Source organism: Oncorhynchus nerka, linkage group LG8 (genome assembly GCF_034236695.1).
Source record: "Oncorhynchus nerka isolate Pitt River linkage group LG8, Oner_Uvic_2.0, whole genome shotgun sequence".
In the NCBI taxonomy this organism is placed as follows: domain Eukaryota; kingdom Metazoa; phylum Chordata; class Actinopteri; order Salmoniformes; family Salmonidae; genus Oncorhynchus; species Oncorhynchus nerka.
Genome location: NC_088403.1, coordinates 60,409,019 through 60,478,485, shown reverse-complemented (window position 1 = coordinate 60,478,485; position 69,467 = coordinate 60,409,019). Strand labels below are relative to the sequence as shown.

The window sequence follows — 69,467 nt, the reverse complement described above, 5'->3', positions numbered from 1 at the left end:
CCATAACAATGGGTGAAGCATGGTGGTGGCAGCATCATGCTGTGGGGATGTTTTTCAATGGCAGGGACTGTGAGAGACTAGTCAGGATCGAGGGAAAGATGAGCCGAGAAAAGTACAGAGAGATCCTTTTTAATGAAAACCTGCTCCAGAGCTCTCAAGACGTCAGACTGGGGCGAAAGTTCACCTTCCAACAGGTCTAAGCAGACAGCCAAGACAATGCAGGAGTGGCTTCGGGACAAGTCTCTGAATATCCTAGAGTGGCCCAGCCAGATGCCGGACTTCAAACCGATCAAACATCTATGGAGAGACTTGAAATATTTGTGCAGCGACGCTTCCGTCCAACCTGACAGAGCTTTTAGAGGATCTGCAGAGAAGAATGGGCGAATCTCCCCAAATACAGGTGTGCCAAGCTTGTAGCGTCAATTCCAAGAAGACTCGAGGCTGTAATCACTACTAAGGGTGCTTCAACAAAGTACTGAATAAAGTGTCCGAATACTTATGTAAATCTAATATTTCCATTTTTATTTGTAATACATTTGCATAGAAATCTAAGAACCTGTTTATTCTTTGTCATTATGAAGTATTGTGTGTAGATTGATGAGGGGAAAAAACTGTTGTGGAAAAAGTCAAGGGGTCTGAATACTTTCCCAAATTCACTGCAGACCATAATATAAAATATAATATAACGTTTCATCCAAAAGTAGTCAAGCATACATTTTCCATATTGGCGGCCTCAGGGGAAACAAACCAACAATCCTGGCATTGAAAGCTGTCACGCCCTGACCTTAGAGAAACGTTTTATTTCTAATTAAACTTTTCACTCCACATTTCATGTGGAAAGGGATGTTGTGTCTTGAATGGGGGGGAAACCAGAATGGTCCCTTCCAACTCTCGCTCACACTTGCTCTAAATCTAGCTATAACCTATATGTTTCTCAATCAGAGACAGCTGTCTATCATTGTCTCTGATTGGGAATCATACTTAGGTAGCCCTTTTTCCCTCCTTTCAGTGTGGGTAGTTTACTTTGTTAGAGGCAGTATAGCCGAAGTTAAGCTTCACGGTTGTTTCTTCGTTTGTTGTTTGTTGCACCTCCACAGCCCAGTGTATCCTGTGCCTGCTCCCAGAGCCAGGCCTCCTGTGTGTCTCTCCACTCCAGTGATGATCCATGGCACGAAGCCTCCAGTGATGATCCATGGCACGAATCCTCCAGTGATGATCCATGGCAAGAAGCCTCCTGTGATGATCCACGGCACGAAGCCTCCGGCGACGGCCTCCAGTCCAGGGCCCGCAACGAGGGTGCCCAGTCCGGGGCCCGCAGCGAGGGTGCCCAGTCCGGAGCCCGCGAGAGGGTCCCCAGTCTGGGGTCGGCGGTTAGGGTCCCCACACCAGAGACGTCACCAAAGCGGGGTGAGCCAGAGGTGGAGTGGGGTCTATGTCCCGCACCGCGGATAGATGCCCACCCAGACCCTCCCCTATAGGTTCAGGTTATGTGGCCGGAGTCCGCACCTTTGGGGGGTGGGGGGTACTGTCACTCCCTGACATTAGAGAAACGTTTTATTTCTCTATTTGTTTAGGTGAGAGTGTGATGTGGGGTGGGCATTCTATGTTTAGTTTTCTATGTTTCTTTATTTCTATGTTTTGGCCAGGTGTGGTTCTCAATCAGGGACAGCTGTCTATCGTTGTCTCTGATTGGGAATCATATTTAGGTAGCCCTTTTTCCCTGCTTTCAGTGTGGGTAGTTTACTTTGTTAGAGGCTGTATAGCCGAAGTGAAGCGTTTTGTTGGCGACATTTTAAATAAAAGGAAAATGTACGCTCACCAAGCTGCACCTTTGTCTACTTCTTTCGACGGCCGTGACAAAAGCATGATGCTCTACAAACTGAGCCACTGTTAGAGGAAATAATAGTTTAGATGATCAATTATGTATACATTAATGATTAGAACCATTTATTCTAATACTATTATGTTATGATTTGAAAAGTATGGGTTTTTAGTTGAGCTGTTACTGAAAATGAATGAGTTTGTTATCAGTATTGCCGACTGATTGGACTGGTTAGGAATGCTTTTACACTCATACAACACCAAGACATGAAGTTAGCCAAACGGGAGAGAAGAGATGCTCCATCTGGGTCTTTTGGCGAAAGAGTATATATTGATAACATTGGGGTTCCACGAGGTGTGCCGGATGAGTTCAAGGCAAGAAATCAGATACTAGCAGGATTAGAGTGGTCTACTCTCAATAAGAATGTAGACTGGATTAATTATAGTTACCAGAAGGGTTATTAAAGGGTTTGTAGAACACACTGAAGCAATCAGCTGGAAGACCTGACAGAATAGAATTGCATTAGATAAAAGGAGGAAGTGGGCGTGGTAATCAGGACCGTGTCTTACATCCCAGGTAGCACAGCTCCGGACGAATCAGTGCCCGAAGCCTCAGCTGGTTTGACCACCCTGGCTCACGGGTTGGCAGAAACTCTGGGGTGGATACTTCTCTGAACTAAATTGGGTTGATAGTACATTTGGAAAATGGAAAAGTGTTGTAATCACGGTGTTTTGGGCTGTATCAACCTGCATGACTGTTTTAATTTTATGCGGCTGTTGTCTAATTCCCTGTGTGCGAGGCCTTGTTTCCAGGACTCTGGAGAGATCAATGACACTACAGATGGTGCGTTATGGGCCGATTCCAGGTTCTGACCTGTGGAGGACTGAAGGCATGTCTACAGAGGAAGTGGACGAATCCGGATCTGTCATTTGTGGGGAATTTATGTTTGATGAGGCTAGTGTTGAGATAAAGGGGAATTAGATTGTAATTGGTTTCCATGATTAAACTGTTTTTTTAATGAAGGTCGTGACGAAAATCCGGAAGGAAGAGTTATGATTCTGATGTAGGTTTAAAAACAGTTGGAGTTAAGGTTAGAATTGATTAATGAAATGTGAAGAGTTGGATAAACATTTATAATTGATTTGTTGATTATGTGTCTATTCATATGATAATCTGATAAACCTCTATAAAAAGGTTAGTTAAGTTCGTTTATACTTTCATTTTTTATGATTAAATAAAACTAGATGTAGAATTGAATGTATAATATTTGATCAAAGGGAGGATTGTTAGAGGAAATAATAGTTTAGATGATCAATTATGTATACATTAATGATTAGAACCATTTATTCTAATACTATTATGTTATGATTTGAAAAGTATGGGTTTTTAGTTGAGCTGTTACTGAAAATGTAAGCAGAAATGAATTAATTGTCTGTGTCTCCTGGGGAGGTTAAGAAGGCGGGCTAAGATAGTTTTTCAAACAGATAAGAATGTTTTGGTTGGATTCCATTAGTGGAGAGAAGTATATCCTTTAGACAGGTTGGAATGTAGTTTATGAGGGGAGTGAAACTATCTCCAGGACTGAATACTAAGCCATTGTAAGGCTGGGAGAGGGTGTGAAACTGATGACGTCATTTTATGTTCTCTTTCTTTAAAATGTAATGTTCTTTGTATTTTGGGTCAGTACTCATCAAGAATAAATGCTGAACTTGTTTTTAAGACTGGTCTCTTGCTAATTCATGTAAATGATAAACTTACAACTTATTATGAATTAGAAATGAGTGTGAATTGAATTGGTTTTGGCAACAAAACATAAAGGGATTTAGAATTCCTCTATCAGCCACACAGCACCACAACACACATGAGAGTTGGCAAGATGCCACAAACAGATCTGAGACCAGGTTCATTACTGTCACATAATGTCACATCATTGTGTGTTCCAGGAAATATCCTGGGTTTGGTTGATGTGGTAAAGTTCCCCTCTGTCTGGTTTGAGGAAGTTATGCAAAATGTAACTAAAGCTCTGGTCAGCAGGACATGGTTCTAACTGGTACCAGTGTATCAGAGTCCTGAAGAGAGGAGTTGATTACACATTATATCTAGATGTCTTTATCATCAAGGTAAAATGTAACTAAAGCTCTGGTCAGCAGGACATGGTTCTAACTGGTACCAGTGTATCAGAGTCCTGAAGAGAGGAGTTGATTACACATTATGTCTAGATGTCTTTATCATCAAGGAAAAACGTGTCAAATAAACATTAAAATAATATTATGTTGAAACTTGAAGAATCACTATTCTAGACTGATACTGTCAATCTGCAACAGGTATTTACTTGATCATCATAAAAGACATCTTCATTAACCAATAAAAACATGCTGAGATTACATTGGCTATGCAGTATGTAAACTGTGGTCTAAATACATTTACAATTAAAGAAAGTTACATTCCAATTAGAAAAACACATTGATACTCACAGTGCTGTGAAAAAGTATTTGCCCCCTTTCTGATATTCTCTATTTTTGCAAAATTTTAATACTGAATGTTATTAGATCTTCAACCAAAACCTAAAATTAGATAAAGTGAACCTGAGTTTGCAAAATAACAAAACATATTTATACTTATTTTGTCTATTTAATTAACAAAGTTATGCAACACCCAATTCCCCTGTGTGAAAAAGTAATTGCCCCTTTACACTCAATAACTGGTTGTTCCACCTTTAGCTCTAATGACTACAACCAAACACTTCCTGTAGTTGTTGATCAGTCTCTCACATTGCTGTGGGGCAATTTTGGACCACTCTTCCATGCAGAACTGCTGTAACTCAGCAAAGCATCCTCAAACCATCACACTACCACCACCATGCTTGACGATTGATATGAAGTGTTTTACTGTGGAATGCAGTGTTTGGTTTTCAACAAACATAATGGGACCCATCTAGCCCAAAAAGTTGACTAAAGTTTCCGAAAAAGCACCTGGAAGCAACTGGATGATCATCATGTCACGACTTCCGCCGGAGTTGTTCCCTCTCCTTGTTTGGGCGGCGTTCGGCAGTCGACGTCACCGACCTTCCAGCCATCGCCGATCCACTTTTCATTTTCCATTGGTTTTGTCTTGTCTTCCATCACACCTGGTTCCAATTCCATCAAATACTTGTGTATTTAACTCTCTGTTCCCCCTCATGTCCTTGTGGGTAATTGTTTCTTGTAGTACCTATGCACGGTATGCTGGTATTGACCAGGTTTTGTTTGACCCATTTATTGTATTGTTCTGTTGACGGAGGTTTATGTTTAGTAAACACTCTCCTGCGCCTGACTTCTCTGTCGCCTGTACGCATTGCATTACACATCAAGACTCTTGGAAGAAGGTTTTATCGACAGATGTATACTGTTTATTTTTTTTTGTTGTGGTGAAGTGGTGAAGGGCGCTGCAGCGCCAGCTGTGCCACCAGAGACTCTGGGTTCGCGCCCAGGCTCTGTCGCAACCGGCCGCGACCGGGAGGTCCGTGGGGCAACGCACAATTGGCCCAGCACCATCTGGGATAGGGAGAGCTTAGCCGGTAGGGATATCCTTGACTCATCGAGCACCAGCGACTCCTGTGGCGGGCACAGTGCACGCTAACCAAGGATGCCAGATGCACGGTGTTTCCTCCGACACATTGGTGCGGCTTTTTCCTCCGACACATTGATGCGGCTGGCTTCCGGGTTGGATGCGCGCTGTGTTAAGAAGCAGTGCCGCTTGGTTGGGTTGTGTATCGGAGGACGCATGACTTTCAACCTTCCGCTCTCCGGAGCCCGTACGGGAGTTGTAGCGATGAGACAAGATCGTAATTACTAAAACAAATTGGATACCACGAAATTGGGGAGAAAAAGGGGTAAAAATTCAATAACAACATTTTTTTTAGACGACATGGGTCCCATTTCGCCTGGCAAAAACCAAACACTGCATTCATCAGTAAAGGGGATGCATTGCTGCCTCAGAACCTGGACGACTTGCCTTAATAGAAGGAACCATGAATTCTGCTCAGTATAAGAGAATTCTACAGGAGAATGTCAGGCCATCCGTCTGTGAGCTGAAGAGAGTCATGCAGCAAGACATTGATCCAAAACACACAATCAAGTCTACATGAAAATGGTTCAAAAGCAACACATTTGAAGTTTTGGAATGACCCAGTCAATGTCCAGACCTAATGATCCCAATTGAGATGTTGTGGCAGGACTTCAAAGTTAATCCTTGAAAACTCGCTGAGTTTAAGCAGTTCTAGGTGGAAGAGTGGGCCAAAAATGCTCCACAGCGACGTGAAATACTGATCAACAATTTCAGGAAGCGCTTGGTTGGAGTCATTGCAGCTAAAGGTGTGACAACCAGTAATTGAGTGTAATGGGACAATTAATATTTAACACATGAACATTGGGTGTTACATAACTTAGTTATGAAATAAATGAAATAAGTAGGGTTATTGTTGTGTTACTTGTTCACTCAGGTTCCCTTCATCTAATATTCTGTTTTCATTGAAGATCTGATAACATTCTTCATCTTAAATCTGTAAAAGTTGAGCAAATTAGAAATGAGACAAATACTCTTTCACAGCCCTGAATATCAACATAACTACAAATAACTCATTTACAGACATGATGTGTGAAACGTCTGTCTTGAGAACAAACCCTGTAATAAAACAACCAAGTCAAGAAAATTATCAAGAAAAACATCTCATGATAAAACACTATTGATGTTTATACTTAAACAATTTAATTAATAAAACACATTGAATTAGGTTCAGAAAATACATCTCAGTACAGATAATTAATCTAAATTTAAAAAAGAGAAAAGTTAGGAGAACATTTAACATAATTAGAGTTCTCTCTTTGTCATCATCCTCTTCATCTTCTTCTCCTCCTCTTCTTTCTTGGGAGACCCCTCTTCCTCCTTGTGGAAGACCTTCCCATCAGACTGCTTTTTCCACATCACTTTGGTGTCTGCAGGTAACCCCTGCTCCTTCAGCTTGTCTCTTATCTGGAGAAACACACTCATACAGAGACACACAATATTTCACTCTGTAATAGTCATTGTAAAGATCTACAACTACTATTCCTTCATGCTATACTGAGATGTTCTTCACCTTAACCCTTTGACTCTATGAGGAGATAAGGCTCATATTTGTCCTATTTCTGTAAGGACCGACACTGGAGTCGAGAAGCAGGTACCGGGAGACAACATTTAATTAGGAACAAACATGGAACAAGACAGGAACAGAGTCAATACACTGGTACACAAAGACAGACAAAAAGCAATACTGAAGCAGGGAACAGAGCAGGGGAACAGACAGATACAGTATAGGGGAGGTAATGACAGCGTTGACATAAGTCCAGGTGAGTCCAATAATTGCTGATGCGCCTGACGAGGAAAGGCAGGTGTGCGTAATGACGGTGGCAGGAGTGCGTAATGCTGGGGAGCCTGGCGCCCTCGAGCTCCAGGGGGGAAGAGTGGGAGAAGGCGTGACAGTGCCTGGGCGAGCCTGACGGGCTGGCCGAGGCACGGGCACGGTACAAGCCGGCTGGGTGTGATATCCCGACGAACCGGCAGAGGCGTGAGAGTCTGGTGAGCCGGCTGAGGCATAGGAGCCTGACAATCTGGCTGAAGCAGGAAGGCCTGTCGATACCGCTGAGGTGGGGGAGGTTGATGATCCGGAGAAGGCGTACCAGCCTGAAGAGCCGGCTGGGTGAAAAACCTGACGATCCGACTGAGGCCTGACGTGGGATTGGCACCTTCCGAGCCAACCGGGGCAAGGAACCGGTGACAGCCCGACGAACTGGCTAAGGCACCCCCGGTTCCATCGGTGGTGGCCCCCGGACACGACGCCACCACTAACCAGAAAGCCAGCACTCAGAGATGCTTCATCTGGGGGTTTCAGCATTCTGTAAAGTCCGACGCTGGAGTCGAGAAGCAGATACCGGGAGTCAACATGGAACAAGACAGGAACAGCGTCAGCACACTGGTATACAAAGACAGACGACAATCAATGCTGAAGCAGGGAACAGAGCAGGGGAACAGACAGATATAGGGGAGATGACAGAGGTGATTAAGTCCAGGTGAGTCCAATAATCGCTGATTGCTCATGATGGGGGAAGGCAGGTGTGCGTAATGCTGGGGATACTGGTGCCCTCAAGCGCCAGGGGGGAAGAGCAGGAGCAGGCGTGACAATTTCACACATGTACAAGTGTGTGAATTGGAAATGTGTTTTTGCTAATTCCACTCTCCCTGAGACACCTTCGGAGAGTGGGGTCACAGCCAGGATAAAACGTCATCCACACCAGACTAAGACCCAAATCAGAGAGGTCATCCACAACAGACAAGGACCCAGACCAGAGAGGAGGTCATCCACAACAGACTAGGACCCAGACCAGAGAGGAGGTCATCCACAACAGACTAGGACCCAGATCAGAAAGGAGGTCATCCACAACAGACTAGGACCGAGACCAGAGAGGAGGTCATCTACAACAGACTAGGATCCAGACCAGAGAGGTGATCTGTAGAGTTTGCATCATTACTGAGTTGGTTCTTCATGAACAGGGGGAAACTGACCTCTTGTAAGATGGCGTCCTGAACAGCAAGATCTCCGAGGTTCAGATTTTGATCCTTTGGGGTCATCTTCACTCTCACCACCTGTCTCTTCAGTTGAGCTTTCTTAGGTGTCGGGGAAGCAGTCTTGTGTATAATCTGGGGGGTAGTCGTGGTTGTGGGCAGGGGGATCGTGGTCGTGGGCAGGGGGTACGAAGATGTGGGCAGGGGGTAGTCGTGGTCTTGGGCAGGGGGTAGTCTTGGTCGTGGGCAGGGGGTAGTCATGGTCGTGGTCAGGGGGTAGTCGTGGTTGTGGGCAGGGGGTAGTCATGGTTGTGGGCAGGGGGTAGTCTTGGTCGTGGGCAGGGGGTAGTCATGGTCGTGGGCAGGGGGTAGTCATGGTCGTGGGCAGGGGGTAGTCGTGGTCGTGGGCAGGGGGTAGTCATGGTCGTGGGCAGGGGGTAGTCGTGGTCGTGGGCAGGGGGTAGTCGTGGTCGTGGGCAGGGGGTAGTCATGGTCGTGGTCAGGGGGTAGTCGTGGTTGTGGGCAGGGGGTAGTCATGGTTGTGGGCAGGGGGTAGTCTTGGTCGTGGGCAGGGGGTAGTCTTGGTCGTGGGCAGGGGGTAGTCGTGGTTGTGGGCAGGGGGGTAGTCATGGTCGTGGGCAGGGGGGTAGTCGTGGTCGTGGGTAGGGGGGTAGTCATGGTCGCTGTAGTCGTTGTGGTCTCCATAGCTATACCAAGAAGAGAATAAAATCCCACAATGACAGTAGTGAATCACGGGGGCAACATTAGAGTTCTCCTGTCATCATAGTATCAGGTAGATCACATAGAGAAAATGGTAACTTACCGGAGCAGATGAAAGGAAAGGTGTCATCAGAGGGATAATTTCTCATTTTAGCGTGATAGGAAGAAGAAGGATTAGAATGCACCAGAGTGCAGTTGTATCCCTGATCTGTTGAAAGCCATCCCGGCAACCAGTTTCTGAATGAGGAGTCACTCTGGTCTGACCATCTCCAGGAGTCTAGACACAGACCGATCCACACAGGAAGTCCCCTCAGTGATATCTTCTTCTCTATCTCTGTGTTCTCAGTCTGGTTCCTCACACTGACCAGGTCTGTGTGATACTGTCTGCAGTAACTCTGAGCATCTATCCAGGTCTTGTTCTCCTGAATTAAGACGTATGTTATGTTGGTGTCTTGTTTTCCTGCAAAAGTCAAATGTAATAATCGATACAAATATCCAATAAAACATCATCTAATGATCATCTATAGTAAATGTTGTCATTGATTTGATAACAGATCAATAACTGATTAACAACTTAAAGCTCTCATGAGTCTATGTTTCAACTCAATGGCAGCCCCAGAACTTAGAACAGGCTTCATTATTAGTATGTAAACACTCACCATCATAACAGATGAAGTGATGCTGGTCATCACAGGAGGCGTTGTTCCACAGCCCAGATGTACTCATTAAAACACAGTTGCCATTTTGGGGTGTCCCAGTGTCCCAGTTTCTGAACTCAGTCTCCCCCTCTCTGTAGAAACGTCTGTCTGCCAGAGACCAGTGCCACTTCATTGAGTCTCCCTTATTCAGTCCAATCCAGTACCAGAATTTATAGTCATTGGCACTGGTAATCAGCCTGTTCAGGTCCTCCATGTCATCTACTGTAGCCAGATCAGTGTATTTCTCTCTGCAGTAACTCTGGGCATCAGTCCAGGTCTTTTCTATGTTTATGACGTGATACTGACAAATTAGACACGAGGAAGGTTTGTAGAACCCTGCGAAGAGAATCATGATTCATGACAGACATTTTATCCAGCAACCACAATCATCTATGCATCTTTTCACGTGGTACACCAAATTGTGCAAGCAAACACACACACACACGTTTCACACTCACGTACAAACACACTCACATCTAACTGACCTGAGATTAGGAGGGTGAGGTACAAAGAAGTTTCCATCAGTGTGAAATTCAAAGGAAATATGGCTAAAGATGTGATCAGAGACTCCTACACTCAGTTTAGAGTTGTGTTCCAAGAGATTTCAAAAGGTATCAATTACATCTGAAATGTAACCAGAATCATTGAAAAACAACTGGGTTACATTCATTTCTCTACATTAATGCTAAAAATATTATACATTTTAAACATGGCCTAACCTGTTGTTTGTGGTCGCTCCGTCTATCTTGCTCTCTCCAGATCTCTCTCTCCTTCTGTGTCTGTCTCCCTTGCTTGGTCCTATATACATCTTAAACTGATACTCATTGCTTTGAATACGTTATCCATATTCTGTTTCCAAACAGGGGTATGCAAAATGGAGTAGACATTCTCATAAAGTTATTATCTTACTCAAACAAACAGATGTAACATCTATCACTATGGCAACATGGTTGGACAAAGCATCTATCACTATGGCAACAGGGTTGGACAAAGCATCTATCACTATGGCAACAGGGTTGGACAAAGCATCTATCACTATAGCAACAGGGTTGGACAAAGCATCTATCACTATGGCAACAGGGTTGGACAAAGCATCTATCACTATAGCAACAGGGTTGGACAAAGCATATATCACTATGGCAACAGGGTTGGACAAAGCACCTATCACTATAGCAACAGGGTTGGACAAAGCCAGGGACACCAGCTGAGCGTTTTGTCAAAGTTCAGAAACAGTTTATTTCTTTTGTTCACTCCCCGGCGCTAGTCTAGGCGCTGGTCTAGGCGCTGGTGTAGGCGCTGGTCTAGGCGCTGGTGTAGGCGCTGGTCTAGGCGCTGGTGTAGGCGCTGGTCTAGGCGCTGGTCTAGGCGCTGGCGTAGGCGCTGGTCTAGGCGCTGGTGTAGGCGCTGGTCTAGGCGCTGGTGTAGGCGCTGGTCTAGGCGCTGGTCTAGGCACTGGCGTAGGCGCTGGTCTAGGCGCTGGTCTAGGCGCTGGTCTAGGCGCTGGCGTAGGCGCCGGCGTAGGCGCTGGTCTAGCCGCTGGTCTAGGCGCTGGTCTAGGCGCTGGTCAGGCGCTGGCCTAGGCGCTGGTCTAGGCGCTGGTCTAGGCGCTGGTCTAGGCGCTGGTCTAGGCGCTGGCGTAGGCACTGGCGTAGGCGCTGGTCTAGGCGCTGGTCTAGGCGCTGGTCTAGGCGCTGGCGTAGGCGCCGGCGTAGGCGCTGGCGTAGGCGCTGGTCTAGGCGCTGGTCTAGGCGCTGGTCTAGCCGCTGGTCTAGGCGCTGGTCTAGGCGCTGGTCTAGGCGCTGGTCTAGCCGCTGGTCTAGGCGCTGGTCTAGGTGCTGGCCTAGGTGCTGGTGTAGGCGCTGGTCTAGCCGCTAGTCTAGTCATGTTGTCAAGGACATTCGATAGAGAAACTTGAGGAACTGATACTGTATTGTTTCCAATTTGTATTTATTTATTTATTTCACCAGGTAGGTAAGTTGAGAACAAGTTCTCATTTACAATTGCGACCTGGCCAAGATAAAGCAAAGCAGTTCGACACATACAACAACACAGAGTTACACATGGAGTAAAACAAACATACAGTCAATAATACAGTCGAAAAATAAGTCTATATACAATGTGAGCAAATGAGGTGAGATAAGGGAGGTAAAGGTAAAAAAAAGGCCATGGTGGCAAAGTAAATACAATATAGCAAGTAAAACACTGGAATGGTAGATTTGCAGTGGAAGAATGTGCAAAGTAGAGATAGAAATACTGGGGTGCAAAGGAGCAAAATAAATAAATAAATAAATACATACAGTAGGAAAGAGGTAGTTGTTTGGGCTAAATTATAGATGGGCTATGTACAGGTGCAGTAATCTGTGAGCTGCTCTGACAGCTGGTGCTTAAAGCTAGTGAGGGAGATAAGTGTTTCCAGTTTGAGATTTTTATAGTTCGTTCCAGTCATTGGCAGCAGAGACCTGGAAGGAGAGGCGGCAAAAGAAGAATTGGTTTTGGGGGTTACCAGAGAGATATACCTGCTGGAGCGCGTGCTACAGGTGGGTGCTGCTATGATGACCAGCGAGCTGAGATAAGGGGGGACTTTACCTAGCAGGGTCTTGTAGATGACCTGGAGCCAGTGGGTTTGGCGACGAGTATGAAGCGAGGGCCAGCCAACGAAAGCGTACAGGTCGCAGCGGTGGGTAGTATATGGGGCTTTGGTGACAAAACGGATGGCACTGTGATAGACTGCATCCAATTTATTGAGTAGGGTATTGAAGGCTATTTTGTAAATTACATCGCAGACGTCGAGGATCGGTAGGATGGTCAGTTTTACGAGGGTATGTTTGGCAGCATGAGTGAAGGATGCTTTGTTGCGAAATAGGAAGCCAATTCTAGATTTACCTTTGGATTGGAGATGTTTGATGTGAGTCTGGAAGGAGAGTTTACAGTCTAACCAGACACCTAGGTATTTGTAGTTGTCCACATATTCTAAGTCCCGTGTAGTGATGTTGGACAGGCGGGCAGGTGCAGGCAGCTGTCACACCCTGACCATAGTTTGCTTTGTATGTTTCTATGTTTTGTTTGGTCAGGGTGTGATCTGAGTGGGCATTCTATGTTGGATGTCTAGTTTGTCTGTTTCTGTGTTTGACCTGATGTGGTTTTTATTTTTATTTTACCTTTATTTAACTAGGCAAGTCAGTTAAGAACAAATTCTTATTTACAATGACGGCCTAGGAACAGTGGGTTAACTGCCTGTTCAGGGGCAGAACGACAGATTTGTACCTTGTCAGCTCGGGGGTTTGAACTTGCATCCTTCCGGTTACTGGTGCAACGCTCTAACCACTAGGCTACCCTGCCGCCCCAGGGTTAAGGGTTACGGTAGGTTTAGGGAGAGGGAGAGGAGTTACGGTTAGGTATAGTTTTAGGGTTATGTGTTTGGGGTTCAGTTTAGAGGTTATTATTAGGTTTAGGGTTACTGTTAATATGTAGGGTTAGATTTAGGGAGAATAGGATTTTGGATGGGAATCAATTGTTTGGTCCCCACAAGGATAGCAATACAAAACTGTGTGTGTGTGCATGTGTGTGTCCGTGTGCCTCTTTTGCTAAGCATAACAAAAAGTAGTAGTCCACTAGTCCAACGCTCTAACCACTAGGCTACCCTGCAGCCCTAAATCACCTAAATGATGTCACTATTGGAATTGAAGGGGATTCCTTAGTGCTTTTAGAGTTGCTTTGTGGCTTGACTGGAGAGCAGGAAATGACATTACCAATCAGACAGCCATTACCAATCAGACAGCCAATCAGATGTGTTCGCAACCATCACACAAGTAGAAGAAGCTTGTCAGCCTTTATGTGTGTGTATGTGTGTGAGTTTGCTTGTAAGTGTCTATGAGGTTTTTCTAAGGAGAGGGAAAAGACTCTTTCCACACAGTTCCAAGCCAGACAGTGAGCCACCATGTTGGAAATCAACCAAAACTAACAAGACAATCACTTGGGTGCTTCTACATTAACTTCCAAGACATCCCCTAAATCCTCCTGAAAAGTCTTATTCATGTCAAGGTTTTGTTTTTCAGTCCAAAGTGCTTTATTTTACCACGGACAACCGGGGAGGTGGCGTTTATTCATGATTCCATGAGGTAAGAACGGACACCTCTCTCTCACCAGAGAGCCTAGTGATCCTTGCACCTACACAGATGTTATCTACAGAAGGTGATATTGTACTGTGGTTGTGGTGAAAGGCTACTTTGTTTGTCATTTGCGTATGCTAAGCAACTGTATGCTAACATGTGGCTTTAGTGACACGCATACTGTAGCATTGCCCTGTTGTTCTTCGTTCAAGCTCAAAACCGGCCCCATTAAATACTCAGAAATTCAGGCCTTACCTGGCCTGAGCCCGTCTGGTTTGGAATGAAAATTAAAACTCTATTCCTGATTCCATGCCATTTACAGAAACGGAATAATTTAAGGAAGAACAGAAACCTCTCTCACCAGAGAGAAACACATGTATGTGACCAATAAAATGTTATATGACTTGGGCCTACCAAGCAAACATGACCCCATTGGCCTCATCTGGGTATCTGGTAGGCAAGGTGGTCAGGAGATAGCCCACACCAAGCCCAAAGCAGGCTAGCCCACACTAGCCCAACACAGGTTAGTCCACACCAAGCCCAAAGCAGGCTAGCCCACACTAGCCCAACACAGGTTAGCCCACACCAAGCCCAAAGCAGGCTAGCCCACAGCAAGCCAAGCACAGGTTAGCCCACACAAATCCCATCATAAGTTAGCCCACACCCAGCCCAGCACAGGCTAGCCCACACCCAGCCCAGCACAGGCTAGCCCACATCAAGCCCAACACAGGTTACCCCCACATCAAGCCCAACACAGGTTACCCCACACCAAGCCCAACACAGGTTACCCCACACCAAGCCAAACACAGGTTAGCCCACACCAAGCTCAACACAGGTTAGCCCACACCAAGCTCAACACAGGTTAGCCCACACCAAGCCCAACACTGGTTAGCCAACACCAAGCCCAACGTAGGTTACCCCACATCAAGCCCAACACAGGTTACCCCACACCACGCCCAACACAGGTTGGGCAAGCGGTACCGGAGTGGACAAAAAGGCTTCTCAACAGTTTTTACCCCATGGCCATAAGACTCCTGAGCAGGTAACCAAATGGTTACCCGGACTATTTGCAATGTGTCCCACCACCCCCTCTTTTTAAGTTTCTGCTACTCTCTGTTTATCATATATGCATAGTCACTTTAACGATACCTTCATGTACATACTACCTCAATAAGCCTGATTAACAGTTGTCTCTATATAGCCTTGCTACTCTTTTTTCAAATGTCTTTTTACTGTTGTTTTATTTCTTTACTTACCTACACACACACACACACACACACACACACACACACACACACCTTTTTTTCCACACCATTTGTTAGAGCCTGTAAGTAAGCATTTCACTGTAAGGTTGTATTCGGCGCACGTGACAAATAATCTTTGATTTGATGTTTGCCCACACCAAGCCCAACACAGGTTACCCCACATCAAGCCCAACACAGGTTACCCCACACCAAGCCCAACACAGGTTACCCCACACCAAGCCCAACACAGGTTACCCCACATCAAGCCCAACACAGGTTACCCCACACCAAGCCCAGCTGCTTCATAATGTAGAGGTAATTTGAATATTTGAGGGCTGTCACGATGTTCGTAGTAATGATCGGACCAAAATTTTATCTAACCTTTATTTAACTAGGCTAAGTCAGTTAAGAACACATTCTTATTTACAATATCGACCAACACCGGCCAAACCGGGTGTCAGTGTGTATAGGTGGCAGGGAAGTCAGGGGCAGGATAATCAAACTGAGTGTAATGGAGTATTTAATAACAAATAAACTAAACATACTCCAAACACTAAATGTAACAGTAAAATAAAGTGGGTACGAGGACCCGTCGCGCACCAATACAAAAACCAACACAACACTGAATAACAAACAATCTCTGACAAAGACATGAGGGGAAACAGAGGGTTAAATACACAACAGGTAATGAATGGGATTGAAAACAAGTGTGTAGGAAGACTAGACAAAACCAATGGAAAATGAAAAATGGATCAATAATGGCTAGAAGACCGGTGCGTGCCCCCCCTCCCCCCCGACACCGGCTTCGGAGACGACCCGGAGGGCGAGGCGCAGGACGATCCGGATGGGGACGTGAAATTGTTGCAGCATGGAAGGATCTAATACGTTCTCCACCGGATACCAGCATCTCTCCTCCGGACCCCTCGCCCAACATCTCGAATCCAAGATGGATCGAAAGGACTACACCAGGTCCCCCTCGATGTCCAGAGGGGGCGGAGGAACATCCCGCACTTCAGCCTCCTGGAGCAGGCCAGCCACCACGGGCCTGAGGAGAGACACATGGAATGAGGGGTTAATACGGTAATTAGTGCCGGAAAACGTGTGTAAACAGGGCCTCCGCAGTTTGTAAGGCCGTAGGGAGACCGGGCAAAGGGAGGAGACAACATGACTTGGAAAAACGATCCACAACGACCAGGTGTTACCCTGTGAAGGTGGAAGATCAGTTTAAAAAATCCACCGACAGGTGCGACCACGGCCGTTGTGGAACGGGTAAGGGTTGTAACTTACCTCTGGGCAGGTGTCTAGGAGCCTTGCACTGGGCGCACACTGAGCAGGAGGAAACATAAATCCTTACATCCTTAGCTAAAGTGGGCCACCAGTACCTCCCATCAAGACAGTGCCCGGTCCGACCTATCCCAGGATGACCAGAGGAGGGTGACGTGTGGGACCAATAGATCAGTCAGTCGCGGACAGCAGATGGAACGTACAGACGCCCAGCTGGACACTGAGGGGGAGAGGGCACTGCACGTGACGCCCGCTCAATGTCCGCGTCCAACTCCCACACTACCGGCGCCACCAAACAAGAAGCTGGGAGTATGGGAGTGTGATACATGGACCGCTCCTCTGTGTCATACAGCCGTGACAGTGCGTCTGCCTTAACGTTCTGGGAGCCTGGTCTGTAAGAGAGGGTAAACACAAAATAAGTGTAGATGCGTGTAGATGCTTCAGATGCGTCCACCTCCACTATGAATGGCAAAGAGGGATCCAGATGAGCCAACACAGGACCCGAGGTCAACAGAGCTTTCAGGTGCCTAAAAGCCCTGTTCGCCTCAGCCGACCACTGCAAGCGCACCGGGCCCCCCTTTAGCAGTGAGGTAATGGGAGCAGCAACCTGACCAAAACCCCGGATAAACCTCCGGTAGTAATAGTTGGCGAACCCTAAGAATCGCTGCACCTCCTTTACCGTGGTGGCAGTTGGCTAATTACGCCCGGCTGCAATGCGGTCGCTCTCCACATCCATTCCTGACATGGAAATCCGATGCTCTAGGAAGGAGATGGATTGTTGGAAGAACAAGCATTTCTCAGCTTTGACATATAGACCATGCTCCAACAGGCGACCAAGCACTTTGCGCACCAGGGACACATGCTCGCCACGTGAGTATATCAGGATATCATCAATATACACTACTTCAACCCTGTCCGTGCAGGTCTCTGAACATCTCATCTACAAATGATTGGAAGACTGATGGAGCATTCATCAACCCATATGGCATGACGAGGTATTCATAATGACCTGAGGTGGTGCTAAATGCCGTCTTCCACTCGTCTCCCTTCCCGAATACGCACCAGATTGTACGCACTCCTGAGATCCAGTTTAGTGAAGAAGCGTGCCCCGTGCATTGACTCAATCGCTGTAGTGATATTAGGTATCGGGTAACTATATGTCATCGTGATTTTATTGAGAACTCGATATTCAATGTGCAAACCGCCATCCTTCTTCACAAAAATGAAACTCGAGGAGACGGGTGAAATGGAGGGCTGAAAGAGCAGCTCATGACCTCAGACTGGGGCGAAAGTTCACCTTCCAACCGGACAACAACCCTAATCAGACAGCCAAGACAACACAGGAGTGGCCCTAATCAGACAGCCAAGACAACACAGGAGTGGCCCTAATCAGACAGCCAAGACAACACAGGAGTGGCCCTAATCAGACAGCCAAGACAACACAGGAGTGGCCCTAATCAGACAGCCAAGACAACACAGGAGTGGCTCTAATCAGACAGCCAAGACAACACAGGAGTGGCCCTAATCAGACAGCCAAGACAACACAGGAGTGGCTCTAATCAGACAGCCAAGACAACACAGGAGTGGCTTCGGGACAAGTCTCTGAATGTCCTTGAGTGACCAAAGCCAGATGGCGGACTTCAAACCGATCGAACATGTCTGAATGCTTATTTAAATCTAACATTTCCATTTTTATTTGTAATACATTTGCAAAACATTTTAAAAACCTGTTTTTGAATTGTCATTATGTGGTATTGTGTGTAGATTGATGAGGGCGGAAAACTATTTAATCCATTTTAGAATAAGGCTGTAACGTACAATTTTTTGGGGAAAAAGTCAAGAGGTCTGAATACTTTCCCGAATGCAGGCCATAATAGTAAATATAATGTAACTTTTCATCCAAATGTGGTCAAGCATACATTTTCCATATTGGCGGCCTCAGAGGAAACAAACCAACAATCCTGGCATTGAAAGCACCATGCTCTACAAACTGAGCCACACAGCACCACAACACACATGACAGTTGGCAAGAGGCCACAAACAGATCTGAGACCAGGTTTGTTACTGATGTCAAATCATTGTGTGTTCCAGGAAATATCCTGGGTCTGGCTTGATGTGGAAAGTTCCCCTCTGTCTAATTTGAGGAAGTTATGCAAAATGTAACTAAAGCTCTGGTCAGTAGGACATGGTTCTAACTAGTACCAGTGTATCAGAGTCCTGAAGAGAGGAGTTGATTACACATTATATCTAGATGTCTTTATCATCAAGGTAAAATGTAACTAAAGCTCTGGTCAGCAGGACATGGTTCTAACTGGTACCAGTGTATCAGAGTCCTGAAGAGAGGAGTTGATTACACATTATATCTAGATGTCTTTATCATCAAGGTAAAATGTGTCAAATAAACATTAAAATAATATTAGGTTGAAACTTGAAGAATCACAATTCTAGACCGATACTGTCAATCTCCAACATAATATTTACTTGATCATCAGAAAAGACATCTTCATTAACCAATAAAAAACATGCTGAGACTACATTGGCTATGCAGGATGTAAACTGTGGTCTAAATACATTTCAATTAAAGAAAGTTACATTCCAATTAGAAAAACACATTGATACTCACAGTGCTGTGAAAAAGTATTTGCCCCATTTCTGATTTTCTCTATTTTTGTAAATAGTTTATAGTGAATGTTATTAGATCTTCAAGCAAAACCTAAAATTAGATCAAGTGAACCTGAATTTAAAAAATTCAAATAAACATCTTTATACTTATTTTATCTATTTACAGTGGGGCAGAAAAGTATTTAGTCAGCCACCAATTGTGCAAGTTCTCCCACTTAAAAAGATGAGAGAGGCCTGTAATTTTCATCTTAGGTACACTTCAACTATGACAGACAAAATGAGGGGAAAAATCCAGAAAATCACACTGTAGAATTTTTAATGAATTTATTTGCAAATTATGGTGGAAAATAAGTATTTACAACAACCAAGTCAAGAAAATTATCAAGAAAAACATCTCACGATAAAAAACTATTAATGTTTATACTTAAACAATTTACTTCATAAAACACATGTAATTAGGTTCAGAAAATACATCCCAGTACAGAAAATTAATATAACTAAAAAGATAAATATTAGAACATTTAACATAATTAGAGTTCTCTCTTTGTCATCATCCTCTTCATCTTCTTCTCCTCTTCTTTCTTGGGAGACCCCTCTTCCTCCTTGTGGAAGACCTTCCCATCAGGCTGCTTTTTCCATGTCACTTTGGTGTCTGCAGGTAACCCCTGCTCCTTCAGCTTGTTCCTTATCTGGAGAAACACAAAGACACACAGAGACACACGTTTACACCATCTATTGAATCTTGTCTATATCGGTTGGTCATGGCCCATCCATATATTTATATGTACATATTCGTATTCCATCCCTTTACTTAGATATGTGTGTATTAGGTAGTTGTTGTGGAATGGTTAGATTAGTTGTTCGATATCGTTGCACTGTCAGAAATAGAAGCACAAGCATTTCACACACTCGCAATAACATCTGCTAACCATGTGTATGTGACCAATAGCATCTGCTAACCATGTGTATGTGACCAATAGCATCTGCTAACCATGTGTATGTGACCAATATCATCTGCTAACCATGTGTTTATGACCAATAGCATCTGCTAACCATGTGTATGTGACCAATAACATCTGCTAACCATGTGTTTGTGACCAATAGCATCTGCTAACCATCTGTATGTGACCAATATCATCTGCTAACCATGTGTATGTGACCAATAACATCTGCTAACCATGTGTATGTGACCAATAACATCTGCTAACCACATGTATGTGACCAATAACATCTGCTAACCATGTGTATGTGACCAATAGCATTTGCTAACCATGTGTATGTGACCAATAACATTTGCTAATTAACATCTGCTAACCACATGTATGTGACCAATAACATCTGCTAACCATGTGTATGTGACCAATAGCATCTGCTAACCATGTGTATGTCACCAATAACATCTGCTAACCACATGTATGTGACCAATAACATCTGCTAACCATGTGTATGTGACCAATAGCATCTGCTAACCATGTGTATGTGACCAATAACATTTGCTAATTAACATCTGCTAACCATATGTATGTGACCAATAACATCTGCTAACCATGTGTATGTGACCAATAACATCTGCTAACCACATGTATGTGACCAATAACATTTGCTAATTAACATCTGCTAACCACATGTATGTGACCAATAACATCTGCTAACCATGTGTATCTGACCAATAGCATCTGCTAACCATGTGTATGTGACCAATAACATCTGCTAACCATGTGTATGTGACCAATAGCATCTTCTAACCATGTGTATGTGACCAATAGCATCTGCTAACCATGTGTATGTGACCAATAGCATCTGCTAACCATGTGTATGTGACCAATAGCATCTGCTAGCCATGTGTTTGTGACCAATATCATCTGCTAACCATGTGTATGTGACCAATAGCATCTGCTAACCATGTGTATGCGACCAATATCATCTGCTAACCATGTGTATGTGACCAATAGCATCTGCTAACCACGTGTTTGTGAAAAATGAGATTTGATTTGAATATTTCACTCTGTATTAGTCATGTGTTTTTGGATATCTTTTGGATAACTGTCTCTGAGAAACGTGGGGTCACGGCCAGGATAGAAGGTCGTCCACAAATATATATATATATTTTTTTTATTTGACCTTTATTTAACTAGGCAAATTCTTATTTTCAATAACGGCCTAGGAACAGTGGGTTAACTGCCTGTTCAGGGGCAGAACGACAGATTTGTACCTTGTCAGCTCGGGGGTTTGAACATGCAACATTCCGGTTACTAGTCCAACACTCTAACCACTAGGCTACCCTGCCGCCCCGGCAGAGAGGAGGCCATCCACAACAGACTAGATCCCAGACCAGAGAGGAGGCCATCCACAACAGACTAGATCCCAGACCAGAGGGGAGGACATCCACAACAGACTAGGACCCAGACCAGAGAGTAGGTCATCCACAACAGACTAGGACCCAGACCAGAGAAGAGGTCATCCACAACACACTAGGACCCAGATCAGAGAAGAGGTCTATACCGTTTGTATCATTACTGAGTTGGTTCTTCATGAACAGGGGGAAACTCACCTCTTGTAAGATGGAGTCCTGAACAGCAGGATCGCTGATATTCAGATGTTGATCCTTTGGGGTCATCTTCATTCTCACCACCTGTCTCTTCAGTTGAGGTTTCTCAGGGGTCTCCACAGCTGAGTCTACAAGATAATACAATCCCACAATGACAGTAGTGAATCATGGGGGCAACATTAGAGTTCTCTTGTCAACAAAATATTATTTAGATAAGGAGGAATATTTTGTAATATACCACAGCAGATGAAAGGATAGTTGTTGTCACAGGGCACATTTATCCATTTAGAATAATAATCAGAAGAAGGATCAGAAGACACCAGAGTGCAGTTGTATCCCTGATCTGTTGAAGGCCATCCTGACTGCCAGTTTCTGAATGAGGAGTCACTCTGGTCTGACCATCTCCAGGAGTCTTGAAACAGACCGATCCACACAGGAAGTCCCCTCAGTGATATCTTCTTCTCTATCTCTGTGTTCTCTGTCTGGTTCCTCACACTGACCAGGTCTGTGTGATGCTGTCTGCAGTAACTCTGAGCATCTATCCAGGCCTTGTTCTCCTGAATTAAGACGTATGTTAGGTTGGTGTCTTGTTTTCCTGCAAGTCAAATGTAATAATCAATACAAATATCCAATGAAACATCATCTAATGATCATCTATAGTAAATGTTCTGATTGATTTGATAACAAATCAATAACTGATTAACAACTTAAAGCTCTCATGAGTCAATGTTTCATCTCAATGGCAGCCCCAGCACTTAGAACAGGCTTCATCATTAGTATGTAAACACTCACCATCATAACAGATGAAGTGATGCTGGTCATCACAGGAGGTGTTGTTCCACAGACCAGCTGTACTCATTAAAACACAGTTGCCATTTTGGGGCGTCCCAGTGTCCCAGTTTCTGAACTCAGTTTCCCCCTCTCTGTAGAAACGTCTGTCTGCCAGAGACCAGTTCCACTTCATCGAGTCTCCCTTCTTCAGTCCAATCCAGAACCAACCATCAAAACTGACACTGGTAATCAGCCTGTTCTGGTCCTCCATGTCATCTACTGTAGCCAGATCAGTGTAATGTGCTCTGCAGTAACTCTGGGCATCAGTCCAGTTCATATTGTTGGTAATGAGGTGATACTGATGAAGACATGAGGAAGGTGTGTAGAATCCTGTGAACAGAAAAATTAGGTACACCTTCTCAACCCTGACCTTATTATCTATGAATTTGTTCACATGCAGTACACACTGGTGTGCAAACACACACACACACACACACACACACATCCATAAACACAGTTTGTAGAGCATGGTGCATCCATAAACACACAGCATACATGACCACACTTGTCCAGCGTGGGTGTTCAATGTGCATTTGTTGGGTTGGTGAGGGATCGTTGAGGGGCGGTAGACTACCTTGGGTGTACAATTTTCAAATAAATCATTATTTATTCTGCAGTTATTCTATTGCTATTATTTCTGTTAGCAATGCAATGTACAGTGCATGTTAATATTATCTTCTGATTATAATTATGTTTGTATCTATTATCTTTCTAAATGTAAGGATGTTTATCTAGCTGTCTGATAACACATTCTGATTGAATGGCTTGTCCTGCACTTTATAAAATCCCAGGGTGCATTGAGTGAATGTTGGAAAAAGATCTTGATTCCTTTCTAAACATAGAAGTGTGAATGCAAAGTGGACTCTATCCACAAAATAGGTGAAGTGAACTAGCAAAGAGTTGAGTCGTCCTTCAGAGCCAGGGGCAGAGTGAATACAAAGAGAACAGAGTTCTGTTGCTCTTTCTACCAGAGTTCACTTTAAACAGAACTGAGATCAGTTCTTTTTAACAGGACCATATGTGAAAACACTTTACAGAAATTAGGGCTCATAAATATTACAATTGATTCATTACTTTAGCAATTAAATTAATACCTGTACATAAGAGAAACAACTGATAAATTACCATGAGGTGGTCAATACACTCAGGACCTTTTTTCACGTTATTTGTAACTTATTTCGTACATAATGTTTCTGCAACAGTATCTTACAGCAAAAAAATACCTTCTGGATTTCAGGACAGCGATCACTCACCTCGGATTAGACAAAGATGTTTTCTTCAACAAGCAGAACACACAGGACATTCTCCGAACACCCGACAAGGCCAACATCCCAGTTATTTGCAAGAGGAAGAGACGCAGGTACAGAGGACACAGTTGGATGCCTCGTACGGATCCGCAGAAGGCGAGTGGTAAAGCTAATGTTACCGTCAATATTGCCCGCCAACGTGCAACCATTGGACAATAAATTAGACGAGGTACGATCACGAATAGCCTACCAACGGGACATCAAAAACTGTAACATCCTATGTTTCACGGAATCGTGGCTGAATGATGATATGGATATTCAGCTAGAAGGATATACGCTGCACCGGCAAGATAGAACAGCACACTCCGGTAAGACGAGGAGGTGCGGTCTGTTTATATTTGTAAAGAACAGCTGGTGCACGAAATCTAAGGAAGTCTCAAATTTTGCTTGCCTGAAGTAGAGTATATTGTGATAAATTGCAGACCACTCTACTTGCCTAGAGAGTTTTCAGCTATACTTTTAGTGGCTGTTTATTTACCACCACAGAAGGATGCTGGCATTAAGACCGCACTCAGTCAGTTATTTAAGGAAATAAGCTAACAGGAAACCACTCACCCAGAGGCGGCGCTCCTATTGGCCGGAGGCGTTAATGCAGGGAAACTAAAACCAGTTCTACCTCATTTCTATCAACATGTTAAATGTGCAACCAGAGGGAAAACAATTCTGGATCACCTGTACTACACACACAGAGACATGTACAAAGCTCTCCCTCGCCTTCCATTTGGTAAATCCAACCACAACTCTATACTCCTGATTCCTGCTTACAAGCACAAATTAAAGAATTATGTACCAGTGACTCGGTCTATAAAAAGGTGGTCAGATGAAGCAGATGCTAAACTAAAGGACTGTTTTGCTATCACAGACTGGAAAATGTTCCCTTGGATTCTTCCAATGGCATTGAGGAGTACACCACATCAGTCACTGGCTTTATCAATAAGGGCATCGAGGACGTCGTCCCCACAGTGACTGTACGTACATACCCCAACCAGAAGCCATGGATTACAGGCAACATTTGCACTGAGCTAAAGGGTAGAGCTGCAGCTTTCAAGATGCGGGACTTTAACCCGGAAGCTTATAAGAAATCCTGCTATGCCCTGCGACAAACCATCAAACAGGTAAAGCATCAATACAGGTCTAAGATTAAATGGTACTAGACTGGCTCCGACGCTCGTCTTATGTGACAGGGTTTGCAAATTTTTACAGACTACAAAGGGAAGCACAGCCACTAGCTGCCCAGTGACTAAAGCCTACCAGATGAGCTACATCACTTCTATGCTCGCTTCGAGGCAAGGAACAATGAGGCATGCATGAGATCATCAGCTGTTCCGGACGACTGCGTGATCACGCTCTCCGTAGCCGATGTAGGAAAGACCTTTTAACAGGTCAACATTCACAAGGCTGCGCTGCTAGACGGATTACCAGGATGTGTGCTCCGGGCATGTGCTGACCAACTGGCAGGTGTCTTCACTGACATTTTCAACATGTCCCTGATTGAGTCTATAATACCAACATGTTTCAAGCAGACCACCATAGTCCCTGTGCCCACAAACATGAAGGCAACCTGCCTAAATGACTACAGACCCGTAGCACTCACGTCTGTAGACATGAATTGCTTTGAAAGGCTGGAAATGGCTCACATCAACACCATTATCCCAGAAACCCTAGACCCACTCCAATTTGCATACCGCCCAAACAGATCCACAGATGATGCAATCTCTCTTGCACTCCACACTGCCCTTACCCACCTGAACAAAAGGAACATTTATGTGAGAATGCTATTCATTGACTACAGCAACACAATAGTACCCTCAAAGTGCACCACTAAGCTAAGGATCCTGGGACTAAACACCTCCCTCTGCAACTGGATCCTAGACTTCTTGACGGGACGCCCCCAGGTGGTGAGTGTAGGTAGCAACACATCTGCCACGCTGATCCTCAACACTGGAGCCCCCCAGGGTTGCGTGCTCAGTCCACTCCTGTTCTCCCTGTTCACCCACGACTGCATGGCCAGGCACGACTCCAACACCATAAGTCTGCTGATGACACAAAAGTGGTAGGCCTGATCACTGACAACGACGAGACAGCCTATAGGGAGAAGCCAGAGACCTGGCAGGGTGGTGCCAGAATAACAACCTGTCCCTCAACGTAACCAAAACTAAGGAGATGATTGTGGACTACAGGAAAAGGAGGACGGAGCACGCCCACATGCTCATCGTCGGGGCTGTAGTGGAGCAGGTTGAGAGCTTCAAGTTCCTTGGTGTCCACATCACCAACAAACTAGAATGGTCCAAACACACTAAGACAGTTGTGAAGAGGGCACGACAAAACCTATTCTGCCTCAGGAAACTAAAAAGATTTGGCATGGGCCCTCAGATCCTCAAAAGGTTCTACAGCTGCAACATCGAGAGCATTCTGACTAGTTGCATCACTGCCTGGTATGGCAACTGCTCGGCCTCCGACTGCAAGGCACTACAGAAGGTAGTGCGTACGGCCCAGTGCATCACTGGGGCTAAGTTGCCTGCCATCCAGGACCTCTACACGAGGCGATGTCCGAGGAAGGCCCTAAAAGTTTTCAAAGACCCCAGCCACCCCAGTCATAGACTGTTCACTCTACTATCACATTGCAAAAGGTACCAGAGTGCCAAGTCTAGGACAAAAAGGTTTCTCAATAGTTTCTACCCCCAAGCCATAAGACTCCTGAACAAGTAATCAAAAGGCTACCCAGACTATTTGCATTGTGCCCCCCAACCCCCCCAACCCCCAACCCCCCTTTTACACTGCTGCTATATTCTCTGTTTTATCATATATGCATAGTCACTTTAACTATACATTCATGTACATACTACCTCAATTGGCCCGGCCAACCAGTGCCCCCGCATATTCGCTAACAGGGCTATCTGCATTGTGTCCCTCCACCCACCACCCGCCCACCCCTCTTTTACGCTACGGCTACTCTCTGTTCATCATATTTGCATGGTCTCTATAACAATATCTACATGTACATACTACCTAAATCAGCCCGACTGACCGGTGCCTGTATGTAGCCTCGCTACTGAATATAGCCTCGCTACTGTTATAGCCTCGCTACTGTATATAGCCTCTCTACTGTATATAGCCTCTCTACTGCATATAGCCTCTCTACTGTATATAGCCTCGCTACTGTATATAGCCGCGCTACTGTATATAGTCTCTCTACTGTATATAGCCTCTCTACTGTATATAGCCTCTCTACTGTATATAACCGCGCTACTGTATATAGCCTCTCTACTGTATATGGCCTCTCTACTGTATATAGCCTCTCTACTGTATATAGCCTCTCTACTGCATATAGCCTCTCTACTGCATATAGCCTCGCTACTGTATATAGCCTCTCTTCTGTATATAGCCTCTCTACTGTATATAGCCTCTCTACTGTATATAGCCTCTCTACTGTATATAGCCTCTCTTCTGTATGTAGCCTCTCTACTATATATGGCCTCTCTACTGTATATAGCCTCTACTGTATATAGCCTCACTACTGTATATAGCCTCTCTACTGTATATAGCCTCTACTGTATATAGCCTCTCTACTGTATATAGCCTCTCTACTGTATATAGCCTCGCTACAGTATATAGCCTCACTACTGTATATAGCCTCTACTGTATATAACCTCTCTACAGTATATAGTCTCGCTACTGTTATTTTTCACTGTCTTTTCACTGTTGTTTTTATTTCTTTACTTACCTATGTTTCACCTAATACCATTCTTTGCACTATTGGTTAGAGCCTGTAAGCATTTCACTGTAAGGTCTAAACATGTTGTATTTGGCGCACGTGACAAATTAACTTTGATTTGATATAATTATTTCAGGAACTGTGAAGGCTGTCCTCACCAGATATGAGCTGCCAACACTGGGCAACACTGGGCCACGCTGGGCAACACTGGGCAAATGTCTTGGATGTGATATGGAGCCGATTAGCAAGAACACATCGGCCCAATGTGGGCATGTTTGCTGGGACACACACACAGTAAACTGACCTGAGATTAGCAGGGTGAGATACAACAACGTTTCCATCACTGTGAAATTCAAAGGATATATGATTCAATGCACTTCAAGGTTGCAACACTTTACCAACACAAACTGTCTTTCTCCTTCTTTACTGATATGACCTGACAGGACAGGTGGAGATAATGCTCCCCACATAGAGGGTTATCACCTTTTCAGAGACAGGAACAATCAGTGATTGTTAGGTTAGGTTTCTAAAGTATTGGAAGTGGGTAGGGATGAAAAACCTCAACATTACATTTCCAGAGAGTAAGAACACATGGTGGATTATTCTACACTGGAACCTTCAAAACTAGGAATAAAAAAAGTATCTAATAAATATTATACACATTTCTCTACAATGAAATATGTATGAAAAATGAAATATCTACAATCACAAATGGCCTCACCTGTTGTTTGAAGAAAACTCTCTTACTCTCGCTCTGTCTCTCTCTGTCTGTCTCTCTATCTCTCTCTCGCTATCCAACTCTCTCCCCTTTCTCTCTGTCTCTCCTACTGTGTGTCTGTCATCACGTTTGTCCCTTTTTAAACATGACACTGCTCCTCATTTGCTAGAATTTGTTATTCATCTCTAAACAAACAAAACTGGGATGTGACATTTATCCCACAGGAAAAGGGGTTGGACAGAGCCAGAGAAGGAAATTGCCTCATTGTTCTGAAAATGAAAGGGTTGAGTAATTTCAAGAATTGTTCAGGTCAGTGAGGCCTGAATTGAGAGTGATACAAGGTATCAAGAGAGTTCCAGAAGGACGATGGCCCAAGTCAACACCAATACTTCCCACAAGTTGTGTCAAGTAGGCTGGTCGTGGGTTTCTACTCTAAATAGATCGTTCCATCTAATCCCTCATGATCAATTGGATTGATATCTGCTGACTGGTAAATGACTGTTAACTGTCATGGAGAGAGCAGGTGGTCCTGATGTCTTGTACACTCAGTGTCTAGATAAATACCTCCAGCATTGGGTGCTCTGCACTCCCTCTCCTCTTTCATTGGGTGCTCTGCCCTCACTCTCCTCTTTCATTGGGTGCTCTGCCCTCCCTCTCCTCTGTTATTAGGTGCTGTGAACTCCCTCTCCTCTGTCATTGGGTGCTGTGAACTCGCTCTCCTCTGTCATTGGGTGCTCTGCCCTCCCTCTCCTCTGTTATTAGGTGCTGTGAACTCCCTCTCCTCTGTCATTGGGTGCTCTGCTCTCCCTCTCCTCTGTCATTGGGTGCTGTGAACTCCCTCTCCTCTGTCATTGGGTGCTGTGAACTCCCTCTCCTCTTTCATTGGGTGCTCTGCTCTCCCTCTCCTCTGTCATTGGGTGCTGTGAACTCCCTCTCCTCTGTCATTGGGTGCTCTGCTCTCCCTCTCCTCTTTCATTGGGTGCTCTGCCCTCCCTCTCCTCTGTCATTGGGTGCTCTGCTCTCCCTCTCCTCTGTCATTGGGTGCTCTGCCCTCCCTCTCCTCTGTCATTGGGTGCTCTGCCCTCCCTCTCCTCTGTCATTGGGTGCTCTGCCCTCTGCTCAAGTTTTGAAGGAGCGTGTAATTGACATTCTCATTTCAGGAATGTCCACCAGAGCTGTTACCAGAGAATTTAATGTTAATTTATCTACCATAAGCTGCCTCCAACATCGTTTTAGAGATTTTAGCAGTACGTCCAACCGGCCTCACAACCTCAGACACTATGTAGTGTGTGGTGTGGACTAGTGGTTTGCAGCGTTGTGAACAGAGTGCCCAATGGTGCAGGTAGGGTTATGGTATGGACAGGCATAATGAGTGCATAAAAATACTGTGACTAGGTCCTAAGGACAATCTGTGACTAACAGCTATCTGTGACTAACAGTAATCTGTGACTAACATGTATCTGTGACTAACAGTTATCTGTGACTAACAGTTATCTGTGACTAACAGTTATCTGTGACTAACAGTTGTCTGTGACTAACAGTTATCTGTGACTAACAGTTATCTGTGGATAACAGTGGCATGTCTGTATTCCCGGTCATGTGAAATCCATAGATTAGGGCCTAATTAATTTATGTTCAGTGCATTTGGGAAAAGAATTAAGACATCTTCACTTTTTCCACATTTTGTTATGTTACATCCTCATTCTAAAATTGTTTTTTTTAATCCTCATCAATCGACACACAAAACCCCTCAGTGTCAAAGGAAAAACAGGTTTTTACAAATGTCTACAAATGTATAAACCCAAAACATTTAAAGAATACCTTATTTACAAATTATTTATTTCTATTCAGACCCTTTGCTATATGACTCGAAACTGAGCTCAGGTCAATCCTGTTTCAATTGACCATCCTTGATGTTTCTACTACAGTTCTTGATTGGAGTTCAACTGTGGTAACCTCAATTGATTGGACATGATTTGGAAAGGCACACACCTGTCTATATAAGGTACAGCAGTTGACAATGCATGTCAGAGTAAAAAACAGGTCATGGGGTTGAAGGAATAATCCGTAGAGCTCTGAGACAGGATTATCTCGAGGCACAGATCTGGGAAAGGGTACTAAAATATTTATGCAGCATGTAACTTCTCTAGGGTAGGGTGCAGCATTGGGAATTTTGGAAGAAAAGCGTGCCCAACTTAAACTGCCTGCTACTCTGCCATGAAAGCTAGAAAATGCATATAATTAGTAGATTTGGATAGAAAACACTCTGAAGTTTCTAAAACTATTTGAATGATGTCTGTGAGTATAACAGAACTCATATGGCAGGCAAAAACCTGAGACACAATCCAACCAGGAAATGGGAAATCTGAGGTTTGTTGTTTTTCGACTCTTACCCAATCGAATCCACAGTGTCTATGGGGTCATGTTGCACTTCCTAAGGCTTCCACTAGATGTCAACAGTCTTTAGAAACTTGTTTGATGCTTCAACTGTGAAGTGTGGCCGAATGAGAGGGGAATGAGTCAGGGGTCTGCCAGCAGCCACGAGCTCAGTCTCGCGCGTTCACGTGAGAGCGACCTGCATTCCATTGCATTTCTGAAGACAAAGGAATTCTCCGGTTGGAACATTATTGAAGATTTATGTTTAAAACATCCTAAAAATTGATTCTATACATCGTTTGACATGTTTCTAAGGACTGTAACGGAACTTTTGGACATTTCGTCTGCAACTAGTGAACGCGCTTCGTGACATTGGATTTGTTTACAAAACGTGCTAACAAAAGTAGCTATTTGGACACAAATGATGAACATTATCAAACAAAACAAACATTTATTGTGGAACTGGGATTCCTGGGAGTGCATTCTGATGAAGATCATCAAAGGTAAGTGAATATTTTTAATGCTATTTCTGACTAATGTTGACTCCAACATGGAGGATATCAATTTGGCTTGATTTGTCGTCTGAGCACCGTACTCAGATTATTGCATGGTTTGCAAGTTTTTTTAAAATCTGACACAGCGGTTGCATTAAGGAGAAATATGTCTTTAATTCTGTGAATAACACTTATATCGTTTATCAATGTTTATTATGAGTATTTTTGTGAATTGATGTGGCTCTCTGCAAAATCATGTTTTGGAACTACTGAACATAATGCGCCAAAGTAAACTCCGATTTTTGGATATAAATATGAACATTACCGAACAAAACATACACGTATTGTGTACCATGAAGTCCTATGAGTGTCATCTGATGAAGATCATCAAAGGTTAGTGATTCATTTGATCTATATTTCTGATTTTTGTGACTCCTCTCTTTGGCTGGAAAAATGGCTGTGTTTTTCTGTGACTTGGCTCTGACCTAACATAATCGCTTGGTTTGTTTTCGTCGTAAAGCCTTTTTGAAATCGGACACTGTGGCTGGATTTACAAAAAGTGTATCTTTAAAATTGTGTAAAATACATGTATGTTTGAGGAATTTTAGTTATGGAATTTCGGTTGTTTTGAATTTGGCGCCCTGCAGTTTCACTGGCTGTTGACAGGTGGAACGCTACCGTCCCACATACCGTAGAGAGGTTAAAGGTCCCCAAGAACACTGTGGCCTCATGGAAGAAATTTAGAACCACCAAGACACTTCCTAGAGCTTGCCGCCGGGCAAAACTGAGCAATCGGGGGAGAAGGGCCTTGGTTAGGGAGGTGACCAAGAACCCGATGGTTACTCTGACAGAGCTCTAGGGGTCCTCTGTGGAAATGGGGAAGGACAACCATCCAGAAGGACAACCATCTCAGCAGGACTCCACCAGTCAGGCCAATGCGGTAGAGTGGCCAGACGGAAGCCACTCCTCTGTAAAAGGCACATGACAGCATGCTTGAAGTTTGCCAAAAGGCAGATGAAGACTCTCAGACAATGAGAAAAAAGATTCTCTGGTCTTAAGAAACCAAGATTGAGCTCTTTGGCTTGAATGCCAACCGTCACGTCTGGAGGAAACCTGGCACCATAACAATGGGTGAAGCATGGTGGTGGCAGCATCATGCTGTGGGGATGTTTTTCAATGGCAGGGACTGTGAGAGACTAGTCAGGATCGAGGGAAAGATGAGCCGAGAAAAGTACAGAGAGATCCTTTTTAATGAAAACCTGCTCCAGAGCTCTCAAGACGTCAGACTGGGGCGAAAGTTCACCTTCCAACAGGTCTAAGCAGACAGCCAAGACAATGCAGGAGTGGCTTCGGGACAAGTCTCTGAATATCCTAGAGTGGCCCAGCCAGATGCCGGACTTCAAACCGATCAAACATCTATGGAGAGACTTGAAATATTTGTGCAGCGACGCTTCCGTCCAACCTGACAGAGCTTTTAGAGGATCTGCAGAGAAGAATGGGCGAATCTCCCCAAATACAGGTGTGCCAAGCTTGTAGCGTCAATTCCAAGAAGACTCGAGGCTGTAATCACTACTAAGGGTGCTTCAACAAAGTACTGAATAAAGTGTCCGAATACTTATGTAAATCTAATATTTCCATTTTTATTTGTAATACATTTGCATAGAAATCTAAGAACCTGTTTATTCTTTGTCATTATGGGGTATTGTGTGTAGATTGATGAGGGAAAAAACTGTTGTGGAAAAAGTCAAGGGGTCTGAATACTTTCCCAAATTCACTGCAGACCATAATATAAAATATAATATAACCTTTCATCCAAAAGTAGTCAAGCATGCATTTTCCATATTGGTGGCCTCGGGGGAAACAAACCAACAATCCTGGCATTGAAAGCTGTCACGCCCTGACCTTAGAGAGCCGTTTTATTTCTAATAAAACTTTTCACTCCACATTTCATGTGGAAAGGGATGTTGTGTCTTGAATGGGGGGGAAACCACAATGGTCCCTTCCAACTCTCGCTCACACTTGCTCTAAATCTAGCTATAACCTATATGTTTCTCATTCAGAGACAGCTGTCTATCATTGTCTCTGATTGGGAATCATACTTAGGTAGCCCTTTTTCCCTCCTTTCAGTGTGGGTAGTTTACTTTGTTAGAGGCAGTATAGCCAAAGTCAAGCTTCACGGTTGTTTCTTCGTTTTTGTTTGTTGCACCTCCACAGCCCAGTGTATCCTGTGCCTGCTCCCAGAGCCAGGCCTCCTGTGTGTCTCTCCACTCCAGTGATGATCCATGGCACGAAGCCTCCAGTGATGATCCATGGCACGAAGCCTCCAGTGATGATCCATGGCAAGAAGCCTCCAGTGATGATCCACGACACGAAGCCTCCGGCGACGGCCTCCAGTCCAGGGCCCGCAGCGAGGGTGCCCAGTCCGGGGCCGCGAGAGGGTCCCCAGTCTGGGGTCGGCGGTTAGGGTCCCCACACCAGAGACGTCACCAAGCGGGGTGAGCCAGAGGTGGAGTGGGGTCTATGTCCCGCACCAGAGCCGCCACCGCGGATAGATGCCCACCCAGACCCTCCCCTATAGGTTCAGGTTATGTGGCCGGAGTCCGCACCTTTGGGGGGTGGGGGGTACTATCACGCCCTGACCTTAGAGAGACGTTTTATTTCTCTATTTGTTTAGGTGAGAGTGTGATGTGGGGTGGGCATTCTATGTTTAGTTTTCTATGTTTCTTTATTTCTATGTTTTGGCCAGGTGTGGTTCTCAATCAGGGACAGCTGTCTATCGTTGTCTCTGATTGGGAATCATACTTAGGTAGCCCTTTTTCCCTCCTTTCAGTGTGGGTAGTTTACTTTGTTAGAGGCTGTATAGCCGAAGTGAAGCGTTTTGTTGGCAACATTTTAAATAAAAGGAAAATGTACACTCACCAAGCTGCACCTTTGTCTACTTCTTTCGACGGCCGTGACAAAAGCACGATGCTCTACAAACTGAGCCACACAGCACCACAACACACATGAGAGTTGGCAAGATGCCACAAACAGATCTGAGACCAGGTTCATTACTGTCACATAATGTCACATCATTGTGTGTTCCAGGAAATATCCTGGGTTTGGTTGATGTGGTAAAGTTCCCCTCTGTCTGGTTTGAGGAAGTTATGCAAAATGTAACTAAAGCTCTGGTCAGCAGGACATGGTTCTAACTGGTACCAGTGTATCAGAGTCCTGAAGAGAGGAGTTGATTACACATTATATCTAGATGTCTTTATCATCAAGGTAAAATGTAACTAAAGCTCTGGTCAGCAGGACATGGTTCTAACTGATACCAGTGTATCAGAGTCCTGAAGAGAGGAGTTGATTACACATTATGTCTAGATGTCTTTATCATCAAGGAAAAATGTAACTAAAGCTCTGGTCAGCAGGACATGGTTCTAACTGATACCAGTGTATCAGAGTCCTGAAGAGAGGAGTTGATTACACATTATGTTGATGTCTTTATCATCAAGGAAAAATTAGCTCTGGTCAGCAGGACATGTAACTGATTATCAGTCCTGAAGAAGTAGTTGATTAAAATGTCTAGATGTCTTTATCATCAAGGTAAAAATCAAATAAACATTAAAATAATATTATGTTGAAACTTGAAGAATCACAACTCTAGACCGATACTGTCAATCTGCAACAGGTATTTACTTGATCATCAGAAAATACATCTTCATTTACCAATAAAAAACATGCTGAGACTACATTGGCTATGCAGTATGTAAACTGTGGTCTAAATACATTTCAATTAAAGAAAGTTACATTCCAATTAGAAAAACACATTGATACTCACAGTGCTGTGAAAAAGTATTTGCCCCCTTTCTGATATTCTCTATTTTTGCAAAATTTTAATACTGAATGTTATTAGATCTTCAACCAAAACCTAAAATTAGATAAAGTGAACCTGAGTTTGCAAAATAACAAACCATATTTATACTTATTTTGTCTATTTAATTAACAAAGTTATGCAACACCCAACTCCCCTGTGTGAAAAAGTAATTGCCCCTTTACACTCAATAACTGGTTGTTCCACCTTTAGCTCTAATGACTACAACCAAACACTTCCTGTAGTTGTTGATCAGTCTCTCACATTGCTGTGGAGGAATTTTGTCCCACTCTTCCACGCAGAACTGCTGTAACTCAGCAAAGCATCCTCAAACCATCACACTACCACCACCATGCTTGACGATTGATATGAAGTGTTTTACTGTGGAATGCAGTGTTCGGTTTTCAACAAACATAATGGGACCCATCTAGTCCAAAAAGTTGACTAAAGTTTCCGAAAAAGCACCTGGAAGCACCAGGTCACCGACCTTCCAGCCATCGCCGATCCACTTTTCATTTTCCATTGATTTTGTCTTGTCTTCCATCACACCTGGTTCCAATTCCATTAAATACTTGTTGTGTATTTAACTCTCTGTTCCCCCTCATGTCCTGGTCGGTAATTGTTTCTTGTAGTGCCTATGCATGGTATGCTGGTATTGACCAGGTTTTGTTTGACCCATGTATTGTATTGTTCTGTTGACGGAGGTTTATGTTTATTAAACACTCTCCTGTGCCTGACTTCTCTGCCGCCTGTACGCATTGCATTACACATCAAGACTCATGGAAGAAGGTTTTATCGACAGATGAGTCAAAAGTATAACTTTTTAGATGACATGGGAACCATTGCGCCTGGCAAAAACCAAACATTCATCAGTTTAGGGGATGCTTTGCTGCCTCAGAACCTGGACGACTTGCCTTAATAGAAGAAACCATGAATTCTGCTCAGTATCAGAGAATTCTACAGGAGAATGTCAGGCCATCAGTCTGTGAGCTGAAGAGAGTCATGCAGCAAGACATTGATCCAAAACACACAATCAAGTCTACATGAAAATGGTTCAAAAGCAACACATTTGAAGTTTTGGAATGACCCAGTCAATGTCCAGACCTAATGACCCCATTTGAGATGTTGTGGCAGAACTTCAAAGTTCATCCTTGAACACTCACAAATGTCACTGAGTTTAAACAGTTCTAGGTAGAAGAGTGGGCCAAAAATGCTCCACAGCGACGTGAAATACTGATCAACAACTTCAGGAAGCGCTTGGTTGGAGTCATTGCAGCTAAAGGTGTGACAACCAGTAATTGAGTGTAATGGGACAATTAATATTTTACACATGAACATTGGGTGTTACATAACTTTGTTTATGAAATAAATGAAATAAGTAGGTAATTGTTGTGTTACTTGTTCACTCAGGTTCCCTTCATCTAATATTCTGTTTTCTTTGAAGATCTGATAACATTCAGCATCTTAAATCTGTAAAAGTTGAGCAAATTAGAAAGGAGGCAAATACTCTTTCACAGCCCTGAATATCAACATAACTACAAATAACTCATTTACAGACATGATGTGTGAAATGTCTATCTTGAGAACAAACCTTGTAATAAAACAACCAAGTCAAGAAAATTATCAAGAAAAACATCTCAAGATAAACTATTAATGTTTATACTTAAACAATTTAATTAATAAAACACATTGAATTAGGTTCAGAAAATACATCCCAGTACAGATCTAAATTTAAAAAAGAGAAAAGTTAGGAGAACATTTAACATAATTAGAGTTCTCTCTTTGTCATCATCCTCTTCATCTTCTTCTCCTCCTCTTCTTTCTTGGGAGACCCCTCTTCCTCCTTGTGGAAGACCTTCCCATCAGGCTGCTTTTTCCATGTCACTTTGGTGTCTGCAGGTAACCCCTGCTCCTTCAGCTTGTTCCTTATCTGGAGAAACACACCCATACAGAGACCCACAATATTTCACTCTGTATTAGTCATTCTGAAGATCTACAACTGCCAATCCTTCCTGCTATACTGAGACGTTCTTCAATTCAACCCCTTGACTATATGAGGAGAGGAGGCTTATATTTGTCCTATTTCACACATGTACAAGTGTGTTTTAATATCCATGTGTGAATTGGAAATGTGTTTTTGGACATCCCACTCTCCCTGAGACACCCTTTGAGAGCGGGGTCACAGCCAGGGTAGAAGGTTGTCTACAAACAGACTAGGACCCAGACCAGAGAGGAGGTCATCTTCAATCAGACTAGGACGCAGACCAGAGAGGAGGTCATCTTCAATCAGACTAGGACCCAGACCAGAGAGGAGGTCATCCACAACACACTAGGACCCAGACCAGAGAGGAGGTCATCCACAACACACTAGGAACCAGACCAGAGAGGTGATACTTCCGGCGCCGACAGAGATGGCCGCCTCGCTTCACGTTCCTAGGAAACTATGCAGTTTTTTGTTTTTTACGTGTTATTTCTTACATTAATACCCCAGGTCATCTTAGGTTTCATTACATACAGTCAAGAAGAACTACTGAACATAAGAGCAGTGTCAACTCACCATCAGTACGACCAAGAATATGACTTTCGCGAAGCGGATCCTGTGTACTGCCTTTCACCCAGGACAACGGAATGGATCCCAGCCGGCGACCCAAAAACGACTTCGTAAAAGGGGGAAACGGAGCGGTCTTCTGGTCAGACTCCGGAGACGGGCACATCGTGCACCACTCCCTAGCATTCTACTCGCCAATGTCCAGTCTATTGACAACAAGGTTGATGAAATCCGAGCAAGGGTAGCATTCCAGAGGGACATCAGAGACTGTAACGTTCTTTGCTTCACGGAAACATGGCTCACTGGAGAGACGCTATCGGAATCGGTGCAGCCAGCGGGTTTCTCCACGCATCGTGCCGACAGAAACAAACATATTTCTGGTAAGAAGAGGGGCGGGGGCGTATGCTTCATGGTTAACGTGACGTGGTGTGATCATGACAACATACAGGTACTCAAGTCCTTCTGTTCACCTGATTTAGAATTCCTCACAATCAAATGTCGACCGCATTATCTTCCAAGGGAATTCTCTTCGATTATAATCACAGCCGTATATATTCCCCCCCCCAAGCAGACACATCGATGGCTCTGAACGAACTTTATTTGACTCTTTGCAAACTGGAATCCATTTATCCGGAGGCTGCATTCATTGTAGCTGGGGATTTTAACAAGGCTAATCTGAAAACAAGACTCCCTAAATTTTATCAGCATATCGATTGCGCAACCAGGGCGGGAAAAACCTTGGATCATTGCTATTCCAACTTCCGCGACGCATATAAGGCCCTGCCCCGCCCTCCTTTCGGGAAAAGCTGACCGCGACTCCATTTTGTTGATCCCTGCCTACAGACAGAAACTAAAACAAGAAGCTCCCGCGCTGAGGTCTGTTCAACGCTGGTCCGACCAATCTGATTCCACACTCCAAGACTGCTTCCATCACGTGGACTGGGATATGTTTCATATTGCGTCAGACAACAACATTGACGAATACGCTGATTCGGTGAGCGAGTTCATTAGAACGTGCGTTGAAGATGTCGTTCCCATAGCAACGATTAAAACATTCCCAAACCAGAAACCGTGGATTGATGGCAGCATTCATGTGAAACTGAAAGCCCGAACCACTGCTTTAAATCAGGGCAAGGTGACCGGAAACATGACCGAATACAAACAGTGTAACTATTCCTCCGCAAGGCAATCAAACAAGCTAAGCGTCAGTATAGAGACAAAGTAGAATCTCAATTCAATGGCTCAGACACAAGAGGTATGTGGCGGGGTCTACAGTCAATCACGGATTACAAAAAGAAAACCAGCCCCGTCACGGACCAGGATGTCTTGCTCCCTGGCAGACTAAATAACTTTTTTGCCCGCTTTGAGGACAATACAGTGCCACTGACACGGCCCGCAACTAAAACATGCGGACTCTCCTTCACTGCAGCCGACGTGAGGAAAACATTTAAACGTGTCAACCCTCGCAAGGCTGCAGGTCCAGACGGCATCCCCAGCCACCCCCTCAGAGCATGCGCAGACCAGCTGGCTGGTGTGTTTATGGACATATTCAATCAATCCCTATCCCAGTCTGTTGTTCCCACATGCTTCAAGAGGGCCACCATTGTTCCTGTTCCCAAGAAAGCTAAGGTAACTGAGCTAAACGACTACCGTCATCATGAAGTGCTTTGAGCGACTAGTCAAGGACCATATCACTTCCACCCTACCTGACACCCTAGACCCACTCCAATTTGCTTACCACCCAAATTGGTCCACAGACGATGCAATCTCAACCACACTGCACACTGCCCTAACCCATCTGGACAAGAGGAATACCTATGTGAGAATGCTGTTAATCGACTACAGCTCGGCATTTAACAACATAGTGCCCTCCAAGCTCGTCATCAAGCTCGAGACCCTGGGTCTCGACCCCGCCCTGTGCAACTGGGTACTGGACTTCCTGACGGGCCGCCCCCAGGTGGTGAGGGTAGGCAACAACATTTCCACCCCGCTGATCCTCAACACTGGGGCCCCACAAGGGTGCGTTCTGAGCCCTCTCCTGTACTCCCTGTTCACCCACGACTTCGTGGCCACGCACGCCTCCAACTCAATCATCAAGTTTGCGGACGACACAACAGTGGTAGGCTTGATTACCAACAACGACGAGACGGCCTACAGGGAGGAGGTGAGGGCCCTCGGAGTGTGGTGTCAGGAAAATAACCTCACACTCAACGTCAACAAAACTAAGGAGATGATTGTGGACTTCAGGAAACAGCAGAGGGAACACCCCCCTATCCACATTGATGGGACAGTAGTGGAGAGGGTAGTAAGTTTTAAGTTCCTCGGCGTACACATCACAGACAAACTGAATTGGTCCACCCACACAGACAGCATCGTGAAGAAGGCGCAGCAGCGCCTCTTCAACCTCAGGAGGCTGAAGAAATTCGGCTTGTCACCAAAAGCACTCACAAACTTCTACAGATGCACAATCGAGAGCATCCTGTCGGGCTGTATCACTGCCTGGTACGGCAACTGCTCCGCCCACAACCATAAGGCTCTCCAGAGGGTAGTGAGGTCTGCACAACGCATCACCGGGGGCAAACTACCTGCCCTCCAGGACACCTACACCACCCGATGTCACAGGAAGGCCATAAAGATCATCAAGGACAACAACCACCCGAGCCACTGCCTGTTCACCCCGCTATCATCCAGAAGGAGAGGTCAGTACAGGAGCATCAAAGCTGGGACCGAGAGACTGAAAAACAGCTTCTATCTCAAGGCCATCAGACTGTTAAACAGCCACCACTAACATTGAGTGGCTGCTGCCAACACACTGACTCAACTCCAGCCACTTTAATAATGGGAATTGATGGGAAATGATGTAAAATATATCACTAGCCACTTTAAGCAATGCTACCTAATATAATGTTTACATACCCTACATTATTCATCTCATATGTATATGTATATACTGTACTCCATATCATCTACTGCATCTTTATGTAATACATGTATCACTAGCCTGTTAGGGATGATGCAGAATGTAATCCCAGTGCAGGAACATCAATCAGCGGAAATTTCAGAGCGCCACCTATAGTTTTCGATAAAACTCAAACTTTCATTAAAACACACATGCAAGGTACTGAATTAAAGCCACACCCGTTGTGAATCTAGCGACCAAGTCAGATTTGTAAAATGCTTTTCGGCGAAAGCATGAGAAGCTATTATCTGATAGCATGCACCCCCCAAAATACTGGAACGTCACCTAAACAACAGATTTTGCGGTAGCCGGCGCTACCCAAAACGCAGAAATAAAATATAAAACATTCATTACCTTTGACGAGCTTCTTGGTTGGCACTCCTATATGTCCCATAAACATCACAATTGGGTCTTTTTCCCGATTAAATCCGTCATTGTATACCCAAAATGTCATTTGCTGAAAGCCAGTCTGATCCAGGAAAATGCCCCTTTACAAGACGCAACGTCACTTTTTAAAATTACAAAAGTTGCCTATAAACTTTTACAAATCACTTCAAACTACTTTTCTAAAACAACTTTAGGTATTAATAAACGTTAATAATCTATAAAATTGATCACGGGGCGATCTGTATTCGATAGCAGCAAGTCTTGAAATCATCGTCCATGTTTTCAATTTCACAACATCCTGTGGTGCGCCTCAAGACAGGAAGGGCCTATACGTGATCTAACCAAGGATAAAGCAGACATGAAATGCCAGTACTGGCGACATCGGGTGGAAGCTGTAGGCGTTTACAGGGGATTCTTATTTATTTTCTGTCGCCTTAGACAATACATTGACTGGCGGATGAATTTTTTTTGTGTTTTTGGTGAACAGTTTTACCAGAGATTTTTACTCCTAAATACGTTCTATTATAGCCACAGACACGATTTAGCCAGTTTTAGAGACTTCAGAGTGTTTTCTATACACACATACTTATCATATGCATATACTATATTCCTGGCATGAGTAGCAGGACGTTGAAATGTTGCGCGATTTTTTACAAAAAGATGCGAAAATTCGCATCATCCCTAACAGGTTCTATGCCACTTGTTTACATACTCATCTCATATGTATATACTGCACTCAATACCATCTACTGTATCTTGCCTATGCCGCTCTGTACCATCACTCACTCATATATCTTTATGTACATAATTCTTAACCCTTTACACTTGTGTCTATAAGGTAGTAGTTTTGGAATTGTTAGCTAGATTACTTGTTGGTTATTACTGCATTGTCGGAACTAGAAGCACAAGCATTTCGCTACACTCTCATTAACATCTGCTAACCATGTGTAGTGACAAATAACATTTGATTTGATTTGATCTATACAGTTTGCATCATTACTGACTGGTTCTTCATGAACAAGGGGAAACTCACAACTTGTAAGATGGTGTCCTGAACAGCAGGATCACTGAGGTTCATATTTTGATCCTTTGGGGTCATCTTCATTCTCACCACCTGTCTCTTCAGTTGAGGTTTCTCAGGGGTCTCCACAGCTGGACCAACAAGATAATACAATCCCACAATGACAGTAGTGAATCATGGGGGAATTAGAATTCTCTTGTCATCATTATATCAGGTAGATCAGGTGGGTAATATGGTAACTTACCATAGCAGATGAAAGGATAGTTGACGCCACAGGGTTGATTTACCCATTTAGTATAATCAGAAGGATTAGAATGCACCAGAGTGCAGTTGTATCCCTGATCTGTTGAAGGCCGTCCTGACAACCAGTTTCTGAATGAGGAGTCACTCTGGTCTGACCATCTCCAGGAGTCTAGAAACAGACCGATCCACACAGGAAGTCCCCTCAGTGATATCTTCTTCTCTATCTCTGTGTTCTCAGTCTGGTTCCTCACACTGACCAGGTCTGTGTGATACTGTCTGCAGTAACTCTGAGCATCTATCCAGGTCTTGTTCTCCTGAATTAAGACGTATGTTAGGTTGGTGTCTTGTTTTCCTGCAAAAGTCAAATGTAATAATCGATACAAATATCCAATAAAACATCATCTAATGATCATCTATAGTAAATGTTCTGATTGATTTGATAACAAATCAATAACTGATTAACAACTTAAAGCTCTCATGAGTCTATGTTTCAACTCAATGGCAGCCCCAGCACTTAGAACAGGCTTCATCATTAGTATGTAAACACTCACCATCATAACAGATGAAGTGATGCTGGTCATCACAGGAGGTGTTGTTCCACAGACCAGCTGTAGTCATTAAAGCACAGTTACCATTTTGGGGCGTCCCAGTGTCCCAGTTTCTGAACTCAGTCTCCCCCTCTCTGTAGAAACGTCTGTCTGCCAGAGACCAGTTCCACTTCATGGAGTCTCCCTTCTTCAGTCCAATCCAGTGCCTTAATTTTAATGTATAGTCAATGAACCAGAAATGATAACTACTGACACTGGTCATCAGCCTATTCAGGTCCTCCATGTCATCTACTGTAGCCAGATCAGTGTAATGTGCTCTGCAGTAACTCTGGGCATCAGTCCAGTTCATATAGTTGCTAATGAGGTGATACTGATGAAGACATGAGGAAGGTGTGTAGAACCCTGTGAACAGAATAATGATTAATGAGGGATATTTTCTCCAGCAACTTCTCAACCCCAACCACACTATCTATGAATCTGTTAAAAATACAGTACAGTACACCTTGGGGTGCAAACACACACCAACGACATCCATAAACACACACACACACACACACCCAGCATACATGACTGCACATTCCCTGCGTGGGTATTCTCACTAGGCCACCTGCCACCCCAACATATGTAAAAACACCCAACAGAAAATAGGGTTCATAAATATACAAATGTATTAAATGATTTAGCAATATTTGATTGAACTTTTCCTAAATAAATGATATATGAATAAATACCTATACATAAGAGATTTAACTGATAAAATGCCATACGGTGGTCATCAAGATCATTTGGTGGACCAAACGGGCCCAAAACGGACAGCTGATCCAAAGAGTGAGCTTATTTCAGGAAAAGTGAAGTCTGTCCTCACCAGATATGAGCTGCCAACACTGGGCAACACTGTGCCAATGTCTTGGAGATAATATGGAGCTGATTAGCAAGGACGTATCGCTGGGACACACACACAGTAAACTGACCTGAGATTAGCAGGGTGAGATACAACAACGTTTCCATCACTGTGAAATTCAAAGGATATATGATTCAATGCACTTCAAGGTTGCAACACTTTACCAACACAAACTGTCTTTCTCCTTCTTTACTGATATGACCTGACAGGACAGGTGGAGATAATGCTCCCCACATAGAGGGTTATCACCTGTTCAGAGACAGGAACAATCAGTGATTGTTAGGTTAGGTTTCTAAAGTATTGGAATTGGGTAGGGGTGAAAAACCTCAACATAACATTTCCAGAGAGTAAGAACACATGGTGGATTATTCTACACTGGAACCGTCACAACTAGAAATAAAAAAAGTATCTAATAAATATTATACACATTTCTCTACAATGAAATATGTATGAAAAATGAAATATCTACAATCACAAATCGCCTCACCTGTTGTTTGAAGAAAACTCTCTTACTCTCGCTCTGTCTCCGTCTCTCTCTATCTCTCTCTCGCTAACCAACTCTCTCCCCTTTCTCTCTCTCTGTCTCTCCTACTGTGTGTCTGTCATCACATGTTTGTCCCTTTTTAAACATGACACTGCTCCTCATTTGCTTGAATTTGTTATTCAGCTCTAAACAAACAAAACTGGGATGTGACATTTATCCCACAGGAAAAGGGGTTGGACAGAACAAGAGTAGAAAACAGTTAGAGAGACTATACAGAACATGTTCATGTGATGGTTCTGTTGATCCAAAGGAGATAACCCACTCCTCTAGATAGACATATTGCCCAGAAATTGTCTCATTGTTCTGAAAAGGACCCAACTCCTAAAAATGGTTGAGTAATTTCAAGAATTGTTCAGGTCAGTGAGGCCTGAATTGAGAGTGATACAAGGTATCAAGAGAGTTCCAGAAGGACGATGGCCCAAGTCAACACCAATACTTCCCACAAGTTGTGTCAAGTTGGCTGGTAGTGGATTTCTACTCAAAATAGATCGTTCCATCTCATCCCTCATGATCAATTTGATTGATATCTGCTGACTGGTAAATGACTGTTAACTGTAATGGAGAGAGCAGGTGGTCCTAGATAAATACCTCCAGCATTGGGTGCTCTGCCCTCCCTCTCCTCTTTCATTGGGTGCTCTGCCCTCCCTCTCCTCTGTCATTGGGTGCTCTGCCCTCCCTCTCCTCTGTCATTGGGTGCTCTGCCCTCCCTCTCCTCTTTCATTGGGTGCTCTGCCCTCCCTCTCCTCTGTCATTGGGTGCTCTGCCCTCCCTCTCCTCTGTCATTGGGTGCTCTGCCCTCCCTCTCCTCTGTCATTGGGTGCTCTGCCCTCCCTCTCCTCTGTCATTGGGTGCTCTGCCCTCCCTCTCCTCCTCTGTCATTGGGTGCTCTGCCCTCCTCCTCTGTCATTGGGTGCTCTGCCCTCCCTCTCCTCTGTCATTGGGTGCTCTGCCCTCCCTCTCCTCTGTCATTGGGTGCTCTGCCCTCCTCTCCTCTCTGTCATTGGGTGCTCTCTTTCATTGGGTGCTCTGCCCTCCCTCTCCTCTGTCATTGGGTGCTCTGCCCTCCCTCTCCTCTGTCATTGGGTGCTCTGCCCTCCCTCTCCTCTGTCATTGGGTGCTCTGCCCTCCCTCTCCTCTGTCATTGGGTGCTCTGCCCTCCCTCTCCTCTTTCATTGGGTGCTCTGCCTCCCTCTCCTCTGTCATTGGGTGCTCTGTCCCTGCCCCCTCTCCTCTGTCATTGGGTGCTCTGCCCTCCCTCTCCTCTGTCATTGGGTGCTCTGCCCTCCCCTCTCCTCTGTCATTGGGTGCTCTGCCCTCTGCTCAAGTTTTGAAGGAGCGTGTAATTGACATGCTCATTTCAGGAATGTCCACCAGAGCTGTTACCAGAGAATGTAATGTTAATTTATCTACCATAAGCTGCCTCCAACATCGTTTTAGAGATTTTAGCAGTACGTCCAACCGGCCTCACAACCGCAGACACTATGTAGTGTGTGGTGTGGACTAGTGGTTTGCAACGTTGTGAACAGAGTGCCCAATGGTGCAGGTAGGGTTATGGTATGGACAGGCATAATGAGTGCATTAAAATACTGTGACTAGGTCCTAAGGACAATCTGTGACTAACAGCTATCTGTGACTAACAGTTATCTGTGACTAACAGTTGTCTGTGACTAACAGTTGTCTGTGACTAACAGTTATCTGTGACTAACAGTTATCTGTGACTAACAGTTATCTGTGACTAACAGTTGTCTGTGACTAACAGTTATCTGTGACTAACAGTTATCTGTGACTAACAGTTATCTGTGACTAACAGTTGTCTGTGACTAACAGTTGTCTGTGACAAAATATTTAAAAATACCTTATTTAAAAATTATTTATTTATATTCAGACCCTTTGCTATATGACTCGAAACTGAGCTCAGGTTAATCTTGTTTCAATTGACCATCCTTGATGTTTCTACTACAGTTTTTGATTGGAGTTCAACTGTGGTAACCTCAATTGATTGGACATGATTTGGAAAGGCACATACCTGTCTATATAAGGTACAACAGTTGACAATGCATGTCAGAGCAAAAAACAGGTCATGGGGTCGAAGGAATAATCCGTAGAGCTCTGAGACAGGATTATCTCGAGGCACAGATCTGGGAAAAGGTACTAAAATATTTATGCAGCATGTAACTTCTCTAGGGTAGGGTGCAGCATTGGCAATTTTGGAAGAAAAGCGTGCCCAAATTAAACTGCCTGCTACTCTAGAATATGCATATAATTAGTAGATTCGGATAGAATACACTCTGAAGTTTCTAAAACTATTTGAATGATGTCTGTGAGTATAACAGAACTCATATGGCAGGCAAAAACCTGAGACACAATCCATCAGGAAGTGGGAAATCTGAGGTTTGTAGTTTTTCTAATTTTGCCCAATCGAATACACAGTGTCTATGGGGTCATGTTGCACTTCCTAAGGCTTCCACTAGATGTCAACAGTCTTTAGAAACGTGTTTGATGCTTCAACTGTGAAGTGTGGCCGAATGAGAGGGGAATGAGTCAGGGGTCTGCCAGCAGCCACGAGCTCAGTCTCGCGTGATCACGTGACAGCGACCTGCGTTCCATTGCATTTCTGAAGACAAAGGAATTCTCCGGTTGGAACATTATTGAAGATTTATGTTTAAAATATCCTAAAGATTGATTCTATACAACGTTTGACATGTTTCTACGGACTGTAACGGAACTTTTGGACATTTCGTCTGCAACTAGTGAACGCGCTTCGTGACTTTGGATTTGTTTACAAAACATGCTAACAAAAGTAGCTATTTGGACATAAATGATGAACATTATCAAACAAAACAAACATTTATTGTGGAACTGGGATTCCTGGGAGTGCATTCTGATGAAGATCATCAAAGGTAAGTTAATATTTTTAATGCCATTTCTGACTAATTTTGACTCCAACATGGCGGATATCAATTTGGCTTGATTTGTCATCTGAGCACCGTACTCAGATTATTGCATGGTTTGCTTTTTCCTTCAAGTTTTTTTGAAATCTGACACAGCGGTTGCATTAAGGAGAAATATGTCTTTAATTCTGTGAATAACACTTGTAGCGTTTATCAATGTTTATTATGAGTATTTTTGTGAATTGATGTGGCTCTCTGCAAAATCATGTTTTGGAACTACTGAACATAATGCGCCAAAGTAAACTCAGATTTTTGGATATAAATATGAACTTTACCGAACAAAACATACATGTATTGGGTATAATGAAGTCCTATGAGTGTCATCTGATGAAGATCATCAAAGGTTAGTGATTCATTTTATCTATATTTCTGATTTTTGTGACTCCTCTCTTTGGCTGGAAAAATGGCTGTGTTTTTCTGTGACTTGGCTCTGACCTAACATAATCGCTTGGTTTGTTTTCGTCGTAAAGCCTTTTTGAAATCGGACACTGTGGCTGGATTTACAAAAAGTGTATCTTGAAAATGGTGTAAAATACATGTATGTTTGAGGAATTTTAGTTATGGGATTTCTGTTGTTTTGAATTTGGCGCCCTGCAGTTTCACTGGCTGTTGACAGGTGGAACGCTACCGTCCCACATACCCTAGAGAGGTTAAAGGTCCCCAAGAACACTGTGGCCTCATGGAAGAAATTTAGAACCACCAAGACACTTCCTAGAGCTGACGCCGGGCAAAACTGAGCAATCGGGGGAGAAGGGCCTTGGTTAGGGAGGTGACCAATGTACCCGATGGTTACTCTGACAGAGCTCTAGGGTTCCTCTGTGGAAATGGGAGAAAATTCCAGAAGGATAACCATCTCAGCAGGACTCCACCAGTCAGGCCAATGCGGTAGAGTGGCCAGATGGAAGCCACTCCTCTGTAAAAGGCACATGACAGCATGCTTGAAGTTTGCCAAAAGGCAGATGAAGACTCTCAGACAATGAGAAAAAGATTCTCTGGTCTTATGAAACCAATATTGAGCTCTTTGGCTTGAATGCCAACCGTCACGTCTGGAGGAAACCTGGCACCATAACAACGGGTGAAGCATGGTGGTGGCAGCATCATGCTGTGGGGATGTTTTTCAATAGCAGGGACTGTGAGAGACTAGTCAGGATCGAGGGAAAGATGAGCCGAGAAAAGTACAGAGAGATCCTTAATGAAAACCTGCTCCAGAGCGCTCAAGACGTCAGACTGGGGCGAAAGTTCACCTTCCAACAGGTCTAAGCAGACAGCCAAGACAATGCAGGAGTGGCTTCAGGACAAGTCTCTGAATGTCCTAGAGTGGCCCAGCCAGATGCCGGACTTCAAACCGATCAAACATCTATGGAGAGACTTGAAATATTTGTGCAGCGACGCTTCCGTCCAACCTGACAGAGCTTTTAGAGGATCTGCAGAGAAGAATGGGAGAATCTCCCCAAATACAGTTGTGCCAAGCTTGTAGCGTCAATTCCAAGAAGACTCAAGGCTGTAATCACTGCTAAGGGTGCTTCAACAAAGTACTGAATAAAGTGTCCAAATACTTATGTAAATCTAATATTTACATTTTTATTTGTAATACATTTGCATAGAAATCTAAGAACCTGTTTATTCTTTGTCATTATGGGGTATTGTGTGTAGATTGGTGATGGGAAAAAAATGTTATGGAAAAAGTCAAGGGGTCTGAACACTTTCCCAAATTCACTGCAGACCATAATATAAAATATAATATAACCTTTCATCCAAAAGTAGTCAAGCATACATTTTCCATATTGGCGGCCTCGGGGGAAACAAACCAACAATCCTGGCATTGAAAGCTGTCACGCCCTGACCTTAGAGAGACGTTTTATTTCTAATAAAACTTTTCACTCCACATTTCATGTGGAAAGGGATGTTGTGTCTTGAATGGGGGGGAAACCAGAATGGTCCCTTCCAACTCTCGCTCACAATTCCTCTCCATCTGGCTAAAACCTATTTGGTTAGGTCAGGGTGTGATGTGGGGTGGGCATTCTATGTTTTGTTTTCTATGTTTGTTTATTTCTATGTTTTGGCTGGGTATGGTTCTCAATCAGAGACAGCTGTCTATCGTTGTCTCTGATTGGGAATCATACTTAGGTAGCCCTTTTTCCCTCCTTTCAGTGTGGGTAGTTTACTTTGTTAGAGGCAGTATAGCCGAAGTTAAGCCTCACGGTTGTTTCTTCGTTTGTTGTTTTGTTGGCGACATTTTAAATAAAAGGAAAATGTATACTCACCATGCTGTACCTTGGTCTTCTTCTTATGATGCCCGTGACAGAACTACCCACCACCAAAGGACCAAGCAGCGTGGCCATGAGCAGCAGGGATCCTGGGCCCGGGAGAAGAGAGAATGGAGGACATCTTGGACATGGGAGGAGGTTATGGCGGGGGACAAGAACCCGCCATGGAAACAGGCTGAAGCAGCGAAGGAGGAACGACTTTGCTACCAGGAGTCACAGAATCGGAGCAGGCACGTTCCAGCCAGGTCGGAGGGTGCCGGCTCAGAGCATCTGGCCGCCAGTACGTCTCTACGGCCCAGGATATCCTGCGCCGGTTCTGCGCACTGTGTCGCCGGTGCGTCTGCACAGCCCAGTGCGTCCTATGCCTGCGCCCCGAACGTGCCGTGCGAAAGTCACAGTCCAGCCAAGACGGGTTGTGCAGGCTTTACTCTCGAGACCTCCAGTGCACCTCCACGGCCCAGTGTATCCTGTGCCCGCTCCCAAAACCAAGCCTCCTGTATGTCTTCCCAGCTTGGTGAGGCCTGTGCCTGCTCCCAGAGCTAGGCCTCCTGTGTGTCTCCCAACTCCAGTGATGATCCATGGCACGAAGCCTCCAGTGATGATCCATGGCAAGAAGCATCCAGTGATAATCCATGGCACGAAGCCTCCAGTGATGATCCATGGCACGAAGCCTCCAGAGATGATCCATGTCAAAAAGCCTCCAGTGATGATCCATGGCACGAAGCCTCCTGTGATGATACAGTCGGGAGCCTCCGGCGATGGACTCCAGTCCGGAGCCTCCGGCGACGACCCCCATTCCTGTGCACAGTCCGGAGCCCGCAGCGAGGGTCCCCATTCCGGGGCCTGCAGAGAGGGTCCCCAGTCCGGGGTCATCGGTTAGGGTCCACACACCAGAGACGCCACCAAAGCGGGGAGAGTCAGAGGTGGAGCGGGGTCTACGTTCCCCACCAGAGCCGCCACCGCGAATAGATGCCCACCCAGACCCTCCCCTTTTGGTTCAAGGTTTGCGGCCGGAGGGGGGGGTACTGTCACTCTCTGACCTTAGAGAGACGTTTTAGTTCTCTGTTTGGTTAGGTCAGGGTGTGATGTGGGGTGGGCATTCTATGTTTAGTTTTCCATGTTTCTTTATTTCTATGTTTTGGCCGAGTATGGTTCTCAATCAGGGACAGCTGTCTATTGTTGTCTCTGATTTGGAATCATACTTAGGTAGACCTTTTTCCTTCCTTTCAGTGTGGGAAGTTTACTTTGTTAGAGGCAGTATAGCCGCAGTTAAGCGTTTTGTTGGCGACTTGGCCTACTGGTCTACTTCTTTCGTCGGCCGTGACAAAAGCACGATGCTCTACAAACTGAGCCACGCAGCACCACAACACACATGAGAGTTGGCAAGAGGCCACAAACAGATCTGAGACCAGGTTCATTACTGATGTCACATCATTGTGTGTTCCAGGAAATATCCTGGGTCTGGCTTGATGTGAAAATTCCCCTCTGTCTAATTTGAGGAAGTTATGCAAAATGTAACTAAAGCCCTGGTCAGCAGGACATGGTTCTAACTGATACCAGTGTATCAGAGTCCTGAAGAGAGGACTTGATTACACATTATGTCTAGATGTCTTTACCATCAAGGTAAAATATGTCAAATAAACATTAAAATAATATTAGGTTGAAACATGAAGAATCACAATTCTAGACCGATACTGTCAATCTGCAACAGGTATTTACTTGATCATCAGAAAATACATCTTCATTAACCAATAAAAAACATGCTATGCAGGCTATGCAGTATGTAAACTGTGGTCTAAATACATTTCAATTAAAGAAAGTTACATTCCAATTAGAAAAACACATTGATACTCACAGTGCTGTGAAAAAGTATTTGCCCCCTTTCTGATATTCTCTATTTTTGCAAAAATGTTATGTCGAATGTTATTAGATCTTCAACCAAAACCTAAAATTATTTTGCAAAATAACAAACCATATTTATACTTATTTTGTCTATTTAATTAACAAAGTTATGCAACACCCAATTCCCCTGTGTGAAAAAGTAATTGTTCCTTTATACTCAATAACTGGTTGTTCCACCTTTAGCTCTAATGACTACAACCAAACACTTCCTGTAGTTGTTGATCAGTCTCTCACATTGCTGTAGAGGGATTTTGTCCCACTCTTCCACGCAGAACTGCTGTAACTCAGCAAAGCATCCTCACACCATCACACTACCACCACCATGCTTGACTATTGATATGAAGTGTTTTACTGTGGAATGCATTGTTTGGTTTTCAACAAACATAATGGGACCCATCTAGCCCAAAAAGTTGACTAAAGTTTCCGAAAAAGCACCTGGAAGCAACTGGATGATCATCATGTCACGACTTCCGCCGGAGTTGGTCCCTCTCGTTGTTTGGGCGGAAGTCGACGTCACTGACCTTCTAGCCATCGCCGATCCACTTTTCATTTTCCATTGGTTTTGTCTTGTCTTCCATCACACCTGGTTCCAATTCCATCAAATACTTGTTGTGTATTTAACCCTCTGTTCCCCCTCATGTCCTTGTGGGTAATTGTTTCTTGTAGTGCCTATGCACGGTATGCTGGTATCGACCAGGTTTTGTTTGACCCATTTATTGTATTGTTCTGTTGACGGAGGTTTATGTTTAGTGAACACTCTCCTGTTTCTGACTTCTCTGCCGCCTGTACGCATTGCATTACACATCAAGACTTTTGGAAGAAGGTTTTATCGACAGATGTATAATTATTTTTATTTTTTTTGTGGTGAAGTGGTGAAGGGCGCTGCAGTGCCAGCTGTGCCATCAGAGACTGGGTTCGCGCCCAGGACCGGGAGGTCCGTGGGGCGACGCACAATTGGCCCAGCGTCATCCGGGTTAGGGAGGGCTTGGCCGGTAGGGATATCCTTGACTCCTGTGGCGGGCCGGGGCCAGTGCACGCTAACCAAGGTTGCCAGGTGCACAGCGTTTCCTCCGACACATTGGTGCGGCTTTTTCCTCCGAACACATTGGTGCGGCTGGCTTCCGGGTTGGATGCGTGCTGTGTTAAGAAGCAGTGCGGCTTGGTTGGGTTGTGTATCGGAGGACGCATGACTTTCAACCTTCGTCTCTCCGGAGCCCGTACGGGAGTTGTAGCGATGAGACAAGATCGTATTTACTAAAACAAATTGGATACCACGAAATTGGGGAGAAAAAGGGGTCAAAATTCAATAACAACATTTTTTTTTAGACGACATGGGTCCCATTTCGCCTGGCAAAAACCAAACACTGCATTCATCAGTAAAGGGGATGCTTTGCTGCCTCAGAACCTGGACGACTTGCCTTAATAGAGGGAACCATGAATTCTGCTCAGTATCAGAGAATTCTACAGGAGAATGTCAGGCCATCCGTCTGTGAGCTGAAGAGAGTCATGCAGCAAGACATTGATCCAAAACACACAATCAAGTCTACATGAAAATGGTTCAAAAGCAACACATTTGAAGTTTTGGAATGACCCAGTCAATGTCCAGACCTAATGATCCCAATTGAGATGTTGTGGAAGGACTTCAAAGTTCATCCATGAAAACTCGCTGAGTTTAAGCAGTTCTAGGTGGAAGTGTGGGCCAAAAATGCTCCACAGCGACGTGAAATGCTGATCAACAACTTCAGGAAGCGCTTGGTTGGAGTCATTGCAGCTAAAGGTGTGACAACCAGTAATTGAGTGTAATGGGACAATTCATATTTAACACATGAACATTGGATGTAACATAACTTTGTTTATGAAATAAATGAAATAAGTATGTAATTGTTGTGTTATTTGTTCACTCATGTTCCCTTCATCTAATATTCTGTTTTCATTGAAGATCTGATAACATTCTTCATCTTAAATCTGTAAAAGTTGAGCAAATTAGAAAGGAGGCAAATACTCTTTCACAGCCCTGAATATCAACATAACTACAAATAACTCATTTACAGACATGATGTGTGAATCGTCTGTCTTGAGAACAAACCCTGTAATAAAACAACCAAGTCAAGAAAATTATCAAGAAAAACATCTATTGATGTTTATACTTAAACAATTTAATTAATAAAACACATTGAATTAGATTCAGAAAATACATCCCAGTACAGATAATTAATCTAAATTTAAGAAGAAAAAAAGAGAGAAGTTAGAACATTTGACATAATTAGAGTTCTCTCTTTGTCATCATCCTCTTCATCTTCTTCTCCTCCTCTTCTTTCTTGGGAGACCCCTCTTCCTCCTTGTGGAAGACCTTCCCATCAGGCTGCTTTTTCCATGTCACTTTGGTGTCTGTAGGTAACCCCTGCTCCTTCAGCTTGTTCCTTATCTGGAGAAACACAAAGACACACAGACACACAATATTTCACTCTGTATTGGTCATTCTGAAGATCTACAACTACCAATCCTTCCTGCTTTGCAGAGACATTATTGACTTCAAACCTTTGACTCTATGAGGAGATCATAGAGGTGATCTGTAGAGTTTGCATCATTATTGAGTGGTTCTTCATGAACAGGGGGAAACTCACCTCTTGTAAGATGGCGTCCTGAACAGCAGGATCACTGAGGTTCAGATTTTGATCCTTTGGGGTCATCTTTATTCTCACCACATGTCTCTTCAGTTGAGGTTTCTCAGTGGTCTCCACAGCTGGACCTACAAGATAATACAATCCCACAATGACAGTAGTGAATCATGGGGGAATTAGAATTATCTTGTCATCATTATATTATTAAGACCAGGAGGAGAATGTTGTAACTTACCATAGCAGCTGAAAGGATAGTTGAGGCCACAGGGATCATTTATCCATGGAGCATAATAATAAACATGATAACCATCTTCATAATAATAACAAGTATCAGAAGACATCAGAGTGCAGGTGTATCCCTGATCTGTTGAAGGCCGTCCTGGCAACCAGTTTCTGAATGAGGAGTCACTCTGGTCTGACCATCTCCAGGAGTCTAGAAACAGACCGATCCACACAGGAAGTCCCCTCAGTGATATCTTCTTCTCTATCTCTGTGTTCTCAGTCTGGTTCCTCACACTGACCAGGTCTGTGTGATACTGTCTGCAGTAACTCTGAGCATCTATCCAGGTCTTGTTCTCCTGAATTAAGACGTATGTTAGGTTGGTGTCTTGTTTTCCTGCAAAAGTCAAATGTAATAATCGATACAAATATCCAATAAAACATCATCTAATGATCATCTATAGTAAATGTTCTGATTGATTTGATAACAAATCAATAACTGATTAACAACTTAAAGCTCTCATGAGTCTATGTTTCAACTCAATGGCAGCTCCAGCACTTAGAACAGGCTTCATCATTAGTATGTAAACACTCACCATCATAACAGATGAAGTGATGCTGGTCATCACAGGAGGTGTTGTTCCACAACCCAGATGTACTCATTAATGCACAGTTACCATTTTGGGGTGTCCCTGTGTCCCAGTTTCTGAACTCAGTCTCCCCCTCGCTGTAGAAACGTCTGTCTGCCAGAGACCACTTCATGGAGTCTCCCTTCTTCAGTCCGATCCATAACCAGGAATTATAACTACTGACACTGGTAATCAGCCTGTTCAGGTCCTCCTTGTCATCTACTGTGGCCAGGTCAGTGTAATGTGCTCTGCAGTAACTCTGGGCATCAGTCCAGTTCATATCGTTGGTAATGAAGTGATACTGATGAAGACATGAGGAAGGTGTGTAGAATCCTGTGAACAGAAAAATGATTCATGAGGTACATTTTCTCCATCACCTTCTCAACCCCGACCATATTATCTATGGATCTGTTAACATACAGTACACACTGGTGTGCAAAACACACACACACACACACACACACACACACACACACACGCATCCATAAACACAGTTTGTAGAGCATGGTGCATCCATAAACACACAGCATACATGACCACACTTGTCCTGCGTGGGTGTTCAATGTGCATTTGTTGGGTTGGTGAGGGATCGTTGAGGGGCGGTAGACTACCTTGGTTGTACTATTTTCAAATAAATCATTATTTATTCTGCAGTTATTCTATTGCTATTATTTCTGTTAGCAATGAAATGTACAGTGCATGTTAATATTATCTTCTGATTATAATTATGTCTATATCTATTATCTTCCAAAAGGAGTCTGTCCACAAAATAGGTGAAGTGAACTAGCAAAGAGTTGAGTCCTCATTCAGAGCCAGGGGCAGAGTGAATACAAAGAGAACAGAGTTCTGTTGCTCTTTCTACCACAGTTCACTTTAAACAGAACTGAGATCAGTTCTTTTTAACAGTACCATATGTGAAAACACTTTACAGAAATTAGGGCTCATAAATATTACAATTGATTCATTACTTTAGCAATTGCATTAATACCTGTACATAAGAGAAACAACTGATAAATTACCATGAGGTGGTCAATACACTCAGGACCTTTTTTCACGTTATTTGTAACTTATTTCGTACATAATGTTTCTGCAACAGTATCTTACAGCAAAAAATACCTTCTGGATTTCAGGACAGCGATCACTCACCTCGGATTAGACAAAGATGTTTTCTTCAACAAGCAGAACACACAGGACATTCTCCGAACACCCGACAAGGCCAACATCCCAGTTATTTGCAAGAGGAAGAGACGCAGGTACAGAGGACACAGAGCTGGATGCCTTGTACTGATCCGCAGAAGGCGGAAAAGCTGCCGTTACCGTCAATATTGCCCGCCAACGTGCAACCATTGGACAATAAATTAGATGAGGTACGATCACGAATATCCTACCAACGGGACATCAAAACCTGTAATGTCCTATGTTTCACAGAATCGTGGCTGAATGATGATATGGATATTCAGCTAGAAGGATATACGCTGCACCGGCAAGATAGAACAGCACACTCCAGTAAGACGAGGGGGGCGGTCTGTGCATATTTGTAAAGAACAGCTGGTGCACGAAATATAAGGAAGTCTCTAGATTTTGCTTGCCTGAAGTAGAGTATATTGTGATAAATTGCAGACCACTCTACTTGCCTAGAGAGTTTTCAGCTATACTTTTAGTGGCTGTTTATTTACCACCACAGAAGGATGCTGGCATTAAGACCACATTCAGTCAGTTGTTTAAGGAAATAAGCTAACAGGAAATCACTCACCCAGAGGTGGCGCTCCTTGTGGCCGGAGACTTTAATGCAGGGAAACAAATCAGTTCTACCTCATTTCTATCAACATGTTAAATGTGCAACCAGAAGGAAAGCAATTCTGGATCACCTGTACTCCACACGCAGAGACGTGTACAAAGCTCTCCCTCGCCCTCAATTTGGTAAATCCAACCACAACTCTATACTCCTGATTCCTGCTTACAAACACAATTTAAAGCAGGATGTACCAGTGACTCGGTCTATAAAAAGGTGGTCAGATGAAGCAGATGCTAAACTAAAGGACTTTTTTTTGCTATCACAGACTGGAAAATGTTCCCTTGGATTCTTCCAATGGCATTGAGGAGTACACCACATCAGTCACTGGCTTCATCAATAAGTACATCGAGGACGTCATCCCCACAGTGACTGTACGTACATACCCCAACCAGAAGCAATGGATTACAGGCAACATTCGCACTGAGCTAAAGGGTAGAGCTGCAGCTTTCAAGATGCGGGACTCTAACCTGGAAGTTGATAAGAAATCCTGCTATGCCCTGCGACGAACCATCAAACAGGAAAAGCATCAATACAGGGCTAAGATTAAATCGTACTATATTTGCATAGTCTCTTTAACCATATCTACATGTACATACTACCTGAATCAGCCCGACTGACCGGTGCCTGTATATAGCCTCGCTACTGTATATAGCCTCGCTACTGTTATAACCTCGCTACTGTACATAGCCTCTCTACTGTTATAGCCTTACTACTGTTATAACCTCGCTACTGTATATAGCCTCGCTACTGTTATAGCCCTGCTACTGTATATAGCCTCTCTACTGTTATAGCCTCGCTACTGTATATAGCGTCGCTACTGTATATAGCCTCGCTACTGTTATAGCCTCGCTACTGTATATAGCCTCGCTACTGTTATAGCCTCGCTACTGTATATAGCCTCGCTACTTTTATAACATCGCCACTGTACATAGCCTCCCTACTGTATATAGCCTCTCTACTGTATATAGCCTCGCTACTGTATATAGCCTCGCTACTGTATATAGCCTCCCTACTGTATATGGCCTCGCTACTGTATATAGCCTCTCTACTGTATATAGCCTCTCTACTGTATGTAGCCTCTCTACTGTATATAGCCTCTCTACTGTATATAGCCTCTACTGTATATAACCTCACTACTGCATATAGCCTCGCTAAGGTATATAGCCTCTCTACAGTTATAGCTTCGCTACTGTATATAGCCTCTCTACTGTTATAGCCTCGCTACTGTATATAGCGTCGCTACAGTATATAGTCTCTCTACTGTATATAGCCTCGCTACTGTATATAGCCTCTCTACTGTATATAGCCTCTCTACTGTATATAGCCTCTCTACTGTATATAACCTCTCTACTGTATATAGCTTCTCTACTATATATTACCTCTCTACTGTATATAGCCTCTCTACTGTATATAGCCTCTCTACTGTATATAACCTCTCTTCTGTATATAGCCTCTCTACTGTATATAGCCTCTCTACATTATATAGCCTCTCTACTGTATAAAGCCTCTACTGTATATAGCCTCGCTACTGTATATAGCCTCCCTACTGTATATAGCGTCGCTACTGTATATAACCTCTCTACTGTATATAGCCTCTCTACTGTATATAGCCTCTCTACTGTATGTAGCCTCTCTACTGTAAATAGCCTCTCTACTGTATATAGCCTCTACTATATATAACCTCGCTACTGTATATAGCCTCGCTACAGTAAATAGACTCTCTACTGTTATAGCCTCGCTACTGTATATAGCCTCGCCACAGTATATAGCCTCTCTACTGTATATAGCCTCTCTACTGTATATAGCCTCTCTACTGTAAATAACCTCGCTACTGTATATAGCCTCTCTACTGTATATAACCTCTCTACTGTATATAACCTCTCTACTGTATATAGCCTCTCTACTGCATATAGCCTCTACTGTATATAGCCTCTCTAATGTATATAGCCTCTCTACTGTATATAGCCTCTCTACTGTATATAGCCTCTCTACTGTACATAACCTCTCTACTGTATATAGCCTCTCTACTGTATATAACCTCTCTACTGTACATAACCTCTCTACTGTATGTAGCCTCTCTACTGTATATAACCTCTCTACTGTACATAACCTCTCTACTGTATATAACCTCTCTACTGTATATAGCCTCCCTACTGTATATAGCCTCGCTACTGTATATAACCTCTCTACTGTATATAGCCTCTCTACTGTATATAGCCTCTCTACTGTATGTAGCCTCTCTACTGTATATAGCCTCTCTACTGTATATAGCCTCTACTGTATATAACCTCGCTACTGTATATAGCCTCGCTACAGTATATAGACTCTCTACTGTTATAGCCTCGCTACTATATATAGCCTCTCTACTGTTATAGCCTCGCTACTGTATATAGCCTCGCTACAGTATATAGCCTCTCTACTGTATATAGCCTCTCTACTGTATATAGCCTCTCTACTGTAAATAACCTCTCTACTGTATATAACCTCGCTACTGTATATAGCCTCTCTACTGTATATAACCTCTCTACTGTATATAACCTCTCTACTGTATATAGCCTCTCTACTGCATATAGCATCTACTGTATATAGCCTCTCTAATGTATATAGCCTCTCTACTGTATATAGCCTCTCTACTGTATATAACCTCTCTACTGTACATAACCTCTCTACTGTATATAGCCTCTCTACTGTATATAACCTCTCTACTGTACATAACCTCTCTACTGTATATAGCCTCTCTACTGTATATAACCTCTCTACTGTACATAACCTCTCTACTGTATATAGCCTCTCTACTGCATTTAGCCTCTACTGTATATAACCTCTCTAATGTATATAGCCTCTCTACTGTATATAGCCTCTCTACTGTATATAACCTCTCTACTGTACATAACCTCTCTACTGTATATAGCCTCTCTACTGTACATAGCCTCTCTACTGTATATAACCTCTCTACTGTACATAACCTCTCTACTGTATATAGCCTCTCTACTGTATTTAGCCTCTCTACTGTATATAGCCTCTCTACTGTATATACCCTCTCTACTGTATATAGCCTCTCTACTGTTATATTTCACTGTCTTTTCACTGTTGTTTTTATTTCTTTACTTACCTATTTTTCACCTAATACCTTTTTTGCACTGTTGGTTAGAGCCTGTAAGCATTTCACTGTAAGGTCTAAACATGTTGTATTTGGCGCACGTGACAAATGAACTTTGATTTGATATAATTATTTCAGGAACTGTGAAGACTGTCCTCACCAGATATGAGCTGCCAACACTGGGCAACACTGGGCCACGCTGGGCAACACTGGGCAAATGTCTTGGATGTGATATGGAGCCGATTAGCAAGAACACATCGGCCCAATGTGGGCATGTTTGCTGGGACACACACACACAGTAAACTGACCTGAGATTAGCAGGGTGAGATACAACAACGTTTCCATCACTGTGAAATTCAAAGGATATATGATTCAATGCACTTCAAGGTTGCAACACTTTACCAACACAAACTGTCTTTCTCCTTCTTTACTGATATGACCTGACAGGACAGGTGGAGATAATGCTCCCCACATAGAGGGTTATCACCTGTTCAGAGACAGGAACAATCAGTGATTGTTAGGTTAGGTTTCTGAAGTATTGGAAGTGGGTAGGGGTGAAAAACCTCAACATAACATTTCCAGAGAGTAAGAACACATGGTGGATTATTCTACACTGGAACCTTCAAAACTAGAAATAAATAAAGTATCTAATAAATATTATACACATTTCTCTACAATGAAATATGTATGAAAAATGAAATATCTACAATCACAAATGGCCTCACCTGTTGTTTGAAGAAAACTCTCTTACTCTCGCTCTGTCTCTCTCTGTCTCTCTCGCTATCCAACTCTCTCCCCTTTCTCTCTGTCTCTCCTACTGTGTGTCTGTCATCACATGTTTGTCCCTTTTAAACATTTAAATACTCCTCATTTGCTTGAATTTGTTATTAATCTCTAAACAAACAAAACTGTGATGTGACATTCATCCCACTGGAAAAGGGGTTGGACAGAGCCAGGGAAGGAAACAGTTAGAGAGGCTATACAGAACATGTTCATGTGATGGTTCTGTTGATCCAAAGGAGATAACCCAGTCCTCTAGATAGAAATATTGCCCAGAAATTGCCTCATTGTTCTGAAAAGGACCCAACTCCTTTTAATGAAAGGGTTGAGTAATTTCAAGAATTGTTCAGGTCAGTGAGGCCTGAATTGAGAGTGATACAAGGTATCAAGAGAGTTCCAGAAGGACGATGGCCCAAGTCAACACCAATACTTCCCACAAGTTGTGTCAAGTAGGCTGGTAGTGGATTTCTACTCTAAATAGATCGTTCCATCTAATCCCTCATGATCAATTGGATTGATATCTGCTGACTGGTAAATGAATGTTAACTGTAATGGAGAGAGCAGGTGGGCCTAGATAAATACCTCCAGCATTGGGTGCTCTGCCCTCCCTCTCCTCTTTCATTGGGTGCTCTGCCCTCCCTCTCCTCTTTCATTGGGTGCTCTGCCCTCCCTCTCCTCTTTCATTGGGTGCTCTGCCCTCCCTCTCCTCTTTCATTGGGTGCTCTGCCCTCCCTCTCCTCTGTTATTGGGTGATGTGAACTCCCTCTCCTCTGTCATTGGGTGCTCTGCCCTCCCTCTCCTCTGTCATTGGATGCGCTGCCCTCCCTCTCCTCTTTCATTGGGTGCTCTGCCCCCCCTCTCCTCTGTCATTGGTTGCTCTGCCCTCCCTCTCCTCTTTCATTGGGTGCTCTGCCCCCCCTCTCCTCTGTCATTGGGTGCTCTGCCCCCCTCTCCTCTCTGCTCTGCCCTCCCTCTCCTCATTGGGTGCTCTGCCCCCTCTCCTCTGTCATTGGTTGCTCTGCCCTCCCTCTCCTCTTTCATTGGGTGCTCTGCCCCCTCTCCTCTGTCATTGGGTGCTCTGCCCTCATTGGTTGCCTCTCCTCTCTGTCATTGGGTGCTCTGCCCCCCTCTCCTCTGTCATTGGGTGCTCTGCCCCCCTCTCCTCTGTCATTGGGTGCTCTGCTCTGTCATTGGGTGCCTGCCCTCTCCTCTGTCATTGGGTGCTCTGCCACCCCTCTCCTCTGTCATTGGGTGCTCTGCCCTCCCTCTCCTCTGTCATTGGGTGCTCTGCCCTCCCTCTCCTCTTTCATTGGGTGCTCTGCCCCCCCTCTCCTCTGTCATTGGTTGCTCTGCCCTCCCTCTCCTCTTTCATTGGGTGCTCTGCCCCCCCTCTCCTCTGTCATTGGTTGCTCTGCCCTCCCTCTCCTCTGTCATTGGGTGCTCTGCCCTCCCTCTCCTCTGTCATTGGGTGCTCTGCCCCCCCTCTCCTCTGTCATTGGGTGCTCTGCCCCCCTCTCCTCTGTCATTGGGTGCTCTGCCCTCCCTCTCCTCTGTCATTGGGTGCTCTGCCCTCCCTCTCCTCTGTCCTCCCCTCTCCTCTGTCATTGGGTGCTCTGCCCTCCCTCTCCTCTGTCATTGGGTACTCTGCCCTCCCTCTCCTCTGTCATTGGGTGCTCTGCCCTCTGCTCAAGTTTTGAAGGAGCGTGTAATTGACATGTTCATTTCAGGAATGTCCACCAGAGCTGTTACCAGAGAATTTAATGTTAATTTATCTACCATAAGCTGCCTCCAACATCGTTTTAGAGATTTTAGCAGTACGTCCAACCGGCCTCACAACCGCAGACACTATGTAGTGTGTGGTGTGGACTAATGGTTTGCAACGTTGTGAACAGAGTGCCCAATGGTGCAGGTAGCGTTATGGTATGGACAGGCATAATGAGTGCATAAAAATACTGTGACTAGGTCCTAAGGACAATCTGTGACTAACAGTAATCTGTGACTAACAGTTGTCTGTGACTAACAGTTGTCTGTGACTAACAGTTATCTGTGACTAACAGTTATCTGTGACTAACAGTTATCTGTGACTAACAGTTGTCTGTGACTAACAATTATCTGTGACTAACAGTTGTCTGTGACTAACAATTATCTGTGACTAACAGTTGTCTGTGACTAACAGTTATCTGTGACTAACAGTTATCTGTGACTAACAGTTGTCTGTGACTAACAGTTGTCTGTGACTAACAGTTACCTGTGACTAACAGTTGTCTGTGACAAAATATTTAAAGAATACCTTATTTAAAAATTATTTATTTATATTCAGACCCTTTGCTATATGACTCAAAACTGAGCTCAGATTAATCCTGTTTCAATTGACCATCTTTGATGTTTCTACTACAGTTCTTGATTGGAGTTCAACTGTGGTAACCTCAATTGATTGGACATGATTTGGAAAGGCACACACCTGTCTATATAAGGTACAACAGTTGACACTGCATGTCAGAGCAAAAAACAGGTCATGGGGTCGAAGGAATAATCCGTAGAGCTCTGAGACAGGATTATCTCGAGGCACAGATCTGGGAAAAGGTACTAAAATATTTATGCAGCATGTAACTTCTCTAGGGTAGGGTGCAGCATTGGGAATTTTGGAAGAAAAGTGTGCCCAAATTAAACTGCCTGCTACTCTGCCATGAAAGCTAGAATATGCATATAATTAGTAGATTTAAATAGAAAACACTCTGATGTTTCTAAAATATTTGAATGATGTCTGTGAGTATAACATAACTCATATGGCAGGCAAAAACCTGAAACACAATCCAACCAGGAAATGGGAAATCTGAGGTTTGTTGTTTTTTGACTCTTATGCAATCGAATACACAGTGTCTATGGGGTCATGTTGCACTTCCTAAGGCTTCCACTAGATGTCAACAGTCTTTAGAAACTTGTTTGATGCTTCAACTGTGAGGTGTGGCCGAATGAGAGGGGAATGAGTCAGGGGTCTGCCAGCAGCCACGAGCTCAGTCTCACGCGTTCATGTGAGAGCGACCTGCATTCCATTGCATTTCTGAAGACAAAGGAATACTCCGGTTGGAACATTATTGAAGATTTATGTTTAAAACATCCTAAAGATTGATTCTATACATCGTTTGACATGTTTCTACGGACTGTAATGGAACTTTTGGACATTTCGTCTGCAACTAATGAACGCGCTTCGTGACTTTGGATTTGTTTACAAAACGTTCTAACAAAAGTAGCTATTTGAAAAAGTAATTGCCCCTTTACACTCAATAATTGGTTGTTCCACCTTTAGCTCTAATGACTACAACCAAACACTTCCTGTAGTTGTTGATCAGTCTCTCACATTGCTGTGGAGGAATTTTGTCCCACTCTTCCACGCAGAACTGCTGTAACTCAGCAAAGCATCCTCAAACCATCACACTACCACCACCATGCTTGACGATTGATATGAAGTGTTTTACTGTGGAATGCAGTGTTTGGTTTTCAACAAACATAATGGGACCCATCTAGCCCAAAAAGTTGACTAAAGTTTCCGAAAAATTACCTGGAAGCAACTGGATGATCATCATGTCACGACTTCCGCCGGAGTTGTTCCCTCTCCTTGTTTGGGCGGCGTTCGGCAGTCGACGTCACCGACCTTCTAGCTATCGCCGATCCACTTTTCATTTTCCATTGGTTTTGTCTTGTCTTCCATCACACCTGGTTCCAATTCCATCAAATACTTGTTTTGTATTTAACCCTCTGTTCCCCCTCATGTCCTGGTCGGTAATTGTTTCTTGTAGTGCCTATGCACGGTATGCTGGTATTGACCAGGTTTTGTTTGACCCATTTATTGTATTGTTCTGTTGACGGAGGTTTATGTTTAGTAAACACTCTCCTGTGCCTGACTTCTCTGCCGCCTGTACGCATTGCATTACACATCAAGACTCTTGGAAGAAGGTTTTATGTATAATTTTTTTTTTTTTTGTGGTGAAGTGGTGAAGGGCGCTGCAGCGCCACCTGTGCCACCAGAGACTCTGGGTTCGCACCCAGGCTCTGTCGCAACCGGCCGCGACCGGGAGTTCCGTGGGGCGATGCACAATTGGCCCAGCGTCATCCGGGTTAGGGAGGGCTTGGCCGGTAGGGATATCCTTGATACATCGCTCACCAGCGACTCCTGTTGCGGGCCGGGCGCAGTGCACGCTAACCAAGGATGCCAGGTGCACGGTGTTTCCTCCGACACATTGGTGCGGCTGTTTCCTCCGACACATTGGTGCGGCTGGCTTCCGGGTGGATGCGCGCTGTGTTAACCTGTTGCTTCTATTCGGGACGCTTGCGTCCCAACTAGAGCTCTGGAAATGCAAATGCGCTACGCTAAATGCTAATAGTATTAGTTAAAACTCAAAAGTTCATTAAAATACACATGCAGGGTATCGAATTAAAGCTACACTCGTTGTGAATCCAGGCAACAAGTCAGATTTTTAAAATGCTTTTCGGCGAAAGCATGAGAAGCTATTATCTGATAGCATGCAACACCCCAAAAGACCCACAGGGGACGTAAACAAAATAATTAGCATTTCGGCGTTACACAAACCGCACAATAAAATAGAAAACATTCATTACCTTTCACCATCTTCTTTGTTGGCACTCCTAGATGTCCCATAAACACTATTTGGGTCTTTATTTCGATTAAATCGGTCCATATAAAGCCTAGATATCGTTATATGTAGACTGTGTGATAAACGAAAAAAACATCGTTTCAAAACGTAACGTCATTTTTTAAAATTCAAAAAGTCGACGATAAACTTTCACAAAACACTTCGAAATACGTTTGTAATGCAACTTTAGGTATTAGTAAACGTTAATAAGCGATAAAATTAATCAGGAGGCGATGTAAAGATCATTAGCTGTCCGTCTGGAAAAATGTAAGGCTAGAAACTCAACGAAAATATCCGGTCCTAGACCGGAGGAGATACGGTGTCCTGTATGTGTTTGACCAAGAAAAAACTCGAAGGGAAATGACAAGACTCTAGACACCGTGTGGAAGCTGTAGGTACTGCAACCTCAGTCAATTAATTGTGGTTCACGTTTATCAATGGGTTCAAGTAGCGCATGGATATATTTTCCCATTTTCAGTGATCAGTTTTTCCTGTGCTTTTCGATGTAAATGCCGTTCTGGTAAAGCCACAGCAGTGATTTAACCAGTTTTTTAAACGTCTGAGTGTTTTCTATCCACACAGACTAAGCAAATGCATATACTATATTCCTGGCATGAGTAGCAGGGCGCTGAAATGTTGCGCGATTTTTAACAGAATGTTCAAAAAAGTAGAGGGTCGACTTAAGAGGTTAAGAAGATAATTCTGCAGGAGAATGTCAGGCCATCCGTCTGTGAGCTGAAGAGAGTCATGCAGCAAGACATTGATCAAAAACACACAATTAAGTCAACATGAAAATGGTTAAAAAGCAACACATTTGAAGTTTTGGAATAACCCAGTCAATGTCCAGACCTAATGATCCCAATTGAGATGTTGTGGCAGGACTTCAAAGATCATCCTTGAAAACTCGCTGAGTTTAAGCAGTTCTAGGTGGAAGAGTGGGCCAAAAATGCTCCACAGCGACGTGAAATACTGATCAACAACTTCAGGAACCAGTTATTGAGTGTAATGGGGCAATTAATTTTTCACACATTGGATGTTACATAACTTTGTTTATGAAATAAATTAAATAGGTATGTAATTGCTGTGTTATTTGTTCACTCAGGTTCCCTTCATCTAATATTCTGTTTTCTTTGAAGATCTGATAACATTCTTCATCTTAAATCTGTAAAAGTTGAGAAAATTAGAAAGGAGACAAATACTTTTTCTCAGCCCTGAATATCAACATAACTACAAATAACTCATTTACAGACATGATGTGTGAAAAGTCTGTCTTGAGAACAAACCCTGTAATAAAACAACCAAGTCAAGAAAATTATCAATAAAAACATCTCATGATAAAACACTAGTCATGTTTATACTTAAACAATTTAATTAATAAAACACATTTAATTAGGTTCAGAAAATACATCCCAGTACAGATAATTAATCTAAATTTAAAAAAGAGAAAAGTTAGGAGAACATTTAACATAATTAGAGTTCTCTCTTTGTCATCATCCTCTTCATCTTCTTCTCCTCCTCTTCTTTCTTGGGAGACCCCTCTTCCTCCTTGTGGAAGACCTTCCCATCAGGCTGCTTTTTCCATGTCACTTTGGTGTCTGCAGGTAACCCCTGTTTCCTTCAGCTTGTTCTATCTGGAGAAACACAGAGACCAGACACTTCATATTTCTCCTCTTTAGTCCTGAAGATCCACAACTACCAATCCTTCACTGCTAATCAGCGTTCTTCAATTCCTCCTTTGACTCTATGAGGAGAGGAGTCTTATATTTTTCCTATTTCACACATGTACAAGTGTGTTTTAATATCCATGTGTGAATTGGAAATGTGTTTTTGGACATCCCACTCTCCCTGAGACACCCTTTGAGAGCGGGGTCACAGCCAGTGTAGAAGGTTGTCCACAAACAGACTAGGACGCAGACCAGAGAGGAGGTCATCTTCAATCAGACTAGGACCCAGACCAGAGAGGAGGTCATCCACAACACACTAGGACCCAGACCAGAGAGGAGGTCATCCACAACATACTAGATCCCAGACCTGAAAGGAGGTCATCTACAACAGACTAGGACCCAGACCAGAGAGGAGGTCATCTACAACAGACTAGGACCCAGACCAGAGAGGAGGTCATCTTCAGAAACAGCAGAGGAGGCACAACATACTAGATCCCAGACCTGAAAGGAGGTCATCTACAACAGATGGAACAGACCAGAGAGAGGTCATCCACAACAGTTTTAAGTTCCAGACCAGAGAGGAGGTCATCTTCAATCAGACTAAGACCCAGACCAGAGAGGAGGTCATCCACACCACACAGGAACCAGACCAGAGAGGTGATCTATACAGTTTGTATCATTACCCGGTTGGTTCTTCATGAACAGGGGGAAACTCACCTCTTGTAAGATGGAGTCCTGAACAGCAGGATCACTGAGGTTCATATTTTGATCCTTTGGGGTCATCTTCATTCTCACCACCTGTCTCTTCAGTTGAGGTTTCTCAGGGGTCTCCACAGCTGGACCTACAAGATAATACAATCCCACAATGACAGTAGTGAATCATGGGGGAATTAGAGTTCTTCTGTCATCATTATATTATTTAGACCAGGAGGAGAATGTTGTAATTTACCATAGCAGATGCAAGGATAGTTGACGTCACAGGGATTATTTATCCATTTGTTACAGGAAGATAATAATAATAATAATAATAATAATAATAATAATCAAGATGAGAATCACCAGAGTGCAGTTGTATCCCTGCCTGTTCAGGCCGTCCTGACTATCAGTTTCAGAATGAGGAGTCAGTACAGGTGACCATCTCAGGAGTCTGAAACAGGATCCACACAGGAAGTCCCTCAGTGATATCTTCTTCTCTATCTCTGTGTTCTCAGACTGTTAAACAGCTCACCACTGACCAGGTTGTGTGATACTCTCTGCAGTAACACTGAGCATCTATCCAGGCCTGTTTTCCTGAATTAAGACGTATGGGTTGGTGTCTTGTTTTCCTGCAAAATCAAATGTAATAATCATATCAAATAGCCACTTTAAACAATCATCTAATGATCATCTATAGTACATTATTCATTGATTTGATACAGATCAATACTGATTACTTAAATCTCTCTGAGTCTTTATGTTTCAACTCAATGGCAGCTCCAGCACTTAGAACAGGCTTCATCATTTTGTAAACATGCACCATCATCATATGTATATACTGTCACACAGGATACCATCAACAGATGTATCATTAATGCCAGTTACCATTTTGGGGTGTCCCAGTGTCCCATTTCTAAACTCAGTCTCCCCTTTCTGTAAAAATTCTGTCTAGACCAGTTCCACTTCATGAGTCTCCCTTCTTAGTCCGATCCAGTTAATAGCTACTGACACTGGTAATCAGCCTGTTCAGGTCCTCCATGTCATCTACTGTAGCCAGATCAGTGTATTTCTCTGCAGTAACTCTGCATAGTCCAGGTCATATAGTTGGTAATGAGGTGATACTGATGATTTGACATTTGAAGGTTTAGAACCCTGCGAAGAGAAAAATGATTCATGACCAATCATTTTATCCAGCAACAGTGGTAGGCTGGATTACCACAACTCATCTATGCATCTTTGCACATGGTAGGGCCCTCAATGTGGTGTCAGGAAAATAACCTCACACTCAACGTCACAAACTAAGGAGATGATTGTGGACTTGAAACAGCAGAGGGATTATGGAACAGTAGTGGTGAGGTACAAAGTTTTAAGTTCCATCAGTGTGAAATCACAGAGAGAAACTGAATTGGTCCACCCACACAGACATTACATCGTGAAGAAGGCGCAGAATCAGCGCCTCTTCAACCTCAGGAGGCTGAAGAAATTGCTTGTCACCAAAAGCACTCACAAACTTCTACAGATGCACATCGAGAGCATCCTGTCGGGCTGTATCACCGCCTGGTACGGCAACTGCTCCGTTAAGGCTCTCCAGAGGGTAGTGAGGTCTGTCACAACGCAGGGGGTAAACTACCTGCCCTCCAGGACATACACCACCCGATGTTACAGGAAGGCTATAAAGATCATGACATCAACCACCCGAGCCACTGCCTGTTCTCCAGCTATCATCCTTCGAGGTGTCAGGTGCATCAAAGCTGGGACCGAGAGACTGAAAAACAGCTTCTATCTCAAGGCCATCAGACTGTTAAACAGCCACCACTAACATGTGAGTGGCTGCTGCCAACACACTGACTCAACTCCAGCCACTTTAATAATGGGAATTGATGGGAAATGATGTAAAATATATCACTAGCCACTTTAAACAATGCTACCTAATATAATGTTTACTGTGTCTGTCCTACATTATTAATCTCATATGTATATCTATACTCTCTCCAGATATCATCTACTGCATCTTTATGTAATACATGTATCACTAGCCACTTTAGATATGCCACTTTGTTTGTCTACTCATCTCATATGTATATACTGCACTCCAATACCATCTACTCTCCTTCTTGTCT

At 43.8% G+C, this 69,467-nt stretch overlaps 2 protein-coding genes and 1 long non-coding RNA gene across 4 annotated transcripts in view; all 3 read right to left on the bottom strand.

Annotated features, from left to right (window-relative positions):
* Positions 1–19,424: 19,424 nt before the first annotated feature.
* LOC115123749 (C-type mannose receptor 2-like) lies at positions 19,425–28,314 on the bottom strand. Of its 2 annotated transcripts, XM_065021962.1 has the most exons (6): positions 28,201–28,314; positions 27,784–27,822; positions 22,419–22,787; positions 21,865–22,221; positions 21,630–21,754; positions 19,425–19,767 (listed from the first exon to the last, which is right to left on the bottom strand). In XM_065021962.1, exons 2-6 carry the CDS (start codon positions 27,818–27,820, stop codon positions 19,609–19,611), a joined length of 1,047 nt encoding a protein of 348 aa, XP_064878034.1. In that variant the 5' UTR covers positions 27,821–27,822; positions 28,201–28,314; the 3' UTR covers positions 19,425–19,608. The 2 variants fall into 2 exon arrangements, with proteins under 2 accessions (XP_064878034.1, XP_064878035.1); XM_065021963.1 differs by lacking the exon at positions 27,784–27,822.
* Positions 28,315–42,098: 13,784 nt separating this feature from the next.
* On the bottom strand, positions 42,099–60,354 carry LOC135572718 (uncharacterized; the record flags this gene model as incomplete). Its single annotated transcript, XM_065021146.1, has 10 exons — positions 60,281–60,354; positions 59,864–59,902; positions 54,628–54,993; positions 54,048–54,428; positions 53,816–53,940; positions 53,464–53,616; positions 49,934–50,132; positions 43,598–43,636; positions 42,630–43,028; positions 42,099–42,430 (listed from the first exon to the last, which is right to left on the bottom strand). Coding segments are annotated over exons 2-10 (2,031 nt in total), but the record flags the coding sequence as incomplete, so codon positions are not given.
* Positions 60,355–67,894: 7,540 nt separating this feature from the next.
* Positions 67,895–69,467, bottom strand: part of LOC135572966 (uncharacterized) — a 2,353-nt gene continuing 780 nt past the window's right edge. Inside the window, exon 3 of the long non-coding RNA XR_010464601.1 lies at positions 67,895–67,976. This is a non-coding gene — a long non-coding RNA (uncharacterized LOC135572966). The remainder of the gene's footprint in view (positions 67,977–69,467) is intronic.

Coding starts and splice junctions, on each gene's coding strand:
- LOC115123749 (XM_065021962.1), bottom strand. CDS start 27,820: ATGGAAACGTTGTTGTATCTCACCCTGCTAATCTCAG. Junction 21,755..21,864: donor CTATCCTTTCATCTGCTGTG/GTATATTACAAA, acceptor ATTATCTTGTAG/ACTCAGCTGTGGAGACCCCT. Junction 19,768..21,629: donor AGGACTCCATCTTACAAGAG/GTGAGTTTCCCC, acceptor GTGTTTCTCCAG/ATAAGGAACAAGCTGAAGGA.